Here is a 72,089-nt window from a genome sequence, read left to right on the forward strand (position 1 = left end):
GTCTCACCTTCTCCCTAAACTCAACCTTGCAGTCTTCCTTTTTCAACTTCCACCATTTGATCCTTGGCTCTGCCCTCACTCTCTTCCTCTTCTTGATCTCTAAATGTCCAAAATAATGACAAAAACTAAATTTTATTAAAACTAAGATTTATAACATTCTGAGTTGCCGCAGCCCAGAAATATTTCTGAGTTAAGGAATGTCCTGTAAGACCTCCTAGAGCTGTTCTTTCAGAGGTCCCCCAAGTGGCCCTAGCTGTTTCTGTAGTTCTGAAAACTTATTTAAGTCAGGCTTCTGCAGACCTACCTAAAATTTAAAGCAGCATGCCTACTACCACCATGCTGTTACCAAGACAGGTAAAATCTTTTCTAAAATTACATATAGCCATTCATTTTGTTTCTCCAAACTAAGGCACCTGGAAACAGATAAACTGCAAAGAACTCAAGAACAGACAAAAGTCAGATTTAACTATACTTATTTGCCACTGACATAAGCCTATCTAACACATTTTGACCACAGAATAGCCTCAATTTTTTAAGGTATAGATGTAGCAACCTGCAGGAAATATTCTAGCTTCTAAATCCAGGATCAAGACTCACTACTATAGAATACCCTGATCAGAGCTGCTGAGTAGGTACCTGTATGCACATTTCATCTTAGTTTCTTAGTCTAGTCAAATGTCTATTTTTATGTGTAGTTTAACACAATTGCATTAAGTAAACAAACCAAAAAGTTTTCTGTCATTTAAATATTGTTATTTTACTTGAATACTTTTTCATAAATTTGCAGTTTTAAATATGAAACAGTATAATTGTATCACTAAAGAAATACAATGTTTTTATGGTTCAAGTAATTAAGCACAAGAAGACTCTTGTGGAGACACTGAAGAAGCCACTCCAAGTATTAAGCATAAAATAACTGAGGTTTGTTCGACTCAAAGGACCCAGGGTGTTGAAGCATTAGGCAAATATAATAATGACAAAGACTTTTATTGCTTATCTAATTTCTTTAGTTTGGCTTTAGTATTCCCCTGTTTATGAGGTTTAGCTCTCTTTGGAGTGTGAAGAGAATTATTGCTTGCATTAAAAGGATTTAGACATTCTTGACATTTTGATAATAAAATATATGAACTTATTCTTGATGATAAAATAAATTATTATCTATCATGTAGCCATCGAAAAGATTTTGACATTCTTCTAGACTAGAAGATCGGAAAATCTCAAAGGTGTTATAATGTAATTTTAAGTGCATTGTAATGACGTGGAGAAAAATGTCACAACTGTGCATTTATGAAGAACAAGATATCCTCAAGAAATAAATTTTTTTGTGATAGCGTCACTATTCAAGAACTCTACTAATAAGACTAGTTTATTAGTTGCATTCATGGGTTTCTGTTAAAATGATGAATTCTTTTAGAAACAAGAATTGTAGCTTGTAGATGTATAATTAAAGAGATTTGTTTAAAAAAAGACTAAAATTTCTATAAATGTGGACTCTGTTATATAATATTAATGTAAAGTTACTTTTGCTTTTATTTATAATTAAGGATGATTTGTAGAATTTTCTTTCCAGTCTCATTTTATGCAATTTTATGATAAATAAGAAAATTCCACTTTAACGTGGGCGGCACAGTGGTGCAGTGGTAGCACTGCTGCCTCGCAGTTAGGAGACCCGGGTTCGCTTCCCAGGTCCTCCCTGTGTGGAGTTTGCATGTTCTCCCCGTGTCTGCGTGGGTTTCCTCTGGGCGCTCCGGTTTCCTCCCACATTCCAAAGACATGCAGGTTAGGTGGATTGGCGATTCTAAATTGGCCCTAGTGTGTGTTTGTGTGTGTCCTGCGGTGGGTTGGCACCCTGCCCAGGATTGGTTCCTGCCTTGTGCCCTGTGTTGGCTGGGATTGGCTCCAGCAGACCCCCATGACCCTGTATTCAGATTCAGCGGGTTAGAAAATGGATGGATGGATGGCACTTTAACGTCTTAAGATTTTTTCAAATAAAATGATGGAATTCAAAAGAAGGAAGAGTAATTTTTACAAGTACTATAAAGGATAAAATGCAGTTTAATTATTAACAATTAGAATTAAACTTACATAAACTACTGGAGGCTTAAAAACAATGAATACTGTTAGAAGATTCATTTGTATGCAAGGTCAGCATAGTAGGAAAAATGAGTGTTCAGTGAGGAAATTGTAAATATGAAAGATGTTCTAGCCAAGCTTTCATTATATTGCAAGTTAGTTTTGAATTAAGGTATTTGACAGTCTGTTAAAAATGTGCTTTACCTTCAATCCACTTTTGTCATATATTATATATTTTTTCTTCAATGCATAGATGCTTGAACAACTGACATGTAATTTGCTAATAACTGTATAAGGTTTCAAAACACTACTAGGTTCATCATAATGTCTTTTCTAATTTGGCGTATATGTGGCTACTATTCACTTGATGTGTTGATTCTAGCCAGGCAGTCCTCTGAGGTGAACCATGCACTCACATTTTTCTTGGAGTGGAAATTTGGGGTTGGTCATCAGAGAACAAAGCAGCACAGCAGGGGTAGCACTGGCTGCATGTCATTCATACTACATGCAGATTCAGGGATATAATTTTGGCAGCAGGATAAATGGAGGAACAGTTCTAAGCAGAGGTTAGGACGAGCCAAGGAGTAATTTCAAAAATGATAACTCAAAAGTTTTTTTATCAAAAGCAGGTGTGTTGTCACAAGCCAACAATGCTCTGGTACAAAAGCTGACAGTTATAAATAAAAATGCAGGAGGCTAAAATCTTAAACATGTCAAAATTTAGAAAAAACAAAAAAAAAATAAAATAAATAATTATGAAAAGCCAAAAGTTACTTATGTCAAATCACATGCCCCATTATCATTATTTTTTAAATAATTATTTTTATTATATTGTTTGATATCATTATTATTTTTAAAAGGTTGATGAAAGGGAAAAAGATAATTGGTTTGAAATAAGCAGCACATGAGAGATGGGAAAAACAGGTTTAGCTGTAATTACATATCTGACATAAGTCATATCAAGTCAAGTTGGGGAGCATGCACTGGTACAGTGCACTGCCACATCCACCACATGATGAAACAGCTCGGGATTCCGGTTGGCAACCCCGCAGGCAGTCCCACCCTCCAGAAGTGACCCTGTATTTGCCGCAGCTACGCGGGCGACCCCTTGGCTTGGTCCAACCACTCGGATCCCCAACAATGAGGATCCTACAAGTTGGATCACCCTCGGGGAATCGCGCCACATGGCAACAGTGCCATAACTGACGCTCCCTCACAATGCAGGTAATGTGCCTAATTCGGGACTCCATGAGCAACCGCTCATTTGATACAAAGTCAAACCAATGGTACCCAAGGATTTTCCAAAGAGACACAGTACCAAAGGAGTCCATTCTTTGTCTCAGGTCACTGGACAGCATCCATGTCTCACAACCATAAAGCAAGACAGGAAGCACCAGGACTCTAAAGACTTGGACCTTCATCCATTTGCATAGATATTGGAAGCGCTACACACCCCTTTCCAGCGACTTCATGACTGACCATGCTCTCCCAATCCGTCTACTGACTTCATAGGAAGAGACATGTCACTGCCAAGGTAAGTAAACCCTCTCAACAAGGTCGACACTGTTTCTGCAGACAGACAAACTGTTGATGGCTGTGCCTAAGAGATCATTAAAGGCCTGGATCTTGGTTTTTATCCAGGACACTCGCACACCCAGGCACTCAGACCCCTCACTCATTCTCTTCAAAGCCACGATCAGAGCCTCCATTGACTCCGCAAAGATCACAACATCATCAGGAAAGTCAAGATCAGTGGATCTTTCTTCACCAACAAAAACCCCATCGCCACTGGACCCTACGACCTTGCCCAACACCCACTCCTAACAAGCATTGAACAGAGTAGGAGCAAGAACACACCCCTGATGAACCCCAGAATCAACTGGGAAAAACACAGAGGTTCTGCCTCTACACTCCACTCCAGTTGAGGGGAGGCAAGTTTGCTGGGATCTGTGGTATCCGAGGTGAACTTCTCCAGGCTGGTGGTAAGGCTGTCCTTCTGGCATTGCAAGCAATCTTTGCTTCCATTTGGGAGACTGGCATCATCCCAACTGACTGGAAAATGGGACTTGTCATCCCTATCTGGAAAGGGAAGGGTGATCGCCTGGATTGTGGCAACTACAGGGGGATAACATTGCTCTCAGTGCTAGGTAAGGTCCTTGCTAGAGTCATCCTCAATAGGATCCGTGATCACTTGCTCACCTACCAGCAACAGGAGCAGTCTGGTTTTACGCCTAAAAAGTATACCATAGACCTCATCCTGGCACTGAGGGTTCTCATGGAGCGCAAACAGATATCCTCAGAGTTTCTTTGCAGCCTTTGTTAATTTTCATGAAGTGTTCGGCTCAGTTGATCAAGCTGCCCTGTGGGACATCCTGAGGATCCGCGGGATCCCCTCAAGGTTGCTGGATCTGACATAAGCAGAAGTATATAAAAGGAAACTGAGATGGCCAGAAGGAAGTCACTTGAGAAAGTGACACAGTTATTGTGGGTATAAATGTGAGTTTAGGGAAGAACAAATAATGTGGTTTGTGGCAGATAATGGTGTCATCAGCTCGGTCAATTTACATATCAGGAAAGACTACAGAGGGAGGGTCTTTGGCAATAATGAAGACACAACAAACCATAAAAAATAGATGTCTGTATTTGTTAAAGAGGGTGAAGTGGAAAGGAGTATAATCCAGAAGTAAGAAGTTGGCACCCCAGTTGAGCAACAGTCTTGTTCTGGCATTGTGTATCATATAAAGATTAAAAAGTCATTTGATCAGCAAGATCAGAAACCATATTTACATACTATAATTGTAAAGTTCTAAGAAAATATTTGTTGATACTCTGTCATGATGAATGGCGCAAGAAAGAGGTTTCAAAGGACCAGGACATTATACTCATGTATAAATGGTGCATACGCACAAAAATGTTGCGTAAGCCTGTTTCCATGTTCAAATCGCGATGTATAAAACCTAAACTTGGTGTAAAGCTACACACATTTCCACAGTAGCTCATACCCTGGCGTACACAAGTTCTGCGCTCAGTTTTGCAGACTGATGGCACCCAGCGTCAAAGCAGTGCTGTTGTTCCACTGTGGTTTCCCTTTCTTTTTTAGATCCACATCTCTGATGTGGCTTTATAAATACACTGAAATTAACCGCATATTGTTTATTAGTTTAAGGCATATGATTCTAATTAACCTGTAACAATATAATGGTCCACAGAATGGTCAAACTATTCTAAATAGAATAGCTGCTTTAGCGTTGTTACTCTCACTGCACCTTCTTTTTCTTCTTTCAGCTGCTCCCGTTAGGGGTTGCCACAGCAGATCATCTTTTTCCATATTACTCTCACTGCACCACTCAGAGCAGCTGATCGGAAAGAGAATTATCGGTATACAGCATCAAGCACACGCTGCCTCAGCCGTGCTGTCTATTGAACCACTCTCACACAGCAAACACTTCAAAACCTTTCCTGTACAGACCTCGCAGTTCAGAAACAGTTTCATCCTGAGAACTATAAATGCACTCAATCAGTCCATCAGTGTAAAACAGTGTAAAACTGTTTGTACTTATAAGTAGAATTAACTCACTGTAAACTTGCACTACAGTTATAATATTGCACAACCTGAGCCACTTTATAAAGCACATATTTACATATGATGACGATATTTTTAAGATGAAATGCAGAAAAATGTTTATTATATTATACAGATAAAACTTTAACTTAATTTGAGTAATCTATGTTGTTAATAATTAAATATGTGAGGACACAGTGTCGCTGCGCTAGCAAGGATCTAGTGCTCTGTTCACGGATTGTTCCTGCCTAGCGCTGTATGCTTGCTGGGACTGGCATGACTCTGGAAGGACAGAATAATTAAACATGTACTACGAAGATATTTCAATGTTCCTTAAAAGTTTTGAAGAATCGGCATTCTAAGTTTACAGATGGCTTAACGTCTATTGCAGAGCTGATTGTATGGCAATTGGGTATTTGGAAAAAGAAAAGGAAGGGCAGGAATTGGGGATTAGTACGTTTGAAAGAGACAGTACTGCTGCAATAAATTATTTCATCGAAGGTTGTGCACAATCACTGCACCACCGTGTTCCCATGTTTAATAACATGCTTTAACTCCTATCATCATGAAAATGATATCAAGTATACATCTCAGTATTTTAATTATTCAGAGAGCTGTAATATTACAAATGTAATGGATTCTGTGTCCTGTTGGACAAAGTGAAAGCCCGGAAGCACGTAGTGATTCACACACATAGAGCACACACACAAAACAAAGCACTTAACGTGCTACTTTAGTTACGATGGGATTTGAGAAACTAGTAAATTAAATGATTTTAAGATGAAGTTCATGACGTTCTGCTTTAATGACAAAATAAACTGCATGAATAAAGTGGAAATTTTGTGATTAAAGTTGACATTTCAAGCTTTTTTCCCACTGTGTCCCTATTTTTTTTTCTTTTCTCTGTACCCTAATAAGCTTCTTTTTTATTTTGGACACTGTGCGACTTTGTGAACTTGAGCTTTCAAGTTTCTCTGACACTCTATGTAACTCAATCAACTTCCTTTTGTTGTTTATACCACTGTTTAAACCAGTGGTTCTCAAACTCAGTCCTGGGAACCCCCTGTGGCTGCAGGTTTTTGTTCCAACCAGCTTCTGTTTTTAATTGAACTGCTGGGCTAATTAAGTGAACTGATATTTCCCAGGTTCTGTTTTTAGGGAACAATATAGAAATGAGAAAACTAAGTTTGCTAAAAAAAATATTAAAATGTACCAAGCAGTTATATAGGAATATTGCATTTTTTTTTCTTTTCAACAGTATTTTCATCTTGATTTTCATTCTACTTTTCAAGGTGTTCTAATTGTTTAATTAATCCATTATTTACTAATTAGTGGGTCTGACGCTAAAGTAGTTGCAGCCTTTGATTCTTCAGTGTTGTTCGCCAGTGTGTCTGCTCTGCTCATTTTTCATTGTGATTATTAAGATACAATGAAGGGAGAAAAACTGCACAGAGAAAGGGCAAAATATAATGAAATCAACAAAAGAAAGTTATGCATTTAAACCTATAGTAAAAGCAGAAATATTTATAAATGTCTTATAAATGTTAAAAATCATGCTGCTATGCTTTTCTGAATGTCGAATAAAAGAAAGTGTTATCAGGTGTTGTCATTGATTAGGAATGTGGTTGGAACAAAAACCTGCAGCCACGGGGGGTGGGGGGGGAGTCCCCAGGACCAAGTTTGGGAAACACTGGTTTAAACCAACAAATAGTAAGTTTTTCCTTGCCTCCACTTGATATTCGCTGAACTTCTTCTATTTCCCCCTGTGCTTTTACCATTGCCTTTTCACAGAACACTGAGCTTAAGGGCTATTTATATAATGATTTGCCTGTTCAAAGATGCGTAATTCTGGGAGAAGACTAGGTGGGACAGCAGGCGCGTGCAGGTGCGTTACTTTTCACACTGACCGGGATTTATGTAGCAGAAGAACGTGGAAGTTGCCTTTCGCTCAGATTTATGCATCTGGATTTTTTTGTGCTTAAGCACATTTCTGCTTTTCTGCTTACATCATGTTATAGTGTGAATTCTATGCACAACGTTATGCATGAGGCTCCAGGAGACAAAGTGGTAAAATCATTAACAAAAACAAGCAGATGGCCCCTTGGCCATGCTGGTTGTGGCTGTGATGCATGTAATACAGAGATTAGGTGGCACACTGCATCATCATGCTCCACCCAGGTAAAATGGCAGCACACAGCAGTCACTACCCCAGTGCTGAATCTTATTGAAACAACATGCTTTATGGCAGACTAGTAAGTTACAACAAACCCAAGCCAGTTCTTTCTGGTTAGCACTCTGGTTGTGATATCTATTTGGTTCAACGTTTCTAGTAATAGATCTTCAACATGTCCTGCCTTTGTCTTTTCCATGGCACTTTCCATTTTGTGGTGCTACTGAAAAGTGTACATTTTTCATTCTATGTAAGCCTTAGGCACGTTGGACCCAAAGCATTTCATTACAGAATGACAAATGTGCCTTCCCAAGTTTTTCACCTTCTTGCAACAAATGATGCACAGTAGAAAATAAATGGATGATTGAACAAAAAATAAAAAACGATAAAAAAAAAAACGTGCTTTTCTTTTATGCAAGGGGAATTATGAGTTGGTCCTGAGTGAAACAACTAGCCCAAAGATAATTAGTATTTTTTAATTCTAACATATTTAGCAGAGCATTTTCCTATGGGGCAACTTTTAGATTCCTGTTTGTGTTAGGCAGTACCCATTCAATAAGCTGCAGCTTGGTTCAGCAAAGCTGGTGAATGAGCTTGCTGGCAACTCTTTTTTCCTGTTGGGATTTCTGCCCAACTATTTTACATAATGATCACAATCATACCATGCATTTTTACATTCCTTTTCTCCTTGTCTATGTATCTCAGTCAAGACAGCTTCTGTTACATAAAGTTTGCTTGTGCATTTGCCAGATTCACACCTTTGGTGACTGAATTCCTTTGATCTCTGAACAGCTTATTCTTGTCTGCAGAATTGGGAACCCAACTTATGTGACATGAATCTTATTATTTTTGTTTTTTGCACCAGTTGTATACATTATTATTCTTTTCTTGTTCTTTACTTAAGATCTGCCAGGCACTTTGAAACCTCTTCTCTTTTCCTGATCAAAGCCATTCAAAATAATTTAAAACACAGGTAATTTAAATCTGTTCCTAACACTAGGTGACCACTTAATCACATTCTTCCTTTAGCAATAGTTAGGTTGGTTTACGCTGCTTATATATCTGCTTTTCCTCAAAAGTGGGACACCCTGCTCTGAATTAATGGAACTATTTGATGCATATGATGGCTCCAAGTTTGGGTTCTCTCTTGTTTTAACCAATAATTGTGTGTGAGCATGTAGTAATGATACCTACTTTGCTTATTAACAATAATTCTATGAATAGTGGTTACTTGTCATTATTACTCTACTAGCAAAATACCCACGCTTCGCAGCAGAGAAGTAGTGTGTTAAAGAAGTAAAGAAAAAGAAAAGGAAACATTTTGAAAATAACGTAACATGATTGTCAATGTAATTGTTTTGTCACTGTTATGAGTGTTGCTGTCTTATATATACAGGGTGGGCCATTTATATGGATACACCTTAATAAAATGGGAATGGTTGGTGATATTAACTTCCTGTTTGTGGCACATTAGTATATGTGAGGGGGGAAACTTTTCAAGATGAGTGGTGACCATGGTGGCCATTTGGAAGTCGGCCATTTTGGATCCGACTTTTGTTTTTTCAATAGGAAGAGGGTCATGTGACACATCAAACTTATTTGGAATTTCTCAAGAAAAACAATGGTGTGCTTGGTTTTAATGTAACTTTATTCTTTCATGAGTTATTTACAAGTTTCTCTTTGTTTACAGCCATCGACATGTCGCAGAGGTTAACACGTGAGGAGCGGATAGAAATTGTGTTGATGTCTGGTGAACGCAGTAACTGGGTCATTGCAGCAGATTTGAATGCAAGACACCCTAAGAGACCACCCATCTCCCATGCTACAGTTAGCAAACTGCTTGCTAAGTTTCGTGAAACTGGTTCAGTGTTGGATTTGCCAAAATGTGGACGCATGAAAACTGTCACTAATGAAGAAACATCAGTGGCTGTCCTAGCTTCATTCAGCAAGAGCCCACAGCGTAGCACTCGCCGCATGTCACTGGAGAGTGGCATTAGTCGAACATCCCTTTGGCAGATATTAGCTACTCACAAATGGCACCCTTACAAACTCCAGCTACTGCAGCATCTCAATGAGGATGACCCAGATCGGTGCACTGAATTTGCAGAATGGGCAAAACAAAAATTGGAAAAGGACCCTCAGTTTACGCAGAAGATTTTGTTCAGTGATGAGGCAAACTTTTATGTGAATGGTGAAGTTAACAAACAAAACCACCGCTATTGGTCTGACACTAACCCACATTGGATAGATCCCTCCAAGACTGTTGGAACAAAAAAATTGATGGTATGGTGTGGTATATGGGGTACAAAGATAGTGGGGCCATTCTTCATCATTGGAAACCTCAAGGCCACTGGATATGCGAAATTGCTACATGATGATGTGTTTCCCTCTTTATGCACTGAAGCTGGCACGTTCCCTGAGTTTTTCCAGCAAGATGGTGCACCACCACATTATGGGTGTCAGGTCCGAGCATTCCTAGATGAACAGTTTCCTGGAAAGTGGATTGGTCGTGGGCCAGTTGAATGGCCCCAAGGTCTCCCGATCTGACCCCCTTAGACTTTTATCTTTGGGGTCATCTGAAAACAATTGTCTATGCTGTGAAGATACGAGATGTGCAGCACCTGAAACTACAGATACTGGAAGCCTGTGCTAGCATTTCTCCCTGGTGTTGCTATCAGTGTGTGAAGAGTGGGAGAAGAGGGTTGCATTGACAATCCAACACAATGGGCAGCACATTGAACACATTTTATAAGTGGTCAGAAACTTGTAAATAACTCATGAAAGAATAAAGTTATGTTAAAACCAAGCACACCATTGTTTTTCTTGTGAAATTCCCAATAAGTTTGATGTGTCACATGACCCTCTTCCTATTGAAAAAACAAAAGTTGGATCCAAAATGGCCGACTTCCAAATGGCCACCATGGTCACCACCCATCTTGAAAAGTTTCCCTCACATATACTAATGTGCCACAAACAGGAAGTTAATATCACCAACCATTCCCATTTTATTAAGGTGTATCCATATAAATGGCCCACCCTGTATATATATATAGCAAAATACCAAGCCAGAGCGAGAAGTCGTGTGTTAAAGAAGTTATGAAAAAGAAAAGGAGACATTTTAAAAATAACGTAACATGATTGTCAAAGTAATTGTTTTGTGTATTTGGCGGCAGCGTCACGAAGTTGTTTTCGTCTAGCTGCATCAGAAAATGTACCACAACGTCTGACACGCCTCATTTTTAGTGTTTTCTCACAGCTTGGATTGGTGCGGTCATAATCGGGTTGAGTCTATATATATATATATATATATATATATATATATATATACATATATATATAAACATACATATATACATATATATATACACATACATATCTTCATATATATATACATATATACATATCTATATACATATCTACATATACACATATAAATATATATATATATATATATACATACCTATCTACATTATATATACACACACACAAATTATATATATGTGTGTGTGTGTGTATGTGTATGTATGTATGTGTGTGTATATATAATGTAGATAGGTGTGTGTGTATATGTATATATATATATTTATATATTAATATATATAGTATACATACATACACACAGGTATATATATGTGTGTATATATGTATGTGTCTATATGTGTGTGTATAGCTTTGGTCACTGAGTGCAAGGGAAAAAAATAAAATGTAGTCTATAAGTTATTAAACAGTAAAACATTAACGTTTTAAGAAGTAAAGATATATTGAGCACCACTGGAGGGGTTTCGGGTAAGCTACATTTTAAAGCCGGTTTAACATAACAGGTAAGTAGTACTAACAGCAGCTAAAATGTATATGGATCATCTCTCGGTAGTTGATCCCTTTTGAAAAGCGCTACACGACGGCTGTGGTATAAAAATTTAATTTTCTATGTGAACGTCCAAATTTCTGTCTCTGGTAATGTGCCTTACCGGCATTACCAGCAATTAAAAGAAAATCATTTTTGTGTCCTCTGCAGTGTTAAGAGAGAAAGGCTTTGGTTTGGGATAAAAGGAAAAAAGGTGTAAAGAAAGGAAACTTGCCTTTTTCTTTTATATAGTGTAGAGAGAGATCTTTGCTGACGATATGAGTGTCACGGTGGGTCTCGTGTAGACTGGAGAGATGGCCCTGCCATTAACTGGCCGGGATGGCACTGTCGGTCCTCCACTCCTGTGCGTGTCTTCAAAATCCAACCTGACAACTTCATAATCTTATACATGTAAAAGAAAGTGCGAAGCACCTTAATATTAGTTTGCCGCGGTCTAGAAATGGGATCCCGTGTTTACAGTTGTCTGGGCTATAGCTCATGGGAAGGAGGAAAAAAATTAAAAGTGTTTACTTTCACTTAAGACAGAAGCGCAGTCAGCATCTCAAAGGCTGCCCGACTTTTGTAGTATTTTTGCAGTGCAGGAAACGCCACTTTTTGCAGACACATTCATGTGATCAAAAGTTTCCGTGCTCTTTAGGGGTCTTGCTTTCTCTGCGTACTGCGTTCATAGTCAGTTCACGTGAGCTGCTCGGAGTACATGCATCGAAGCTTCTGAGCTGTGCCTGTGCTATCTCGTGCGATCTCGCGATGTCCACGGCTTTATTTAATTAAGTTTCTCGCTACAGCAATTTTAACTCCGTTACAAAGTGATCCAAAGTCTCGTTTATACCTCGTGTCTTCTCATTAAACTTGTATCTCGCGAATAAAGTATTTGGCGTTTTTCTTCAGCGCTCATTGGGAGTTCTTCCTTCTTTTCTACGGTCACAGTCAGTTCACGTGATTACGTGGGAGGCATGATGATGTCACACGCAGCTCCGCCCTCCACGGTCATCGAGCTAACGTCCATTACAGTATATGGAGAAAAATAGGTTCCAGTTATGACCATTACGCGTAGAATTTCGAAATGAAACCTGCCCAACTTTTGTAAGTAAGCTGTAAGGAATGAGCCTGCCAAATTTCAACCTACATGGGAAGTTGGAGAATTAGTGATGAGTGAGTGAGTGAGTGAGTGAGTGAGTGAGTCAGTGAGGGCTTTGCCTTTTATTAGTATAGATAACTTTTTAGCTGTTTTTTTTCTTCAGGTTGCTGTAGCCATTCCTGACTTTAGTTTTTTGAATTGGGGTTGTTTTAGTATGCTTATATATTAAATTTCATTCTCCTGCAGATAATGTCACTTATTTGTCCAAGTGTACGGGAATCTAACAAAAAGAAAACAACATTTAAGTTTGTTTGTGTCTTTCTAGTTCTCTGATCTCTTTTTTGCTTTGGGCATTTTGACAACAAGTTTCATTGCTTTGTCTTTTCTTTTGGTTACAAGGTTATTCCTCTTTTAATTTTATTGTAGAATCAACTCTCGGCAGTAGCCAGCAGGGTGGCCGTGCAGCACATGTGTATGGGCGTCGTTCTCATTCCCTGCCGCCTTTGCAGTCACTTCCCCTACCTCTTCATATCTTAAATCATTCTTGAGGCAGATTGAAGATTTAAGTACCAGCTTAAGTGAAAAATTCAAGAAAACTTAGTAAGTAATTGCAACACAAACACTGACTTAATCCGTTTTAACAAAAAAAAATGCCGATGAAAGAAGAGAAGAATCGGGCCGGTAGGGTGGAGAAAAGAAGAGCTGCTCAGAAAGCAGCAATCTCATAAACCTCCGAGCAAAGGAATGCTAAACAGAGACAGAGAAAGAGGATGAAAACTAGGAATGCTCATGTGAAGTGCATTCTGCAGTGTGCCGCTACTGGCACTAAATAATACAATATTCAAATAGAAAGCAGAAAGACTAAAACCAACAACATAATCAACAACACAATATAAAAATTATATTTTATCAACAACAAGACTTTTAAATAAAAAGAAAACATACTTGAGCCAGGCATGATGCTTTGGCTGAAACATAACAGATGTAATGGATTAAACATATCTGAACACTGTAACCCAAGAAATGCCACTGTCAGTTGATGACCTACTGATACTAATTTGTATCCATAAGTTTGCAAAGAATTATATTGCCTTAGTAATATTCAGAAACAGATTGTTGTTGCAATACATCTTTCTTAAGTTAGTTAATCCCTGCTTATACACTGTCTCATTCTATTTCTCAATCTGTTTTTCTTCCTACTGCCAGCTGAGTGTTAGCCACAAACTCCCCCCTCACCTCTGCTTGTAATATGGTTTTGATTGTGTGACTTCAAACTCCAACTTGCTTTTGCTTCCAGCAAAACCATAGAATTTTTTGGGGGCTTAGTGTTGCCATACGATAACTGTAGGGATACCAGGATAAAGTCCCAGTTGCAACTATTTAATGCCAGGAGGTATAACAGTCCTTCCATTGCAATTTCCTTTCTAGACAGTGTTATATTTGCCATAAAGCAAACGTTTAATAATGGCGATGACTGGGAGAATAAACATCACTAAATACAAGCAAAAAGATCAAAACCACAAATCCATCCTATTTGGTGAAAACACCTAATCATAAAATCAAGAAGGCATCAAAGTAAGACATAAATTCATAACTTTCTGAAAGCAACATTTTAGAAAGTAAACATTGTCAGAAATAATGGTCTATAAAGATCATAAAAATAGGTCCCGAAAAAAAATATGTAAAAAATGAATAAAGAACACCAATTATAATATAGATAACCAAGATTAGCTGCAAGATGCACAGTAGCCTGCCCTTGAGCCTTGTGGTGGAACAGTGAATGCTTTAACCAAAGCAATGATCATGTTGCTGTCTCTGACTATTGTGCTCTTGCCATTTTCAGGATTACAAATTCACCAAGCTATGATTTTTTTCTCTTAACAGCTGGGGTCACAGTTTATAATTTGAATATTCTAAATTATATTGTATATAATGTCACAGTGCACTATATATATTGTCAAAAATATTTTTCTTTTTTTAAGTAATTTATATTTTGTTTTATCCTACAGTTCAGCATTTTTCCAGTTTTCCAGTTGCTACTTCTCCTGTAGGTGATGTTACAAATCAAATTGAAATCAGAATGTCCATCTGCTATCTCCTCTTTTCAGCCTCATCTGCATTAACTAACCATTTAAATAATCAGACATCAAATTTAGTCATTTTCAGTGACTAAATATTAATCAAAAAACATTTTGGATCTGTTGCAATGGGCTATGAGCTCTGGATGATTCTGTGATGATATGGTCTCAGTACATATATACAGTAACAAGACTAACATTTGGGTTTAGCCGTTGCAGTGTGCCTCATAGCTGCGGATTAGCAGCAGACCAAGATTAAGACTAAGTGCTCTTGTAGTGTGCTCCTTGGAAAGCAAAGTTGTGTATTTACATAGCTACTGAGATACTCCTGGTATCTCGCTGGAAAAAGCAAGACCAATGTCAAATAAATTCTTGGAGAAACTTATTTTATACTTACTTCTTTTAGAACTTTCACAAACTTGTAATTTGGATGTGTAGGACATGCTGCTAGCATTTTTTGCGTTTTTTTTTTAGCCATGTACTAATGGGATGGTTTTGAGGAGGTTGTGCCAATGTGATGGGAACCTTTTTCTCTTTTGGATGTGCTACTTTTCTTATTCTGTTCCCCTTTTCTCTCTTTAAAAATCATTCAAAAAATTTTTTACAAAAAAAAAATTGTGTACTGACTTATACCACTTCATGAGTTGGTTTAATGAACCTAGTACGTTGGGTAATTTTAAAAAATGAATTTTGTATACATCAGACAGATGCATTATGGGCATGAAAAAGAGCAGACATGCCAGCAAAAATACATAAACTATATTTTATATTTATATTTTGACTGAAGTATAGCATGATAATGAATCAAATATATTTAACTTAATGCCACAGAAAAAGCTGATGCATGGTATGATGGACGGCCGGCAGCTCATCCTGGCCGACACATCCAGGCCTCCAGATGGTGTCTTCCCTGCAACATGGAGGTGCTCCGGATTCCCGCAAGGTACAATGGGAGATGGAGTTCAGCTTCACAGCCCTGCTGGGTGCCATGGGTGCCATCGTGGGACGCTACAGGGAGACGCTGTGATTTTTATTTTCCCTGTAGCCCAGAAGTAATCCCAAGTCACAGGGACGGAAGAACAGAAGTACTTCCGGGCTGAAGAAAAAATATGTCTTCATTTGACCCAGAAGTGCTATTGAATCACATGAACAGAAGGACAGGAGCACTTTTGGATGAAGGACTATTTAAAGGACTATGGGAAACCCAACAAGCTGAGCCGGAGTTGGGAGGTAGTGTGACGGAGCTGCTGGGAGTGGAGGATTGATTTATTGTATTGCCATTGATTATTGGATTTATTGTGTATTGTGGTGGTGTTGCTTTTGTTCACTTTATTGAAGAAAATAATTTTAAAAATATTTCTTGGTGCTTTTACCTGGAGTCTTGGGTGTTCTGTCTGTGGGTTTTGAGTAGAGACAGCACCCTAAAGTGTCACAATGGAAATATTTATATTGGGTAATATAAGAAATAGAAATATATGTATGTGCCACTTTTCTTATCTTGTTCTCCGTTTCTCTCTTTAAAAATAATCAAAAAATTGTTTACTAAAAAAAAAAACGTGTATTTACTTAGACCCTTTCAGCAACTGGTTTAATGAACTTAGTACAGTGGGTAATGTTACAAAATGAACTCTATCCACATCAGACAGATGCATTACGGACATGAAAAAGAACAAACATGCCAGAAAAAATATGGAAATTATATTTTATATTTATATTTTGACTGAAGTATAGCATGATAATAAATTAAATATATTTAACTTAATGCCACAGAAAAAAGACAGTTGATTCATGGAAATATTTATATTGATAATGTAAGAAATAGAAATATATGGATCAACATACATTTAACCATTAATCTTCTATAGAAAGAGGCAGAACCAGTATCTCTAGTTAAGAAATTGCTTAGCTGCCTGTTTGAGAAGTGTGCATTGAAACACGCTGCCAGTTTCTTCCATGCTGTATTCCTGTGTAGTGTTGTGAAGGTATCTGTGCAAGTGTTCTCTAGATATGATATGAGATCTTTCATAGTATGTATTATATAAAACTTGTGCTACCGTGAAGTTTGTGCTGTGATGAGACATTCTTTAAGAATACAGTACTGTCCAGCCTCTGATTGGGTATTTTATATGCGTTGCTGACTGTTAATTTAGATATTAGGAAAAGCTGGGCTCATAATGAATGAAAAGTATAATTTCTTAGCATTATTTATGTAATTAGGAAATGACTTATAGCAAGTCCAGATTAAGACCCCCACAGGCCCTAGGATGTTATACACGTATATTTTTCACACTACACAGCAAAATTGCTAGTGTGAAATTAACACTTGTGATAGTAATGAGACTTCAGACATTATAAAGGTTTTGGGCAGCCACCTGTAAATTATTTCCTAGCTGCAAAAGTTGAATATTATTTGTTCACAAGACAGAGTCCAAAACAGAGCTGATTATTTGGAGGTAGGATGGCGGTTTTAAGGGCTGGGAAAGTAAATTATGTCATCTAGTCCGGAGCCGGAAGTGACATCATCAGAGGCGCCAGAACCTGGTGAGACTTCCCAGGAATGGTCTGCAAGAAACTAAAAGAGACAGTCAGCACACTCTGTCACCCCCTGGTTGGGTGTAGTATTACAGTTCCCCAGGCCCTTTAGCTGTCTCCTAAAAGCACATGTGTGACACACTTTAAATGTATATATTGGTCCACAATCTCCATATATACATTTTTAAGGATTATTTTGACACAATAAAATTAAGGTAACACTTGTGATTTTGCTGTGTAAGAACACTAAAAATAAAACAAGCCAGGAGTTAAGCCAACCTCCAAAATTTAAGCCAGCAGTCACACATGCATTAGATAGTACCATACTAGCAGTGGATCAAGATCAGCCTATCTCAGGTACATTGCAACTAACCCCTACAGGCCCAACTGAAAAATAGTAAAATACCTATGAAAAGTCATAATGCCAGGTCACCTTAAATTTGTTTGCACCTCTTCATCAGTGTCTTTGTTTTGCAAATATGTCAATTAGCAAAAGCAGCAAGCAGCCTGCTATCCCATCCCCCACCAACGCAGCTGAAGTTCTCCCAGCTCAAGTCCGTTTATCTGGGTGTGAGGTGTCTGGAATTGCATAGGGTAAGTAATACAGTATATCCTTATCTCATGTGTGTTCCGTGTCTACAACAATCTGGGTAAATGTAGGATGAAAGGAAATGTGAGGCAAGAAATGTTATAGTAATGATGATAAAATGTTGACGTGAAATCTGAAGCCCAAATATCATTCGACACAAAGCCAACATGTTGCCCCATAAGTAAAAGGTTGCTGGTTTGAACCCGGGCTTTCCCCGTTTTTGAGTAGTTAGCTGCTATATAATTATTATAATATAATAAAAACATACATTTGATTTGAGTCTGTAACACCAGGTGTAAATTTTTGCTACCTGTAAAAGATATCGCTGAAGGGATAGATGGCACACAAACGCTGATGAATCATGTCTTCTTGGTATTTTGCTGTCACTTGAATGTTTTTTATTCAGTTTTATTCTTGAATAAAATCACACTTGTTTCATTATACCTTTGCGAAAGTGTTTATTTTATATTCCAGTAACCACTTGAATAACATCAAATCCGTCTCTGTCTCTCTCGCGCATGCACACACACATACATGCATGAAAACATCACTACAGTATTTGAAAACGCTATGTCATTTGAACATGTTTTTTTTTTCAATCTTTCCCATTCTCCGCATTATGATACATGGTACTGAGAATGCAGACAGACTTCTTTTTGGGCACATATGTAGTCAGCATGACACTGCCAGTTCTCAATACTAGCATGGAGAATTGTTAGTGTACTAAAGTGACTTAAGCTGCAGGTGGAAGTTCCCATCCCACTTTATTTATGGTGCCAAACAGAGCTGTGTTGCGATGCAGCTGTCTATTAGCCAGTGAAAGCAACATGAAGAAGTTGTCTGTTGTTACGGTTCTACCTTTGTCCAGAAACGGCTCCATAAGCTTTATGACCTCAGTCTTGGAAAGTCTTTCTCCCGTGGGTCGACTGGAATCTTTTCCTAAATAATAAGTGGCATTGCATATGTGCTTTGTCTCCAAATCTGCCCCAATCCAAAACTTTATGCCAAATTTGTCAGGCTTGGTTGAGATGTATTGCAAGAAAGAACAACAGATCTTGAATGGAAACAGTTGTTCATCAACAGTAAAATTTTGCCCTGGGTTGTAACCCACAACATAGTTCTCAACAAAATGTTGCCAGGTGTCCAAGATTGCAGCAAATCTGTCATTTTCACATGTTCTGCATGGGTGTCTTTGTTGTCAAAGTCCAAACACCACATGGTATTCTGATAGCGGTCACAGGGCATTGTATTGTTGATTGTCGATACAAATAGTTCTGAGCAGGCATCAACCACAGCACCAACTGTGGTCATTGATGCTCTTGTGAAAAGAATGGAGATAAATGGCATCAACTCAGAAATGGATACGCAAGAGAAAAAACGGTAATCCTTTACAAGTAGCAAAAATTCACACTGTGTGTTACAGACTAAATCAAATATATGTTTTATTATGTACAGTACTATTAATAATAAAGGCAGCTCACTACTCAAATGGGGAAGGCCCAGGCTCGAGCCAATAACCTCTTGATTACTAGGTAGCTGTTCTTACCCCTGCACCAGCCAACCAAACATGTCCACTTTATGTCAATTGATATTTGGGCTTGGGTTTTTAACTCATTGAGAGCAACATGTAAATTAAAAGATTTCTTTTCCTTTGGTTATATTCTTGAATAAAGGTGCCCTTGTTTTGTTATACCTTTAGTGAAAGTGTTTATTTCATATTTGGATTTCAGTCTTCACACATTATACACTTCACGTAAAATTTTATCATTATTAAACAATAAAATGAAAAAAGTTTCTGTTTTAGTTATGTGTTCAGCATTTCTTGCATTGCATTTCCTGTCATCCTACATTTACCCAGATTGATGTATACACAGAACACTTCTTCTTTATTCCATAGCTGGCACTTAGGAAGGGGGTCGACCTCTTAGCCAATACGCTGCTGTTGGTGCCGCTGGATTCCGTGCTCTATTCACCACACTCTTCCATTGTAGTCGATCGCTTGCAACGGTTCTTGCTTCGATTGTTGTCAGTTGCTGGTTCTTTAGGTCATTCTCTACGTGTTTCAACCATGTCATCTTTGGTGCTTGTTGTATCCTCCAATCAGGAGGGTGTTTTCTCCATAGGAGTTTGTGCGATAGTCGATTTTCATCCATCCTACAGACGGGGCCGAACCATCTTAATCGACGTTTTTGAATTTCCTCCGCGATCGGTGCCTGTTGATTGCACCTTTCTCTGATTGTCTCATTTCGGAGGCAGTCGCGGAGTGAGACACAGAGAATCTGTCTCAAGCATCACATTTGGAAGGCCTCGAGCTTGTTGAGGTCCGGCTTGAGCAATGTCCATGTTTCCGATCCATAAAGAAGAATTGGAAGGATCAGCGTCCTATATAAGCGTATTTTGCTTTTGATCGTAATATTCGCCCGCTTCCATATGCACCATTTGAGTGAATTGAATGCTGCTGTTGCCTTGCCGATCTGGCTATGAACTTTGGAAGCCGACGCTACTTTCTTCTCCGTGACCAGTGATCCCAAGTACTTGAACTGTGGTACCTGCTCGATTCAAGTTCCATCAAGGTAAACTTTGGCTTCCGATCCGTCTGTTGTAAGTACTTTGGTCTTATCCACGTTGATTCTCAATCCGTATGACTGTGCAATGCGGGAAATGTCATACAAAGTGTCCGTTGCTTCAGTATCCGTGTCGGCGAAAACAGCTCTGTCATCAGCAAACATCAGATCGGTTAAAAAGTTTGTGTCGTTGCATTGAACTCCGTGTCGTCCATCGAATGCTTTTCACATAATCGCGTCGATCACAATATTGAAAAGAAGCAGCGAGGCAACGTCTCCTTGCCGGACTCCAGTTCGAATCGGGAACTCCTCAGACATGTCATTCCAGATATGGACACTGCTCGCTGGTTGAGCCGTCGTATAATGCTTGAAGAAGATGAAGATGAATGATTTTCAGCGGCACATGTTCGATTTTTAGGGCTCTCCACAAGCTGGTCCAATCGATGCAATCGAAAGCAGATTTGAAATCGATGAAGACAATGACAGTTCATTTACCGCATCGAATTCTATCTGATGGAGAGCGAATATCTGGTTGATGCATCCTCAATGTGGTCTAAATCCAGCTTGTTCTTTCTGACTTGTTTGCTCTCGATGTTTCTGTAGCCTCGATTGTATGATTTTCATAAAAACTTTGCTGACGATCGAGAGGAGGCTAATACTGCAATAATTCTTGCATTCCCGACTGTCACCTTTCTTCAAAATAGGCACAACAATCGCTTTCTTCCACGCCGATGGAACACGGTCCGAATGCCATATATGCGTTACGAGAACGTGGAGTTGTTGTAATAAGACGTCTCCTCCGGCTTTGATCATCTCAGCGGTTACTTGATCTCCTCCCGGTGCTTTACCATTTCTCAGAGATGTTATTGCCGTCTTCACCTCGTTGATTGTTGGTTCGGTATCGGGAAACTGATCAATCGGCTGCTCGATAATCGGTGGGTCAGGCACTGGACCTTGTGGCAGATCATGGTTGTACAACTGGTGAAAGAATTCTCTCCACTGCTGCAGGCGCTCATGAAGAGAGTTCACAAAAGTTCCAACCGACTTTTTAATATTGTCCTTCGTTGATGTAGTTTTTCCGCCTGTCGGATTGTCTGGTACAGCGTCCGGTACTCGTGTCTTGACGCTGCTTCTTCCATGTCGGCCGCAATGTTATTCCAGTGCACTTCCCGTTCTGATTTCATTTTCTGTCGAACTTCTTTGTTTAATCATCGGTACTGCTCGAAATCGACGTGTTTCATTCGTTTTCGCTGGTTGATGAGTTCGAGACAATTGTCTGAAATCCATTGCTGCATCCATCAACGGATGGGTGGGCACGGCTCCATTGCACACCCTACAATGGACTCCGATAGTTGTTTTTCTTCTGCCTCGATATTGCCCTGTATTGTGAGTGCTGATAATTTGTTGGATAACACGATTTGGAATTCTGTTGGTTCTGGGACTCGTAGACAGGCCCAGTTCCTCCTAGTTGGTGGTGACGCCTTTTTCTTCACTCTTTGTAATTTCATTCGCAATTTCGCTTGGATAAGATAATGGTCTAATCCACAGTCAGGTCCACGCATCACACGTATGTCTTTGAGCGTTGATCTGAATCTAGTATTGACCAAAACGTATTCCAACATCGCCGCATCATTGCCAGATGGATTTCGCCACGTGAGTTGATGTTTGAGGGGGTGACGAAAGATGCTGTTGCCGACAGTCAAGTTGTTTGATGCTGCAAAAGATAAAAGACGTACTTCGTTGTCGTTGATTTCCCCATATCCAAATTTGCCCATTGTTTCTTCCCATCCGGTTCGATCTGTACCCGTAGGTGCATTAAAGTCGCCCGCGAGTATAATTAATTCGGTTTGGGGTATTGTATCCAGTGTGTGTTGCAGCTGATCGTAGAATTCGTCCTTTTTCGTGTCCGGGCTGGTCTCAGTTGGGGAGTAGACGGATACGATATGGGTCTTGATCATTCCATCGATAGTGATAACCACCAGGTGCTCAGATATCAGTTGTAATGCGATAACACTAGCAACAGTCCATCGATCGACCATAAAGCCAACACTGGCCTCTCGTTTGTCACCACCAGAATATAATAGCGTCATCGTGTCATCGATTGTTGGCAGATCGACCTTCATTGTCCCGGATTCCATGAGCCGCAGTTCTGATAGCGCACAGATCGATATTTTGCATTTGGATAATTCCTTGCCAATCATTTCTTTTTGACCTACGTGGTATTCCATTCGCACATTCCACGCGGCGATTCATATTTCCGATTTTGGTGTAATTAATTTGGGTCTTTGGCCAGTAGCACACTTCTCACCAGCATCCCTGGTCCCCAAAACTGGCGCATCGGCTTCCCCGGATTTATTTGTAAGTGATTAAGTTGTATATCCATGCAGTTTCTTGCCTATTTTCTTCGGTTTCTCGATTCTGGTTGGCCTGGGCTTGGGACCAGGCGTCGGCGGACTTACACAGAACACACATGAAATGAATGTATTCCATATAAGGATATATTATTTACCCTATACAATTCCAGACACCTCACACCCAGATAAAGAGATGTGAGCTGGGAGAATGCCAATTGCATTGGTAGGGGATGGGATAGCAGGCTGCTTGCTGCTTGTGCTGATTGACACATTTGCAAAACAAAGATGCTGTTGAAGAGGTGCAAATGAATTTAAGGTGGCCCGGGATTACAATTTTTTTCCTAAAATTCATGGATTCTAGTGTTAAGCCAGCAGTCACACATACATTAGATAGGCTGATCTTGATCCACTGCTAGTACGGTACTATTACATGTACATTGCGACTAACTCCTACAAGCCCAACTTTAAAATAGTAAAAACATAAAACAAACTACATTAAACTTTCCTCACTTATTATTTGACCAATTCTTAAATTTTCAATTATATTTATACATTTACCCACATTAGGTGTATGTTATTTAAGACCTACACTATGTGTTGAATGATAATGTAGTACATAGAAAACAAAAACACATTGAAATGAGCTCAATATACGTACATACTGTATGTGCTTACAATAATTTGTAAAAGTAGCTTTTTAAAAAGTCTTTAGAAATATCTGTTGTAATACTGACACATTATATGGTAATTACTCTGGTATACTGTGCCACGAAAATGAAGTTAAAATGAAATTGGAAGGGCCAGCATAGTCATGAAGTATGCAGAACTAAGGATTCTGGATTCAATTCCTTAAAATATCTGCCTAGATTTTGTACAAATATTCCCGCTTTAATGTGATTTTTGTTTACTTTAGCCATTTCATGACTTTGGTATGGTAAAGGAAAATATTAATCATAATGTTACAATATTAAAAATCAAATTTCAGAATTTAAAAGTAACCCTCTGCTATGGTGCTTTCTTTTAAACTACAGAATATTTAAACAATCATTTAATTTTTTTAGTTTTATCTCACTTTGCCAATTTGTTTTCTGTATTTTTTTCCCCTTTTTTTGGTCACTTTAGTTCTTTACATCTAGAAAGGCTACCATCTGTTAATGAAACATATTTCTATTTTAGTATTTCTTTGTAATGACTTCTGGACCAAACTGGGTGAGTTTAACATTTGGTATCATTATAAACACCTCTTTCTAAAGACACTTCTCAAAGAGCGTTTGTCTTTGAACTCTGGCAGAACATGTCCCCTGAGAAGGCAGTGCAGCTGTTGTGAGATCATTCTTTTACATCTTGGGTCACTCTGTTATTTTCACAGAATCTGGAGTTAAAGAAAGAAGTGTTAATGTCAAATATTTTATAAAGCACAAAGTACAATTTTTAAAATTGGAATAGATCTTTTCCTGAGTAGTAGGCTAATTTGAAAAAAACTATTATTTTAATCCTCCCACGATAGGCAAACTGAGGACATCATTTTAGAAAAACTTTTGACCTACTAATGTTATACGTCTATCTGACCCTAACTAATTTCTCAGGCATTATGTTTCATAATAAAAAAAGAACAAAGACATTTTTTATTATGGAGATCAATGAAACTTTGAAATATTACTGTATTTCTTAAATTAGATAATTCTAGCATCCATGTGGTGCCTTTTCTATTTTACTCTTAACACTAGAATTACCAGAGTCTACGAAAAAAACTTCGTCCCACCTTAAAACGCTTCACACCTCTCCGTCAGCGTCTTTTGTCTTCTAAATGTGTGGATAAGCAACAAACAGCAAGCAGCCTACTATCACATCCCCCCACCCTACACAGTTTTCTCAGCTCAAGTCTGTTTGCCTGTGTGTCAGTTGCTAAGAGCTGTATAGAGTGAGAAGTGAAGCCAAATGACACATTTTATAAATTCTGTATCGTTATTTGTAACACTTGCATTTCATGTGTGTTCTGTGTCTACAATGATCTATGCAAACACGTCATTAAAACAGAAACGTTTTTCATGTTTTGGTAATAATTGACAAAATGTAGACATGAAGTGTATAATGTGTGAAGCCTGGATTCCAAATATCAAAGAAACACTTTCACAAAAGGTACAAATATAACAGAACAAATAAGTTTTTACTCAAAAATATAACTGCAGAAAAACAACCCGCATTAGGGTGCGATATTGACATGCATTTGCTATGAGCACTTTGGTGGCGCAACGGTATCAGCTTTTGACTGGTAATCTAAACTTCATGAGTTTGATCCCGGATGAGTCCGTTTTACATTTAGAGGACAAAAGATGCAGACGGAGAGGTGTGAAGGGTTTTAAGGTGGGACGGATCTACAAGTTTTTTCGTAGGCTCTGGTAATTCTAGTGTTAATGGCTTCAAAAGTTTCTTTGTTCTCATGTGATGCTCAGGTTGGGAGGCAGCTAAAGGGCTTGAGTGACGGCAGTTCTGAGGCATGCCAGGAGCTCGCTGAGTGCACTGACTCTTTTTCTCTCTTTCCTGTAGACCATTCCTGGGAGATTCCATCTGGCTCTCTTGACATCACTTCCGTGACCGAGCCAATGGAAGGAGACCTTACCGGCCCCGGCCCCTGTGATGTCACGGCCGGGCTTGAACCAATGGCTAAAGAAGATGGGCCTGATCGTTATGACCTCACTTCCTGTCTTCCCCTTTAAAAGCCTTTCCATCTTCCCTAAATCCTCAGTCTTGTTTTGGACTCGTTTGTATGCACTTCAGTGCTGTTTATTTTCATAAAAAATGACTTTGCAGCCAGGATACCAGATTATACGGGCGGCTGCCCCAAACCTTAATCTGAGTATGTCTCACTGGACATTGATAGCCAATAACCAAGATGAACTAAGGTGAACAATGACACATGACATCTAGGGGTAGGTACAAAAGTGCTTTGTACTTTTTTTTTCAATTGTGCTCAACAATTAATAATGTATAATGTATTTTTTTTAATACATAAATACATAAGTCATATAACAATGCTTTTTGGAGATTAAAATCATAATAAATGAGCATTTCCTAAACTGGGTAAAAATTAAGGTTTAAAATTCACTGTCAAGATTTGTCCCTTTAAAAACTTCATGAGCCTCTTTGCCTCTTCCATGGCCTGCTCAGCAAAAGGTAGATGCCCTCCAACAAGTGTTTTGAACCTTACTCTGGCTTGTGTACCAATCGCCAACCATCAGTGTTTGAGGGGGTCTCATGAGCCCTACTTGTTTCTCTAACCACTGTCACTTGGCATCCACAAAATCACACTGAGCGGTTGCTTACCCTGCAGCATTCAGGATCAACCCTTCCCCAGAATATTACTACTTCTTCACATCCCTGACCGCAATCTTGAATGACTTCTTTCTGTTCTTTTTTTCAATTTAACACCCTGTCTTTCTTGTCTTGTTCCTCCCTTCTACTCAGGCTCCTTAATACTATAGTGGATGGAGGTGCCCTAATTACAATCCTCTGAGTTCTAATGAGAAATCCATATGAAGTGATAAAATCTGCACATGAATGGATGATCAGCCAATTTCCCCATTAACACCCCAAAGTCACTTGCCTACACAAACCTGTGTATCTACAACCTCTCAACCTAAGTACAATGTTTATACCTACACTGCAACAGACCTCTAACATGCCACATCCTATAAGATCATACATTCTCCTACTCCAACTAGGGTACATTTACAGTTTCCTGGATTTCATTTCACTTAATATTGTGGTGCACTATTTTTTTCCAGTGAAAATATTCATGCTATCATCTGAAGAATTATTTTTAAAAAGTAATGATTTTTATTTTATTTTACTTATTTATTTACTTGGCTCTGATATATCTGAAGAAAATGTTCTTGGTATGTACTGTAGTTATGCTGCACATTCAAGTTTCTTTTAACTGGAAACTTCCTGAAAGCTCTTAAATCACTAAGAATCACTTTCTAATTTCACTATTTGATGGAAACCAGGAGAGCAGAACCTTTTATATTTCAGAATTTTTACATTTTAAGAAAGAGAGTGGCTGTTCATGTATCCTGGATATATCTGTAGTATTGTAAGGACTCAGTATTGTGATACATTATTTGAAATGTGTTGCACAAACACTTCACAAATAGCTGAAGACAGTTTGTCATAATACTGGAGGTTACACAGAACTGAATATAAATAGTAATGCAATAAGGAAATTTGCACTTGTAAAAGTAATATTTATTATTTTTCTGGATAAAGCAGACCAGAACATTAAAAGTTTAACTTTGGCTTTGAGAATTATGAACTATTCATTTTCAGTAATTATCACTATATCATTTCAGTATAGGATTTAAGTATTTTTTTTAATCATTAGATTTAAATTCTGATTTTTTTTTTGCATATTTACTTAAACTGCAATTATTTAAACAGTCTGTTGCATCAAAAGAAAATAACTTTTGTTCACATCATACAATAAACAATTAAAGGTATTAATCTAATACATTCGAAATAACATAAACTTTCATGCAAGCGTGTTTTTGATCAAGGTTAAAAGTATATAAGCATTTGTTAATTTGCCCCAAGTTAAGATCATTTCTTTTGCCAGCTATTGTGCATTTGGATGTAGAATTCCCAGAATGGTTATTGGTTGTTGAAGACTAGTTCCCCCCCAACTCTGTCTAATATACATGTATATACATGTGTTACTTTAAATTTTATAAATAAAAGAAAACAAATATTTCTGTCAAATAACTGCTTCTGTCAACAACATAAAGATAAAAACAAGCTAAAGTCAGAAAATGTATGCATGATGTAACTTTCAGGTTATACCCTCTTTAGCATTAAAACAGTTTTTGTATTTTAAAATTTATTCTGTTTTTGTTTTTGTCTGGCATTCACTAAAACAATGAATGGAGCAATTAATTGTGTTTGTAAGATTTCTAAAAAAAGGGAATTAAAAATTCTTTCATCACCTTCCAAATCAAATGCACTTTCCAAGTACAACACAACTGACTTGAACATGCCAGTGACTGCTTCATTGAATCTTACCGGGTCCTCCCTTGGCATATGAGGCAGTCTGGCAAAATGGGCAGAACTTTCCTAATGCCAAAAATGGGATGTAGTGTGCACATCAGCATCTCCTTAAAGCTAGTTCTCGGTTATACATTTTACAACTGTCATAGTCCAGTCACGTTTAGGTGTGATTTTCTATGAAAAAGAAATGAGTGGAAAATAAAAGATAATTTAATATTCACAGAAAGCTTTGTTTATATGCCAGCTCAGGAAGGGCTGCAGTAATTCCTTCAAATGTCAGGGCGGCCTAGGAAACAGACAACCAGATGTGATATTTTCATGCCCTGTAGCAAAGATACACCCTTCAAGCCGTAACTTTAACCAAGATTGATCTGTTTCTCTTTATCCTTTTCTTTTCTTCTCAGTACATGCAGTTGACCTATATAACGCCTTTTATTAATCAAGATTAGCACATAAATCATTTCATAATGTATTATGCATTTTAAGAGGAATATCTAAATTGCTCTCTTAAGCTTATCAGAAGTGTATAAAAGTCCAAAATATATAAAATAGAACAACTGATAAAAAATACCAATAATGTTCAGAAATAAACAACGTTAAATGCTCTAAAAAGCCTGTACTATACATGCAATATATATGTGATTATTAAAGCTTTACCGTAAAAATGAGATTTAATGTTGAATTCAGTACTATAATAAATGGAACATGATAGCTGTTTTATTATGAAAGGCCCACTAGCTTGTAAATGAAGTCTGTAATCATTTCTACATCGTGGCATGGTAAACTGTTGCCCAATTGATAGCAAAATCCCAGGCAGGAGCACCAACAGGATTGTTCGTGGCAGTTCTAAGTCTCACATGAGATGTCTAAAAGTTAGAGACTGAACCAACTGACAACAGGATAGGTCCTGCACATATGAGTGTGACCGCACAGATAGAAGGTAGATTCATAGTAAGGTAGTAAATAGTTTAAGTGACTAAAATGAGCTGGAAGGGCAATAGGCAGAAGCACCAGTACAAACAGTAAAAAGATTTGGAGAAAGCAGATTTGGAGAAAATATGCCATTTCCCTATTAAACTAAGGGCCAAGTAATCCAGTAGTTGACAGGGATAACTGACACTACATCAGAAGAGAAAATCTCCTGGCCAATAGGGTGCAGACAATCACAAGAGGAAATTTAATAGCACAGGCACCATGGTAACCTCCTAAGAATCCCAGCCCTTTAAAAAAGACTGAACGTTTAGGTACCTAAGGACACCAGGACCTGCTAGAAGAAGCCAGAAAAAGTTCTAGCTGTATGAATCAGTAATGTAAAGTTCATTATAATCTGCATAAAAAGGTTCAGGTCCTTCTTTTACAATTTTCTAAAACTGGTTGCCAAAATACAGCAAGTGGAGGAAGGCTTGACAACAATGGAAAATAAAATTGATGAGAAAGGATTGCCCTGTCTGGTCACACATTCTAAAACTAAGATATTGTACATTAAAAAGACATCCATAATTTGATGATGATATTGCCTTTAACAAATTCATTTTGATCTTGCAAAATTATAAAAGGAAGCACATTCTGCATTTAATTGGGACATATTTTTCTAGAATTTTAATATTATTGTTTTTATTATAAAATTGATTTATAGGGCACACATTCTAAAATGGTATTAGTTTTCTTGGAATAAATAGCAATTGATACTAAAGTCTTATAATCCAACTTGAAGGTTTTATTCGGTGATAGACTGACATCCCTTCCAAGTCTGTTTTTGGCCTTACACCCAATGTTGCAGCGATCTGGCATTGACAGCACCGGACTCCACAGTTTGCATATAGAAATGTACTCACAATAGTAGGGTAATAGAATGAGATAAATTCAAGACCAAGACCATAAAATGTATTATTATCATATACATATGTAAGATGAGTGAATCTGTTCAAGGCATCTCCTTTACCATGATATCTTCTAATGGCTTCTTGGCAACACCAGTTATGCAAAAAGCAGTAGGAATAAAATAGGACCACTGACTTCTTTCTTTGTTTCTGATATTATTCTTCTTTAATCTCTCTGTGATCCCTTTTCCTTTGTTGCTTTATGAAGATTAGAATTTAGCATTTACTGTATGCATTTAGTGCTTTTGAAGTCTTGCCATTTTTTGGATTTTATCTTATGCTTGGTATTTTGGAAAATTTTGCTTTCTTGTATTTTAGTTGATAAGCTTCTGTCATTTTTGTGCATTTGCATTTAAATTCCTACTTTAGCTTGCACTGTCATCTGAGTACTGTGGGGCATTTTTCCAATTTCATATTCATGGTTTAGTACTCATCCCAAAGAACTCAAGCTGAACAAGCAACCAACCACCTTCGAAGTATGTGCCTGGCAGTTTAAAAAAAAAGAAAAATTGGGTGGGAGTTGAATTCTGTTTTGTTAGTTTTTGTCTGTTTTTCATCCTGCTTTTTTTAAGTTTATGAATTTCTTTTTTGCTACTTTGACCATGAAGTAGGGATGCTCTGATCAGGTTTTTAAGGCTGATAATGATCAGCGGTTTCATGTTATATGACTGTCCGGTTCTGATAACAATTCTGATTTTTATCCTTTATCCCTTTATAAAAAGGTTTATACTAATCTCCTGCATAGGCAGACACATTGTAGCCTTATGTCCTATATTAAAGTGTATTTTTATAATTAAACTATAGGCCACAGGTGTTAACTGTTTATGTTTTATTAACAAAATGAAATCATGTAGGCTTATTGTTCATTGACCATAAAAATAATAAAATAAATTTCCTTAAAATACATACTTTAACTAATAAAATGTGCACAAATATATGCATCCATAAAACATATGGCATAAAAGAAAATATTGTTTATTTTTTTCTGTAACATACCTATCTGAAATGAGGTTTAATTAAAAAAAGTCATTTTCACAATTTCTTTAACAGCAAAAAAAAAATGATATATATTTCTCAAACAATCAATTGATATTGGCAATTAAACACTGCTTAAAGACAAATATACATGCACCTATAATTTTTAATCATTTTAAATTATTAATTGCACTACAGCTTTTTTGCTTTTATAATATACATTTACTATACTTATACAGATGTGTTTTTTAGTGTCTCAGCTAGACATTCGTGAGTCTCAAGGTGTTATTAGAAATATGGATTACAATTTTAATTATGTAGCACTTGTTTATGACCAAAACTTCTGTTGTATGACACACAGCAACCAATAATAAACACAATGTCCATAAGCTGTTTATCAAGAAGACACAAGACTAATGTTAAGCTAACAAGCCTATTGTTTACTAAGCAGCAATTTCAACTTCTTCTTTACCTTTACTTTTAAAAACGTAAGCTGCTGCACTCATATTTAAACCTGATGTCCGTTTTAATTTAAAGGACAAAATAAAAAGGTTTAAATTCATTAAAGTAGCTTTTCTTGTCGAGAATGCTGAGAATAATTCCTCTGATTCCTTTTTCTCAGTTTATTACTCCACTTTATATAACACTAGCAAAATAACAACAACAACAACATTTATTTATACTGTATAGCACATTTTCATACAAAAAGCAGCTCAAAGTGCTTTACATAATGAAGAATAGAAAAATAAAAGAAAGTAAGAAAATAATATAAGTCAACATTAATTAACATAGAATAAGAGTAAGGCCAGGGTGGACAGAAAAAACCAAAAAAAAAAAATCCACACGGCTGGTGAAAAAATAAAATCTGTAGGGATTCCAGACCATTAGACTGCCCAGTCCCCGCTTTACAGCAGTGAAGTACTGCCTTAAAATTTTTATTAAGAAGAAAATTAAACCTTTTTAAACTGAGGGAAAATACACCAATAATAATTTTTTAAGGATCTCTTTGTATACCACATTGTCAGTTCGGCCCTCAAGTTGTAATATGACCAAGCTGTGTGCTGAGCTTAATCTTGAGCATGCAACGTACAGTTGGCCATGTGAAAAGTAATCTTGTCTCAAATCTCACAGCTTGGATTGCTGCTGTCATAATCGGTTTGAGTTTCATGGTTTGTTTCAATTACGACAGTATTTGCAGGACTTGTGTTGAAGTGACATTTGGCATCTGTCAAGAGTTGTAAGCATACAACCGGTTTCATCGATAACTTCACATTCAACTTTTGAGAGTTTAAACATTCATAAACATCAAAGTGTCCACTACTGAAATCTTCACCTGTGAATCTAAGATGTTTAAGAGGCATTGGCGGTTGTCGAAAGGTGTAAAATATTTGGCCATTTCGGTACACTTGAAAACGACAACCAAACAATTCAGTGGCAGCCATCAACTCACATGCAGAGCTATAGGTGAAGGGCTTAAGCATTTCACTCTTATAGTGCTCCTGTGTAAAATAATTATCTCCTGTACCGTCATCAGTCCACACCTTGAACCCGGCCGGGACGCCCAGGAGGACGAGAGGAGGGCTTGTGCCTCCTCCAGACCCCAATGCCGGTATATCCCGTGTGGTCCCCGGCCGGGGCTGGAGCCCAGCCAGGACGCCCAGGAGGACCAGAGGAGGGCTTGTGCCTCCTCCAGACCGAGAGGGGGCGTCCGTCCTGGTTATGCTGGAGGCCTCGGGTAGAGGGCTTGGAAGCCCAGCCCTGTAGGGGCCCGTGGCCACCGCCAGGCGGCGCCCCAGTGCCTTATTATCCCGGGAGCCTGGCACTTCCGCCACACCATGAAGTGCCGGGGGGAAGACGACAGGGGACACCCAGACAGCTTCCGGGTGCGCAGCCGGCACTTCTGCCACACGGGGTGTGTCCGTGGGAGATTGCCGGGAAGCAGCCGGAGCCCATCTGGGTTCCTATAAAAGGGGCCGCCTCCCTCCAGTCATCAATGGAAGTCAGGTGGAAGAGGATGGAGCTGGAGTGAGGACTGGAGGCGGCCAGGAGGAAAAGAGGCACAGGACTGTGTGGCCTGGACATTGGGGGAATCGGTGCAAGAGGCACTGGGGTTTGTGCACGTGACTTTTTTGTAAATATTTATTGTAAATAAACAGTTTGTGGTGGAGCCAACGATGTCCGTCTGTCTGTCTCCGGGTCAAAGTTCACAATATCTACATATATATATATATATATATATATATATATATATATATATATATACATATCCACATATATATACATATCTACATATATATATAAATATACATACATACATATATATCTACATATATATATATATATACACTGTATATAGCAAAATCCCTGCGCTTCGCAGCGACGAAGAACTGCTTTTAAATTTTTATTAAGAAGAAAAGAAAACCTTTTTAAACTGAGGGAAAATATACCAATAACTATCTGTTAAGGATCTCTTTGTATACCACGTTGTCAGTTCAGCAGTCCGGTTGTAATATGACCAAGCTGTGCACTGAGATTACTTTTGAGAATGCAACATATAGTTTTGTCCAGGATGAAAGCAATATTGCCTCAAATCAATGGCAACCTTTTGTAGGATGTGTCCCTGAGACTTATTAATTGTCATCTCGAAGCAGAGCCTTACTGGAAATTTGAGGTATTTCAATTGAAATGGGAGATCAGAGGGTATAACGGTGATGCCAGGAATACATTCAGAGTGTGGCGCTCTGCTGTTTTTTTGTGTAGCTGCCTTCACACAGCTTCTCCGCTGCTTTATAAACGAACGCCATATAAGGCCATTGTTTCTCCTTGCTTCGCGGTTCTGTACTGTTTTATTGTTCGTTTATTACGATTCTTATAGTTATTGTGTAGCTATTCAAGACTTACTTTACTATTCTGGTACCCATTTCCTTTATTTAATCCGCAGCTTGTACGTTATTTTTTGTTCGTTTATTACGATTATAGATATTTATTGATTCCCTTCTTTAGCTGACTGCCTGCTCACAATAAGACGTTCTGCTGGTTTTTTGTGAAACAGCCTTTACACAGCTTCTCCGCTGTTTTATAAACGAACAACATATAAAGCCATCACCTTGTCAATTGTGTAATGCGTTTTTTGAACAGGTTTGATGCATGGAAGTGATCACTCGTACTGCGTTCAGTCAGTTCATGTGAGCTGCTCTCTTGTGTGATGTTGCGATGTCCACAGCTTTATTTAATGTTAGCTAAGACCCGGCACTTAAAAGTTTCTCGCTACAGCAATTTTAACTCCGTTACAAAGTGATCCAAAGTCTCATTTATACCTCGTGTCTTCTCATTAAACTTGTATCTTGCGAATAAAGTATTCGGCATTTTTCTTCAGCGCTCTTTGGGAGCTCTTCCATCTTTTCTACGTACTGCAGTAACAGTCAGTTCACGTGATTACGTGGGAGGCGTGATGATGTCACACGCAGCTCCGCCCCCCCACGGCCATCGAACCAACGTCCATTACAGTATATGGAGAAAAATAGGTTCCAGTTATGACCATTACGTGTAGAATTTCGAAATGAAACCTGCCCAACTTTTGTAAGTAAGGTGTAAGGAATGAGCCTGCCAAATTTCAGCCTTCTACCTACACGGGAAGTTGGAGAATTAGTGATGAGTGAGTGAGTGAGCCAGTGAGTGCTTTGCCTTTTATTAGTATAGATAAAGACTAATATTCAAATTGCCTCTCACTTTCTGCTATACAGAAGATGCTGTACTGCTAAAACAAGCATTGCCTTGCTGCTCTTCGTTTACACTTGTAGTTTGCTGCAAAAAGAAAAAAAAAAAAAAGATGGCTCAACTACGGCAATACAGGAGTTGAAATGAGTCATTTTTAGTGAAGATTGGTCAATTTAAATCAGCAGCTGATTGATCAGAGCATCCAAATCTATTAAGTAATTTGTTGTATAAGTTCGACTTGGTTGTATGTAATATTATTTTGTTCAAATAAAATTTTAAAAAATAATAAAACGAAAAAATGTACATCTTACTTTGGCATTTTTTCTTTGCAAGAACAGTTTAGAGTATTAACATTTCCATAATAAATATTTAATTTCCATCCGTAATTATTCTATGTGCAAACGTTTAGGTGCTTATTCAAAGTTAAAGAATTCTGTATAAAGGAGGGGAGGCAAGGTTCAAAACATTAATGATCAGAGACAGGGAAAGTTGCTGTTTGGGTAGAATAAACTTGAAGTCCCTAATGATTACTTGGTTAAAATGTGAAACTATTCCTAACTGATTTTAGGAGTGATTTCTGCAATGGAGTCATTCCTTTATTACAAAGATAGTTTGGTTTTATCTTACATGTTGTTCATCTATAAATAAGGCTGCTACCATGACGCCTCACACCGCACCAATTTCATGCAAAGTGAAGCAAATAAACACAAAACAATATGGCAAAATACTGTCATTATTTCTTACATTCTGTCAATCACATACAGCACTTTAAATACTGGTATATGCTGCATACTGCAAAACTTGAATGTAAAGAATAATGAAAAAATGGAAATATTAGTGTAAAAAACTAATAGTCTATTTATATGAGTAGCATGGAGCAGTTATAATAGGTAGCACTGACATATTATATATAAATACTCTATACTGAAGACAGCAATATTATATTTACTTAGATGGATATTGTGGCTGTTAGACACACCACATGTCCTGTACATGAGAAATACAAATAACCTCACATGACATTCTCTAACCCATTTAATTCAATTCATTGTCACATTGGAAATATACAAAACCAAAAATATTAAATCCAAGACTTGCCTTAAATGCATAGGACTGTTGAAAAAAATGCTATATGAGAGGGGTCCAGTCAGTTTTAACTACTTTCGGTATAGTGGGTGGACCATTTTATTTTGTCCTTTAAATTAAAATGGACACAATTTCATTTTGGACAGCGAGCTTCAGTGCAAGTGCAGCAGCTTCCATTTTTAATTGGAATAAGAAAAGGTAAAGAAGAATAAATTGCTGCTTAGTAAACAATAGGCTTGTTAGCTTAACAGCAAAATGTATCTTTTATTTATAAACCTGCTAAGGAAGTTAGTCTTGTGTTTTCTTGATAAACAACTTATGAACATTTGATACATTTGCAGCTTTTGTAAAAATTTGTACTGTGTTTATTATTTGTTGTGTCACTGCCGATTGCTACAATTCAACAGCACAACTTTTTGTTTTCTTTATTCATGCCAGCTGAATCCTGATGTTAAGATAGAAAACATTTGCAATAAATGGTAGAGAGTCATCATCCCACAATAGAAAAGAGTTTCCAAGCAAGGGGAATGCTCCTTAAACTCATCAGATTAAGTTGTTTTTTTTTGCTGATCAAATGTTAGGTAAGTAGTCACATGTCATAGGCCCAAACCTGTTACAATATAAAGCATATTTTATGTCATTTTATGTTTTTTTTTTTTTTAAGAAATGTACATAGTAATATATACTTCTGAAAGTTGTTTAAAACAGTATTTGAAACAATAATAAACTCATCTGCTTAAAAATAAATTTTATAGTGATGTAAACTCTGTTACAGTGACACATTCTTTAGTCTTTCCAAGAACACAAGTACATAATAAGTATAAATCAAATATTCAATACATGATTTATTCCTGGGTGGTAGTGGCATGGGGGAATCCAACCATCTGTGTAAGTAGCTATTTAAAATGCTAGAATACATTCCAGTCTTGTTTCCGTTAATTGTTTAATTGGCAAGTGAATGTTTACTGCTAATCTGAACCATTTGTCTGCTTAAAAAATGCCAGATTGTAGAATTTTAATGCCTAAAGAGTCTGATTGCATTAATGTTATGACAACATAAGGAAAAATGGCAGACCATAGCTTTGACAGAAATAAAAAGGTATTTTCAAAAGAAAATTAAAAGTAACCTTGATTTTGCCTGAATTTCAACTGAAAATAATACAAACCTCAAATATTTAAGTGAATACAAAGTATGTGTATTTATACATTTGCTAAAATATTTACTCAGAGTAAATTGATATATTCAATCACATGTTAATTTTAAAAAATGGATGCCTTCCTCTTTGATGAGGAAGAAATATGGGCAAAGAACAACATGTTAAAACTAGACTTTATTAGATTAACATTAGGGAAGCATCAGAACAGAAAGATGAGTAATAGATCAGGTTCAACTATAAGTGAGAGGTGACTATCTGACTTACATACTGTATTTATGTTTTTGTTTTTAAATTACTATCACTTAAATAAGCTTACTGTACTTTGAAATAAGAAAATATGTGGTCCAAAAGATCTTTCAAGTAATTTACTATACAGAAGTGTACTGACAGTTATAGTCAGCAAACCAGCAAATGAGCCTCCACACTGTACTTGTACACCTTGTAGTTTAAGTGGTATTTTTTGAACTGACATTTAACTTCTTCAGAAAAAAAAAAAAAAACTGCAACATTTTATCTGTTTTTGGCAGAGCACCCATTTTGTATTTCAGTCGCATTATAGACAAACACATTAGTCTTAAGATCTAAACTTGTTCACTTGTTAAGGCACTTGATGCTGCCTCACAAAAGTGTACTTTTCTCTCAGCACTCAACCATTTTCCCTTTCTATACGTAAACTGCACTCTGTCTTGGCTACTTAATGCTTCCCAGAGTTACACTGCCCCTTACTCAGGGTTATTCATCTTGGCAGCCTTGCTTAGACCAGACAGACTGCCATCAAAACCCTCCAACTCACTATGAGACTGATAGGGCTTTTGCATTCTCTGGGAAAGTTGCTACAACCTCCACTCTCCTCACCTTAAACACTGGTGGTACGGACTTCATATGGGTTAGGCAAAGTTTTGTTAGGGATTGTTTAGACGTTCTATACTCAAAATGTAGCAGAAAGAGAGACAACTAGGTTTGCGGGCAGATCTGCTAATACATCTACCCTAATACCTCAAACACATAGCAGACAATTCCTCCTGGGTTATTTGCAACTCAGGAGTACTGTAATGACCATTTCCAGCTACAGCTGTATCCTACTTAAGGTCACTGATGTGGCATACAATACTGTAGCAGTGAGTGTCATTCTGCCATTTATGCTTAATGCTTGTATGTCTAAAGTGCTCTAAGGCAAAGGTGTGCATCCAGAGAAGACACTTCCAGACATACTCTGGTCCATAAGGTCAATCTCATTAAGAAATGGAAGTGCTATAAAAGTCCCTGACACAATTGGTTGGATCTTCTGCCAAAAACTTTTAAAACTGAATTGCATCCAAGTAGATTCCTATAAGGCTGCTCTGTATGACAACAAAGCAAATTGAAGGTAATCTTTCCTGCCCTACTCTTGTTTTCAGAATACAGTGGCCTCTGTTAGGCTATGCCTTTGCGTTTGTCTTGCCCTGCTCATTGAGGTTATGGGATATTTTTGTGTTTTTTGTTTATTTTGTGACACTAGTCATACGCGGTTTTCCAGCCGCGTTAGTGTACGGTCGCATTTCATTGATCAACATTAGATCAGCAATGGAAAATTTCTCTCAGCATTACAACTATACCTTTTTTTCTCCGCCGTTTGTGAATGCTACGTTTTTCATCGGCTTTTCCTCTCTGTTGGTTAACGGCACCCGAGTCAACCTGAGGTCCCGTCGAAGGAAACGTCGAAAAAGGGCAGGTGTGCATGCGAGGTTTCGGCGTCTATGGCACTGTGTTTCTGATGTGGATCATCCATCTTTATCTAAGGATTATCTGAGAAGGCCGACGTGCTTGAGACCTGTACTGCCGGGATTACTTGACGTGTTGTTTCTCGCTCCCCGTCCGAGACGCCGAGATCGCCGAGGGAGTAATCCCGGATTTCTCTGTGCTATCCCTCGTATTCCAGAAAATGCTAATTTGACGGCCGCTGTTTCTATGACTCTACCAGCTAAGGTAGCACTGATTAATGCACGCCCTATCGACTTTTTTTTTACTAGTAATAAATTGGATTTCATGTTCCTGACAGAGACTTGGCAGCGTGATTCTGATTTTACTAATCTGAAAGACTTGTGTCCCGAGGACTGCTCTTTCATTAGCACACTGCGGCACACCGGCCGTGGAGGTGGGATCGCCATGGTTTTTAAGAAGTTATTTTTATGTTATTCTGTTCCTACCATTTCATATAAGACTTTTGAACTTCAGATTGTTAAAGTTGGGCGTGAAACCCCAATATATTGTATTTTAATTTATTTTCCACCTGGTGCGATTAGTCCTTTTCTTACTGATTTTCAAGATTTTGTATCCACCATTATTAAAATGGATAGAATAATAATGCTTGGGGACTTTAACATCCATGTGGATGATATTTTATGTAGTATGGCTTCTGAATTTCTGTGTATCACCTACTCTTTTAATTTTGTTCTACATGTTGTTAACCCTACTCATAGTGGGGGACATACATTGGATTTGTTTTTTTCTTATGGCGCTAGCTTGGATGATGTTATAATTTGTAATGTAACCTTTAGTGATCATAAGTGTGTTTTGTTTGACTTGTCTTCAAATTTAGAGCTGTCACCCTGTGTTAACTCTAGGCGTACTCGTTTTATTAATGAGTCAGTGATCAATCAGTTTATTGATTTATTTGTGGCATCTGATGCCGGCAGTAATATTGATAATGTTGAGTTAGCAGTTCAATGTTTTAATGACCATTGTACTGATATTTTGAATAAGATTGCTCCTCTTAAGATCAGGCAGCGTTCTGTTACCCACTCAGTTCCTTGGATGAATTTGTAATCTTAGACGTTCCTGCCCAAAAGCAGAGCGCCTATGGAAGTCTAATAATCTGGAAGTTCATCATTCATACTTAAAGGATTTACTTGCTTCTTTTAATTCTTTGGTTAGGGATGCTAGAACAGCTTATTTTTCTAATCTTATTCAGACTCACAAGCGTAATCACAAAGTGCTCTTTGATACTTTTCACAATATTATTTCTCCATCTCAATCTGTTACTCAGGTTTTTTCTGATAGTGACTGTAATAATTTTCTTAGATTTTTTATTGGCAACGTTAATGTTGTTCGGGCTAGTATTGTTCCAGCTGTCTTACCTAATGCTCTCATTCACTCATGTTCTGAGTCTTTTTTGTTCTCAGAAGTTTCTCTTTCAGATCTTTCTGACTTGCTCAGGAAGATGAAATCATCATCATGTCCTACTGACCTGTTGCCAACATCATTAATGTTAAAATGTTTGAGTTTTATAGGTCCGTGCCTTTTGAATATCATAAACTGCTCCTTGAGATCTGGTGTGGTTATCGTATTTTAAGCATTCTGTAATTCAACCGTTGTTGAAAAAATCTAATTCTGATACCTCTATTTTGAGTAATTACAGGTCAATTTCAAAACTGCTTTTTATTGCCAAAGTTTTGGAAAAGGTGGTTGAACAGTAACTTTGTGCCTTCTTAGAAAAGCAGGGGTTCTTTGATTCTTTTCAATCTGGTTTTCGGAGGCGACATTCTACAGAAACAGCACTTCTAAAGGTTTTTAATTGCTGCTGATGCAGGCAGGTGCTCTGTGCTTGTACTGTTAGATCTTACTGCAGCTTTTGATACGGTGGACCATCGGATCTTAATTAATAGATTAGAGCTGTTAGGTGCCTCTGGCTCTGCTTTGGACTGGTTCTCCTCTTATTTGTCAGATAGGAGTTTCTCAGTCGGTGTAGCTGGCTTTTCATCTGACTGCTCCTTTGACATGTGGAGTGCCACAGGGATCGGTTCTTGGACCTGTACTCTTCTCTTTTTATATTCTTCCCCTATCACAGATTCTTAACTCTTTCAAGGACATCTCGTATCATCTATATGCAGATGATATACAGCTTTATTTTTCATTTAAGCCTAACCAAATTAATACTTTGGTCACTTTAGTTGATTGTCTGTCTCAGGTTAACGACTGGCTCCGTAGTAATTACCTGCAGTTGAATTCAGGAAAAACTGAGGTACTAATTGTTGCTCTTCCTTTTCTTCATTCTGAGATCAGTTTAAAATTATCTTCTGTTTCTCCTGTTATTAAGTCGAGTCTACGTAACCTTGGGGTTATTTTAGACCAGTCCCTGACACTTGATGAATATGTAAAGTTAGTCAGCCGTTCATGTTTCTTTCATTTAAGAAATCTTTCAAAAATAAGAAATGTTTCAAAATCAGAATTGGAGATGCTTGTTCATTCTGTTATTTCCTCACGGCTTGATTACTGTAATGCTCTCTTTACAGGTTTGAGCAAGTCCTCTCTCTCACGCCTTCAGTTAGTTCAAAATGCAGCTGCCAGGTTCCTAACTCGTGCTAGCCAGAGTGATCATATCACTGCCATTCTGTACACACTGCACTGGCTACCAGTGTTTTATAGAATTAATTTTAAAGTTTTGGTACTTACTTTCAGAGCTTTGCATGGACAAGGTCCTGAGTACCTAACCAGTCTGCTCCAACGCCATACAGCTTGCCAGACTCTAAGATCTGGGCAACAGGGTCTTCTCGTTGTCCCACGCGCTCGGTTAAAAACCCGTGGGGATCATGCCTTTCAGTCTGTGGCACCAAGACTATTGAATTGCCTGCCTTATGGTCCGTGTGGCATCAAGTCTGTTGATTCTTTTAAAAAAACAACTAAAAACATTTCTTTTTAAGCAAGCTTTTAATCAGTGCTGAATAGTTCCAGTTTGTTTATTTATTGTTTTTATTGGTTTTGTTTATGTTTTTGTTTCAACTGTTTGTATTTGTTCTGTATTTGCTGTTCAGCGCTCTGTGACCTTTTGTCTGTGAAGGGCGCTATATAAATAAACTACAGTACTACTACTACTACTACTTAGTTGTGAGTGTGAGAATAAAATGCATTACATCTTCACATATTTATTTAGTTGACATTTTTAACCGAAGTGAGTTACATTCTAACAAAATCCTGCAGAAAATACTAATGGCAACCACAATATGATTTGATTTACAGTCAAACTTTGATAAGCTGTGCCTTCATGATGTAACTGCTCATTTCTCATATTGTCTTTTACAAACATACTAATTACTAAATAATCATTTTTTGTATATCACCTCTCACCGATCGTATCATCTAGTGCAGTGCACTTGCAAGCTAATGGGTCTCTACCTAGCAAATCTTGCTTTTATTATAAAACTGAGAATTGAGCTTTCTGTTCATTTTTTAGCATATATTTCCTGGCTTATGTAGACGTATAAATGTCCTCTGTTCAAGAACTTATCCTACTATTACAGGCCTCACTTGTCTGAGAGGGAGGTATAGCCCCTAGCTATAATGTACTTGCACCTGGGACTACTGTCTAACGCCACACAGGCATGACTATTACCACACTCTTCTTCTCCTAAATTTGCTTGGCATTCCCTCTTTATTCTCTAAACTCCATACAGCAAGACAGAGCAACAAAGCAAGCAAGGGAGCAGGTTAAAACTTTTTATTCATTCATCATAGATTTAACTGATCCATCTTTAAGTGACCGCCACTGCTGTCAGTGGTAATGGGGACACCAGTCACAACATGTTCACAAGGTAAAGGTATCCACTAGTTCAAGCACCTAACTTTTACGCATATATACCCCAGGTATGGAAAGTCCAGAAAATGACTGCTTGACCATGTTTAGTGCTTCACCCTTTGTTCATTTTCCTTAAACATTAAAAAGAAAATAACCATCTCAAAAGAAATGCATCAAAAGAAAAAAAAAATCCCTTGCATTCATTTTCTCTTTTGTGTGGTTTAGACAAGCTCTTAACGCAGAGATAAAGAAAAATAAAAACTAAAACCTCTCAGTCTTTTAATTCTTATCATGAACTTATTGTCTATAATACTTTTAGCACTTTAACATATGTACTATATTATTGATGCAAAAATGTTTAAATTCTCATTCTCTGACCTTAAAATTATCACAATATCAATCCTGGAAAATGTGGTAATGACTTTGCATAAGCCTTTAAAAACAGTTATTGCACCTAATATTAATATTTTCACCATTCTTCCATCTTTGCTATGACTAATGGTTGTTGTTTGATGTGTTGTTAGATACTGTCAGTGCTGTGCTGGATCCTTCCATGGCTGGGGAATTTGTAATGTAAGGACAGTATGGAAGAAGGTATAACCCAGCCGGGATGGAATCAAATCAATATTCCAAACAAAGGGATAGATTAGAGGATAATATGGGAGTCTTAGTCCTGAAGAACAATCCTGTAGGGGTCCTTGGATGCCGTCAGGGGTGCTGCAGGAAGTGGGACTCCCTGTTTCAGGAGGTTTCCATGTGGTAATGTGCCTGCTAAGCATTACAAGTTTAAACAACAGTTGACTTTTGAGGAATAAAAGTTAAAGCACTTACTTGTTTAAATAGTAGAAGTACAGGGTGCGCTTTCACAGTCAATTTTTTTCATTGCAGGTTTACGCAACAGGACGCTGGCGATTGGTCGAGCACGACTCCAGGTTAGGCCTGCTGAAGGATGCATGCATACCCCGTCATCAGGCCGAGCGTTTCTTTTTAGCCACCTGCCTTTAGCAAAGGAATAGCTGTGAAGCATTTAGTTAAGTTTGTACATGCCTTAGTGTCAGAAGGGGATCCCCAAGAAAACTAACTTAATTTTATAGAATGTAACTGGCTCATCTGACAGGAGAGTGTTGGTCTACGCACAAGCTCACACGCAGGAGAGGCTAGTAGAAAATTGTGAAGTGAATAGGGCTATTTTTACGAGTGGGGATCCCAAAGGAAGTCCTCACTGACCAAGGAACCCCGTTTACTTCGGACACGTTCAAGGAGGTTGTTAGGTTACTCCACATTAAGCATCTCAAAACATCCGTCTATCATCCGCAAATGGACGGACTGGTTCAACGCTTTAATCAGACCTTAAAACAGATGCTTTGCAAGGTAGTCAATAAGGATGGGAGAAACTGGGATCAGTTGCTCCCCCTCGTGCTTTTTGCCTACTGGGAGGTATCCCAAGCCTCCACCGAGTTCTCCCCCTTTGAATTACTATATGGGCGACAGCCCCAGGGTGTTTTGGATATTCTGAAAGAAGGCTGGGAGGCGGAGGCTATATCCAGCTCCAACATCTTAGAGTATATCGCGCAGTTACGCGATCGATTGGCTAAGATTCGCCCCATTCTAAATTTCTTTAGCGGAGTCTGCAAAACAAAAGACAGCATTCAGCACCCCAGGCGGGCACTGGCAGTACAAAGTCCTCCCATTTGGACTGCAAGGGGTGCCAGCGACCTTCCTGTGTCTGGTAGACAAAGTGCTAAAGCCCCACAGAACCTATTATGCCGCCTACCTGGATGACGTAGTCATTTTTTCTGGCACCTGGGATGAGCACGTACTGCAGGTCTATGCGGTTTTGTCGGCGCTAGTGCATGGCGAGCTTTGCATTAACCTGAAGAAGTGTTTTTTTGGGTTAACTGAAGCCAAGTATTTAGGCTACCTGGTGGGTGAGGGAACCGTTAGACCTCAGTGCTCCAAAGTTGAAGCCATACTAAACTGGCCCCGTCTGATAACCATGTGGCAGGTACAGGCTTTCCTTGGATTAGCGAGTTACTACCACTGGTTTGTTCCTGACTTTTCAAAGATAGCTGCGCCCTTGACAGATTTAACAAAGAAAAGGGTCCCTCTCAATGTGGTATGGAACGAAAAAACAGAACTAGCATTTTATGACTTAAAAAACGCCCTGACTTCAGCACCTGTATTGAAAACTCCTGATTTTTCTCATCCTTTTATTCTCCAGACCAATGCTTTGGACACAGGTCTAGATGCCATGCTGAGTCAAAGTATCAATGGTGCTGAACACCCCGTAATGTACCTGAGTCAGAAACTGCTAGACCGGGGGACGAGTTATGCTGCGGTTGAATGGGAAGCACTGGCGATTAAATGGGCAGTGAACCAGCTGCGATACTATCTATTAGGTTGTCAATTTACCTTGGTCACCAATCATGCCGCCCTGCAGTGGATGTCCATGTATAAGGAATCGAATCCCCGAGCCACCAGAGGCCTCATGTATGAACGGTGCGTACGTACAGAAATGTTGCGTAATAACTTTTCCACGCTGAAATCGCGATGTATAAAACCTACACTTGACGTAAAGCCACTCAATTTTCCACGGTACCTCATACCTTGTTGTACGCAAGTTCTCTGCTCAGTTTTGCAGACTGGCGGAGCCCAGCGTCAAAGCAGCGCTACTGTTCCTGTGTGGTTACTCTTTATTTTCCTGATGCAGCTTTATAATTACACTGAAACTAACCTTATATTTTTTATGAGTGTAGTGCATCTGCTTGTAATTAACTTGTAACAATATAATGTTCCAGGGAATAGCAATAGTATTCCAAATACCATAACTGCTTTAGCGTTGTTACTCTCACTGCACCTTCTTCTTCTTTTTCTTCTTTCAGCTGCTCCCTTTAAGGGTTGCCACAGCAGATCATCTTTTTCCATATTACTCTCACTGCACCACTCAGAGTATTTATATCACTGTACGTGAGTGGGGAATCACAGCAGCAGCTGATCGGAAAGAAAATTATCGGTATACAGCATCAAGCACACACTGCCTCAGCCACGGCAAAACGTTTCAAAGCCTTTCCTGTACGGACCTCGCGGTTCAGAAACAGTTTCATTCCAAGAACTGTAAACGCACTCAATCAATTGCTCCTTGTAGAACTGTTTGTACTTATAAGTACAATTACCCCACTGTAAACTTGCACTACAGTTATAATATTACACAACCTGTGCTATTTTATAAAGCACGTATTTACATATGATGACATTATCATTTGTAAGATGAAATGCAGCAAAATATGTTGATTATATTATACAGATAAAACTTTAACTTCATTTAAATATTCTGTATTGTTAATAATTAAACATGTGAGGACACGGTGCCGCAGCGCTTGCATGTTCATGTATTGTTCCTGCCTCGCGCTGTATATTTGCTGAGACTGGCATGACACTGGAACGATAGATGGATAGAATAATTAAACACGTACTATGAAGATATTTCAGTGTTCCTTAAAAGTTTTGAAGAATTGTCGTCGTATGTTTACAGATGGCTTAACGTCTATTACAGAGCTGATTGTGTGGCGATTGGGTATTTGGGGAAAGAAAAGTAAGGACAAGAATTGAAGGTTAGTACGTTTGAAAGAGACAGTACTGCTACAATAAATTATTTCATCGAAGGTCGCGCATGGCGCAGCAGCATCTTGTATGAGACATGAACAATCACTGTGCCATCGTGTTCTTAATAACATGCTTTCATTCTAATCATCATGAAAATGATAACACATATACATCTCAGTATTTTAATTATTCAGAGAGCTGTAATATCATGAATGTAATGGATTCTGTGTCCTTTTGGAGAAAGAGAAGGAGAAAGAATGGAAGCACGTAGTGATTCACACACATACAGCACATTGAAGATCAAATACAAAACAAAGCATTTAACATGCTACTTTAGTTATGATGGGATTTGAGAAACTAGTAAATTAAATGATTTTAAGATGAAGTTTATGATGTTCTACTTTAATGACAAAATAAACTATGTGATTAAAGTGGATATTTCGAGATTGAACTTAACATTTCGTGCTTTTTTCCTACTCTGTGCCTTTTTTTCTCACTGTACCCTAATAAGCTTCCATATGACACTCAGACGGTGAGCTACGTCTCACCTTTTCACGGCGACTTTGATATGTGACAGCTTCTTTTTTATGTCGGGCACTGTGCGACTTTGTGAACTTGAGCTTGTTTCTCCAACACGCTATGTCACTCGATTAACTTCCTCTTGTTGATTATACCACTGTATAAACCAAAAATTAGTACATTTTTCTTTGCCTCCACTTGATATTCACCTAAATTCTTGTATTTTCCCTCTTGCCTTTGCCATTGCCTTTTCACAGAATGCTGAGCTTAAAGTCTATTTATATTGATTTGCATATTCAAAGAGGCGTAATTCTGGGAGGAGACAGGGCGGGACAGAAGGCGTGTGCACGTGCATTAGTTTTCAAGCTGATTGGGATTTATGGAGCGGAAGAATGTGGAAATTGGAGTACGCACAGATTCCTGCATCTGGAATTTTCTGTGTGTAAACACATTTCGGCTTTTGTGCTTATGTCATGTTATAGTGCGAATTCTACGCACGGCATTATACATGAGGCCCCAGGTGGTTTTTGGATCTGCAGCCATATCGGTTCACAGCCGTTTACCACAGGGGTTCCCTCCAAGGTAATGCAATTCACTTTCTCGGATTTTTTACCTCTCGGTTCAGGTCACCCAACCCAGTGGGTCTGGGCTAAGGGGGGGGGGTCGTATCACACACGAGCAAGTAGGGAGCAGCTGAACAGCTCAACAGAGCGTGATACCTCGCAGGGAATAGGTTTGGAACAGAGTGCTAACTCCTTTCTCTTTTGTTTAGGAGGAAAACTGAAGAACAAACAAGTTAATAAGAAGTCACACACTCGAGTTCCCTTCTGTGTCTACAAGCGCACTGTCATCAAAGTCTGATGACATCACTTCCGGTTCCATGCTCCTACATCACCCAGACGTCCCTTGGATTTTTCCCATCAACCTTTGTACTTCCTGTCCGTCCATTATATAAATCTGCCTGTTATACCAACTTGTCATCCTGGCTGTATTCTTTATGTATACGAAAGTCTTGATAACACGGGCAGACCTCACAATATACGGGGCTGGAAAAAACCCAAACCTTTGTAAAAGTGTTGTCTCGTCCTTTCTATCTTTCACAGTAGATATCTCCTAGTTGTAGTATAATTTTTGGTGGAGATATTTTTATAGATTTTGGGTTTGTGGTGCACTTTGGTTTTCCTGTATATACACTGCTTTTTTTTCTCCTTGATATTTTTGTGGATTCAGAGGACTGTGTTTTGTGTAGCTTCTTCCTGAGCACATTTTTATTTAGGGAGACTACAATTTTGTGTATATATATTTTTGTCTTTATTTTTCATTTTTATGACTGACAGCTTTACTGTAAATATAATTCCCTGATTTTGATTGGAATGTTATTTTTGTCTTTTTGTTCACCTGCAAATTAAACCCACTTTTGTTTTGGAAATACCACCTTTTTGTGTCCATGTCTCCATGTCTGACTTCTGTCAAGTTTGATCCCAGTCTGTCCCGAACTACAAGATGCCCACTGTGTAGTCTGTTGCCAACCTTGCCACTACATGGGGTGTCACATTACATTTGACCCAGGAATGCTGCTGATGGGCTATACTCCAGTATCGGAAGTACTCCTGGGTCTGGCAAGCTGTCCAGCCTCCTCCAGTGAGCCAGAGTCGGAAGGCAGATGGCACAGTTGACGTTGAGGAGGGAAAAGAGGATTGTGTATTGAAAGGCTTTGGATTGATCTGTATACAAGGTATTTAGTGAAAATAAACACTTGAACCTGAGACTTGATGACAATAGCTGGAGTTGTGAATGTAGTGGGGTGGTTCTGTCTGACAGAATACACTCTGCTTTCTGCAGTACTTCTTATTAAACAGGTATATGAGATTCGACTGTTAAAACCTTATTTTACTGTTCTATATTACAATTTGATGTAGTCTGTTTTTATATATTTTTAGTTTTATTGATTTATTTCAGAACAGGCATCTAAGTGAAAGTGAAAACTAAAAACACTAAAGGGCAAGTGCTGTCATCATTGTCATGTGATTCCTCTCTCCTTTTACCAACACGAAAAAGTTCTACTACACACACATACAACTATATACATTCTAAAGGGCAGCAACAAATAAAATTTATGAACTGAATATTAACACTTCTAACTTCACATGCAAGACCACATGAATAAGTTTTCCCTCAGATTCATGCCTTTTTACAACAGCCAAAAACTGGAGTTTCAATTTTTTCCTCATTTATACTTTAAGAAAATCTTCCAATCTGTAATGCTAGTAACACAATCAATTGGGGTTAAAAGCTTCAGGATAATCTGGTGCTATGTAAAATGTATTGCTATGTTACTTATAGTTACTTTATAATCAGAAATAATCTAACTTAATGGGAACCTATAAATGATGAACAATAAAGGGCATAGAAATGTGAAGCATACACCATAGAACAAAAATGCTATAGAATTATTATTCACATTTTTTTTTACAAAGACACTAATCTCTGCTTACTTACAAAACCTATACTGTACAAAACCCTTTCAGGTTCAGTCTCAAAACCCCGTTCTTTGATACAAAGGATATTTTAACAAATGTGACCTTGTTTTTTAGTGTTTTTCATTTTTTGTAAATTTCTTTCTGATCCCAGGGCTGTTCCCTGGTCACTTTCCACATCTCTTTGCAATTGAGACCTTCATGTGTAGCCCAAATGCTGTGGTGTGGATAGGAGGAGAAATGGAGTGAATGGAGTGGGGTTATTCTGAAGGAACAGTATGTCAAGAGTGTTTTGGAGGTGAAAAGAGTGTTAGACAAAGTAATGATTATGAAGCTGGAAATTGGAGGTGTGATGATGAATGTTGTTAGTGCATATGCCCCGCAAGTAGATTTTTGGAGTGTGTTGGATGAAGTGATGAACAGTGTACCCAAGGGACAGAAAGTGGTGATTGGAGTGGATTTCAATGGACATGTTTGTGAAGGGAACAGAGGCGATGAGGAGGTGATGGGTAGGTATGGTGTCAAGGAGAGGAATGAAAGAGGTCAGATGATAGTAAATTTTGCCAAAACGAAGGACATGGCTGTGGTGAATACATATTTTAAGTAGAGGGAGGAACATAGAGTGACATAGAAGAGTGGACGATGATGCGCAAAGGTAGATTACATCCTATGCAGAACAGTCAATCTGATGGAAAGTGGTGGCAGGGGAAAGTGTAGTTAAGCAGCATAGGATGGTGGTCTGTAGGATGATGTTGGAGATCAAGAAGAGGAAGAGAGTGAGGGCAGAGCCAAAGATGAAATGGTGGAAGTTGAAAAAGGAAGACTGCAAGGTTGAGTTTAGGGAGCAGGTGAGACAGGCACTGGGTGGTAGAGAAAAATTACAATACAGTTGGGAAACTACAGCAGATGTAGTGAGGGTGACAGCAAGAAGGGTGCTTGGCATGACATCTGGACAGAGGAAGGAGGAAAAGGAAACCTGGTGGTGGAATGAGGAAGCACAGGTGAGTATACAGAGGAAGAGGATGGCAAAGAAGAAATGGGATAGTCAGAGAGATGCAGAAAGTAGACAAGAGTACACAGAGATAAGGTGCAAGGTGAAGAGAGAGGTGGTGAAGGCTAAAGAAAAGGCGTATGATGAGTTGTACGAGAGGTTGGACACTAAAGAGGGAGGAAAGGACCAGTACCGATTGGCTAGACAGAGGGACCAAGCTGGGAAAGATGTGCAGCAGGTTAGAGTAATACAGGATAAAGATGGAAACGTGCTCACAAGCGAGGAGTGTGTGTTGAGCAGATGGAAAGAGTACTTTGAGAGGCTGATGAATGAAGAGAATGAGAGAGAGAAGAGGTTGGATGAAGTGTAGTTAGTGAATTAGGAAATGCAATGGATTAGCAAGGAGAAATAAGGTCAGCTATAAAGAGGATAAAGAATGGAAAATCTGTTGGTCCAGATGATATACCTGTGGAAGCATGGAGGGGTTTAGGAGAGATGGCAGTGGAGTTTTTAACCAGATTGTTTAATGGAGTCTTGGAAAGTGAGAGGATGTTTGAGCAGTGGAGAAGAAGTGTACTGGTGCTGATATTTAAGAATAAGAAGAATGTGCAGGACTGTAGTAACTACAGCGGGATAAAACTGATGAGCCACTGCATGAAGTTATGAGAAAGAGTAGTGGAAGCTAGGTTAAGAAGTGAAGTGATGATTAGTGAGCAGCAGTATGGTTTCATGCCAAGAAAAAGCAGCACAGATGCGATGCGTGCTCTGAGGGTGTTGATTGAGAAGTATAGAGAAGGCCAGAAAGAGTTGCATTGCATCTTTTGGGACCTGGAGAAAGCATATGACAGGGTGCCTCAAGAGGAGTTAAATGTTGTTATTGTTAAATGTTGTTGTTGTTGTATTGTATGAGGAAGTTGGGAGTGGCAGAGAAGTATGTAAGAGTTGTACAGGATATCTACGAGGGAAGTATGACCATGGTGAGGTCTGCGGTAGGACTGATGAATGCATTCAAGGTGGAGGTTTGATTATATCAGGGATCGGCTCCGAGCCCTTTCTTATTTGTAATGGTGATAGACAGGTTGATAGATGAGATTAGACAGGAGTCCCTGTGGACTATGATGTTTGCTGATGACATTGTGATTTGTAGCAATAGTAGGGAGCAGGTTGAGGAGACCCTGGAGAGGTGGAAATATGCTCTAAAGAGAAGAGGAATGAAGGTCAGTAGGAACAAGACAGAATACAGAGTTGGCAAAGGTGGATGAGTTTACATACTTGGGATCAACAGTACAGAGTAATAGGGATTGTGGAAGAGAAGTGAAAAAGAGAGTGCAGGCAGGGTGGAATGGGTGGAGAAGAGTGTCAGGAGAGATTTGTGACAGATGGATATCAGCAAGAGTGAAAGATTGCATTGGTTTGGACTTGTGCAGAGGAGAGATGCTGAGTATATTGGGAAAAAGATGCTAAGGATAGAGCTTCCAGGCAAGAGAAAAAGAAGAATGGCTAAGAGAAGGTTTATGGATGTGGTGAGGGAGGTCATGCAGGTGATGGGTGTAACAGAACAAGATACAGAGGACAGAAAGATGTGGAAGAAGATGATCTGCTGTGGCAACACCTAACGGGAGCAGCCAAAAGAAGAAGAAGAAGAAGAATATCTGTAGCCCAAATGCTCTGTATGTCTCTGCTGTTTATTTCAGTTCTGTGCTGAGGTATTAGTATTCACAGTTGCGTTTCACTCCCCTCCTTGGATTTTGGGTATTGACTTTGGATGTGGATTTTGTAATTCTTGGTTTTGATTTACTGGTTTTTGGATTCTCTGCGTGTGAATATTTTTTTGCTGTTTGGTTTCTGTCTTTGAATTTGACTCCTTATTGAGTTGTTTCTTTGAGGCAACTATTTATACTTTGCCATTTCCATGTTTTTTTTTTATTATTTTCATGTATATCCTTTTGAGCAAACTTTATCATTTTTAAAAAATATACTACTTTAAAGAATATAGGCTTGGCTGTCTTTTTTGAGGGTGCTTGCCTTAAGCCAATTTTTGAGTTTTAGAATCATGCCTACATTTTAGTTTGAAACTTTTTTTGGGTTTCATAAGCCCAGCACTCATAACTTTAAACATATAGTAAAATAGGTTGTGGTAAATTAACATTTGTCCCATGTAAAGACAATGAAAATTAATGTTAGCCGGAGTACACACAAATATAGACCACATAGGCCACAACAGAAAGCAAAATAAAGTCACTCAGCTGAGGGTTCCACTACTGAATGACTTACAACAACAACAACAACATTTATTTATATAGCACATTTTCATACAAACAGTAGCTCAAAGTGCTTTACATAATAAAGAATAGAAAAATAAAAGACACAATAAGAAAACAAAATAAGTCAACATTAATTAACATAGAATAAGAGTAAGGTCCAATGGCCAGGGGGGACAGAAAAAACAAAAAAAACTCCAGACGGCTGGAGAAAAAAATAAAATCTGTAGGGATTCCAGACCATTAGACTGCCCAGTCCCCTCTGGGCATTCTACCTAACATAAATGAAACAGGCCTCTTTGGATTTAGGGTTTTCACGGAAGGACTTGATGATGATGGTCACGTAGACTTCTGTCTTTTAATCCATCCATCATTGTTGGAGCATCATGAAGCTTTGAGTAGGTGGAGGTGGCACAGGCCACCACCACAAAGAAACCGGAAAAAGAAACAGAAGAGAGAGTAGGGGTCAGTACGGATTTTAGAGCCACCATGAATAGTTATTATGAAGAATTGAACATACAGAGTATCAGGATTAAGTTAAATTAAGTTAAATTGAAGTTATAAAAAGGCCATGTTAAAGTAATATGTTTTCAGCAGTGTTTTGAAGTGCTCTACTGTACTAGCCTGGCGAATTCCTATTGGCAGGCTATTCCAGATTTTAGGTGCATAGCAGCAGAAGGCCGCCTCACCACTTCTTTTAAGCTTTGTTCTTGGAATTCTAAGGAGACACTCATTTGAGGATCTAAGGTTACGATTTGGAATATAAGGTATCAGACATTCCGATATATAAAATGGGGTGAGATTATTTAAGGCTTTATAAACCATAAGCAGAATTTTAAAGTCAATCCTGAATGACACAGGTAACCAGTGTAGTGACATTAAAACTGGAGAAATGTGCTCGGATTTTCTTTTCCTAGTTAGGATTCTAGCAGCTGCATTCTGCACTAGTTGCAAACGATTTATGTCTTTTTTGGGTAGTCCTGAGAGGAGTGCGTTACAGTAATCTAGTCGACTGGACAAGAGGTGGTACATCTGAATTTGTTATGGGAGGGAGTGATCTTAACATTCTTGAGAGTGATCATTCTGGAGTTTCTGGAGGTAAAAGAGGAAAAGATGTTAATAACTGCACCTTTCTTGGTCGGAGATGGCATTGCCCATTTCATAGCCCTGCGGTTGCCTTCAGATCACTAATGTGATGATCCATCTGGGGTCAGGACCAAGGCCCTAATGGATAAGAAAAGAGACAGATAAAAGAACAGCTACTTTAAAAATGATATACAGTAGATTGGTTTAATGAATACTGTAGCTGTATTTAATTACAAAGCAAAACTATATTAACAAAATTTAGTATTAACAAAATTAATCAATTCATATAGTATTGTAATAACCAATGTAATAAGCAAATACAACTCAGAGGTTTTGGAGATAGTGCATTGTCTTATACAGGGCACACCTCCAAAACAATAAAGAAAGCTTTCCCTACCAGTTTATCTCCTACCCCTCATGTTCTGCCTTTCTGTAGACCACAAACACTCCTGTTTATTGTCTCCTGACTCCCTACTCAAAACTTCCTTCCGCCACACCTTCCTTTTTCTCCTAACTTCTTCTGTCATTCATCTCCTAAGAAGTATATTAGACCCTTATAGAACGGAAGCTCTTCACACAGTCCCATCAATTACAGCATTCATTCCAGCCGTGGTGGTGGGGAAGAACACTATGTGCTAGCACAAGGGAGAGTTGTTCCAATGTGCACTGGTATGCACAATTTTTTTTTTGCCTTGATGGTTGACAGAGACAAACGGATGATCAAGGTTTTACCATTTGTGTGTGTGTATATATACAGTTGTGCTTGAAAGTTTGTGAACCCTTTAGAATTTTCTATATTTCTGCATAAATATGACCTAAAACATCATCAGATTTTCACTCAAGTCCTAAAAGTAGATAAAGAGAAACCAGTTAAACAAATGTGACAAAAATATTATACTTGGTCATTTATTTATTGAGGAAAATGACCGAATATTACATATTTGTGAGTGACAAAAGTATGTGAACCTCTAGGATTAGCAGTTAGTTTGAAGATGAAATTAGAGTCAGGTGTTTTCAATCAATGGGATGACAATCAGGTGTGAGTAGGCACACTATGTTATTTAAAGAACAGGGATCTATCAAAGTCTGCTCTTCACAACACATGTTTGTGGAAGTGTATCATGCCACGAACAAATGAGATTTCTGAGGACCTCAGAAAAAGAGTTGTTGATGCTCATCAGACTGGAAAAGGTTACAAAATCATCTGTAAAGAGTTTGGACTCCACCAATCCACAGTCAGACAGATTGTGTACAAATGGAGGAAATTCAAGACCATAGTTACCCTCCCCAGGAGTGGTCGACCAACAAAGATCACTCCAAGATCAAGGCGTTTAATGGTCGGCGAGGTCACAAAGGACTCCAGGGTAACTTCTAAGCAACTGAAGGCCTCTTTCACATTGGCTAATGTTAATGTTCATGAGTCCATAATCAGGAGAACACTGTACAACAATGGTGTGCATGGCAGGGTTGCAAGGAGATAGCCACTGCTCTCCAAGAAAAACATTGCTGCTCGTCTGCGGTTTGCTAAAGATCATGTTGACAAACCAGAAGGCTTTTGGAAGAATGTTTTGTGGATGGATGAGACCAAAATAGAACATTTTGGTTTAAATGAAAAGCGTTATGTTTGGAGAAAGGAAAACGCTGCATTCCAGCATAAGAACCTTATCCCATCTGTGAAACATGGTGGTGGTAGTATCATGGTTAGGGCCTGTTTTGCTGCATCTGGGCCAGGATGGCTTGATTTCATTGATGGAACATTGAATATTGAATTATATCAGAGAATTCTAAAGGGAATTGTCAGGACATCTGTCCATGAACTGAATCTCAAGAGAAGGTGGGTCATGCAGCAAGACAACGACCCTAAGCACACAAGTCGTTCTACCAAAAAATAGTTAAAGAAGAATAAAGTTAATGTTCTGGAATGGCCAAGTCAAAGTCTGACCTTAATCCAATTGAAATATTGTGGAAGGACCTGAAGCGAGCAGTTAATGTGAGGAAACCCACCAACATCCCAGAGTTAAAGCAGTTTTGTATAGAGGAATGGGCTAAAATTCCTCCAAGCCGGAGTGCAGGGATGATTAAAAGTTACAGGAAACATTTAGTTGCAGTTATTGCTGCAAAGGGGGGGTCACACCAGAAACTGAAAGCAAAGGTTCACATATTTTTGCCACTCACAAATATGTAATATTCTATCATTTTCCTTAATAAATACATGACCAAGGATAGTATTTTTGTCTCATTTGTTTAACTGGTTTCTCTTTATCTACTTTTAGGACTTGAAGGAAAATCTGATGATGTTTTAGGTCATATTTATGCAGAAATATAGAAAATTCTAAAGGGTTCACAAACTTTCAAGCACAGCTGTATATATATATATATATATATATATTTCTGTATTTATTATTTGTTTTTATATTTATCTGTCACTGGTCATCACTAAGTAGCATTTTAAAAATATTGGAATATAAAGATAAAAAAACCTGAGAGGTTCTACAGTTAAATAAATGTTTGTTAACTGTGTATGTACTGAAAAATCCATCTGCTACTCATTTACTATTATATATAACAAGACCTTAACAAACACTTCTTTGAGTCTTCATTACACTTACAAAGCATCAGTAAAGTGTTTATTCATCTCAGCAATGTGACATACTTACAACACTCCCCTTTGGAGTGGTCTAAGGAGGCTTAACTAAGACACATCTCTCTTGTTATTACATACTGTATTTAGTCTAAGACCTTTGAATCCTTCATACCGTGTTTCCCCAAAATTAAGACAGGGACTTATTAGATGCACTAGGGCTTATTTTCAGGGGATGTCTTATATTTATTCATATATAACAATATACATTTATTCAAATACTGTACAGTCATGTCATCTTCTTCTGGAATATCATCATAATTCTACACATTCAATCCCTGAATTTCAGCCTGAATTTCTTGCTACGCTTTTAGGATCCTCCAGGATCGAGGTGCGCAATTCGATGTTTGATTTTTTTTTCGATGTTGTGAAGCAAAATGCCTACATACAAATGCATTTGTGGTGCTTTGATATTCAAGCATCACATATTCCCCAAAGTAATGACATGGTATATTTTGAAAGTCTCACATACCATCTCCTATGCCATCTATTTTTTGTTTTTTTTTCACCTTTACAATACCATCAGAATGTACAGCGGCGTATTTAAGCAACAGAGGAAAAGAAAATGAGGACATAATGAAAATATTTATTTTGTGATTAAAGTGGAAATTTCAGCTTTAAACTCGGAATGTCCACTTTAACCTTGTAGTTTACTTTATTATTAAAGTAGACCGCCGTAAACGTTATCTTAAAACCAACCCAGTTGTTAAATCTCTACGCGCTTCTGGGGCTTCATCCTGACCTGACAGCAAAGGCAAGCAGCATCGCCACACAGAACACATTAAATTTATAATATTCCAGCTCTCTGCACATTAAGAATTCTTAGATTTATTATTGATATCACTTTCATGATGAATACATCAAAATATATATGTTACATTTTACAGATAAATCGTTATCTCTGTTTAAATAATGAATACTGCTAATAGTTACACATATGGGGCGGCACGGTGGCAGAGCGGTAGTGCTGCTGTCTCACAGGGAGTCACGTCCCTTGTGATCCCTATCTGGAGTCTGCATGTTTTCCTGGTGGGTTTCCACAGTGTGCTCAGTTTCCCATCCAAAGACACGAAGGTTTGGGGATTTGGTGAAGCTACAATGACGGCAGTGTATGCGTGTGCTTGTGTTCACCTTGCAATGAGCTGATGCCCCATCCAGAGGTTTTGTTTCTGTCTTGTGCCGATGCTGCTGGAATGGGCGCATCCCCAAATCGATGGATGTAATCATTAAACATCCTTTACAGATATATTGTGGCAAGGTGTCCTTGGAAGGTCATTATGAATATACAATCACACTCCATGGATTTGTGAAGATATTTGAAGTATTTTTCAGAAATATTTTTATTATCTATTAGGACTTTACATGGTGGTCTACATTAACTTTACCTTTGTTTTCTTAACAAATAAAAACAATCATATAAATTATTAAAATAATCAAATAAATAACAGCTAATCCATGTCAAAGCATGTCACAATCATAATATTTTTGCTAATACCAAAGTGTGAGTTTTACATGAAATGTAAAATTTTCTTGGATCTTTTTTGCATTAACACTAGAATCCCTGAAGCCTACGAAAAAACTCATAATCCCGGCCCACCTTAAACCCCTTTGCACCTATCCATCAGTGGCTTTTGTTTTGTAGATGCGTCGATCAGCACAAGCAGCCTGTTGCCCCATCCCCAGCCTTGACAGAGCTCGGGCAAAAAAGCTATCTCAGTTCAAGCCAAGACTCCTTTTCTGTGTGTAAGGTTCCTGGAGTTGTATAGGGTAAATAATACAGTATATCGGTATTTGGAATACATTAATTTCATGTGTGTTCCATGTCTACAAAGACTTGGGTAAGTGTAGGATGAAAGGAAATGCAAGAAATGCAAGAAATGCTGAACACATACCTAAAGCAGAAATTTTCCCATGTTATACTAATAATGATGTGAAGTGTATAATGTGTAAAGACTTTAGTCCAAATATCAAATAAACACGTACACTTTTATTCAAGAATGTAACCAAGGAAAAAAAAAATATATTTACATGTTGCTGTCAATGAGTTAAAAACCCAAGCTCAAATACACCATTTTAAAACATTTTAAGTACTCTGTTAAAACATAAGCAGTATTAAAAAGTTACTTCACTTGATGAACAAAGTAATACACCTGTGCATCCTGCATCTTAGATTCCATAATCCTCTGCACCTCTTGCTCATGTTCACCATCAACAATAACAGGTCTCTATATTCCTGGCAGTAGATTCAAAAGAAAACATCGAAATGAGGTTCTCTTTACTACATCTGAAAAGTGATTAACAAAGTGATCATTCCATGAAACCAAGATCTTGGTTTTCCAGTCAATTCTAGGATTATGTTTGAATAACCATGGAAACCCCAGAATGATTTGTGGCATTGAACCACCGTTCTGATGAGTGATACATACATACTGATATCACCAACATCATAGGTGGCTAATTCATTCTGCAATTCCTTGAAGAGACCATTAATAAATAATGACATCAGAGCTGACATATCCCAAATTTACATCAAAAGCAAGAGCTTGAAAGGTAAATGTGTAATCTGCAATAGTTTTACACCCTTGATGGCAACTTATTAAATGGTGTTTAACAACTCCTGTATGTTCAAGCTGATCAAATGTGATATTAACTTGTTTCAGAAATGCTTCTAAGTTGAAGTAACAGGGATGGTTTGATGCATGAACGTCTGACACCCATTCTAATAGTAAAGATATAAAGGATATCTCTGCCCTGTATGTCGTATATCAATAGTTGTTGGTGGTTAAATATAAGGCGGGACTGATTGTGCCCTCAAAGAATCATTCAGGTGGTTGTATGCGTTACTATTTGATAAACCTATTAGCATGGGCTATTTGTGCTTTTAAATTCTGTGATCTTTGTTGAATAGAGTTTCTTTCAAAAAATTCTTACAACATAGAGGCAACCATGTCATTTATTTGTTCATGCAAGGATTTTTGGCCTTGTAATTATTTTGTCATTAAATGCATCCTTTATATATCAGGGTTGTTTATTTTTTCAGTGGTTTAAGATAGAAAATTCACATCCCAAGGGATTTATCAGTTGGAAATCAAGGCACCAAAGGGCAGAATAAAAGGAAAGTCAAAACCAGAAATTCATAAAGCTTGATTATCAAAACACAAAACATTAACTAAAATCCATAGTCAATATGATTTGAAAGCCAAAATCCTGTCTGTGTTAAAGTAATTTCCTTTACTGGAGAGGTGATGCTCACAAAGTTTGTTTTCTAAATCCAAAAACTTGTACACCAATGATACCATGTCATAACAACAAAACAAATGTTGAATAATTGTTCATAGACCTGCAGATCTCAGCTTCAATTAGATCACATTTCAACTCATTTTTGTACACACCACTTATCAAACTACAGGACTTAAAATAGGTAAGAAATAATTTCTTAAAATATTGCACAGTATATCAATTCCTTTCATTATTGAACATATCTAAACATTACAGTAGTCCACAACAAGCCTTTTCTTCCTTCATCCATTCTTGACAGCATGGTTCTATATAATGTACACAATTCTGATTTAATAAAAATGTGTTTAACTTATATGTTTTCTTTTAAAATTGTGGTCATATACTCCTGTTAGAAACTCAGCATGGACCCATGGCAATTCAGTTACTTTTTTCTGGGTCTTGCCCTGTTCTTCCCCATGTGTTGTTAGCTGTTAGCTGTTATTTGTTGAACTGTGCTCCCCCTACATCTTGTCATTTACTAACGCACCACTCAGTCACGTCCCATACTCATAGTGGTGCTATAAAAGTCTATGAAACTCAGATAGGTCCCATAGTAAATATCTGAATACAATACACCACACGTGTCTCATGTAGGCACCCGTTTATCTCTTATTTCGGTCATGTCCAAAACGTATCTTTAGTGTATATACAGTAAACCCCTGAGTCCAGTTAGTTGTGGTACGCAGCAATCTGAACCCCTGTCTATGCGCTTCTCTTTGTCTTGATCCAACCATGGAAATCACTTGCCTTGTAAGTGTCTTTTAAAGCTTCATTGTTTAATGTATACTCTCTGCTTTGTATTGCTTTGTAAATCATTCTTTATTGTCTTTGGTTGTACACCTGTAAATACCTGTATGTTTCTTTTGTATATACTCAGTTTACAATGAGGTATGCTCAGTAAAAGCCTTCAAGAAAGCTCACCCCTTGTCGTTTTTATGTGGATGTGCCGAGATGTTTAAGCTCTCTGCAGCCACATTGCACGGATAGCGCGGAGTGAGGCAAAAAGTGCCCAGTATGGAGGAATATTTTGGACAAAAATGAATGATTAAATAAATATGCAAGTAAATAAAAGTAATGTGAGATGTGACAATAAACAAAGAAAGAGAGCATGCAATTTAATACAAATGTCAAGGAAAATGTCTTTTTTTGTCGTTTATTTCCGGACTTTTCTCTCTATGAATGTGGCTTAAATTTAAAAGTGCCACTTTTACTTATCTAAGCTGAGAGGGAGTGCTATACAAAGTTCTGCTTTTTGATTAGCAACTCATCCACAAAATGGAGAGACATGCTTTGCCTGAATTTGGAATTCATGTCTTATGTGCAAGTTGCTCAGAATTACTGTGTGAAGTGGCTACTTTAATTCTGCAAGCTCCAAATTCATCACGAGAGGACTGCATCTTAAGTGTATGCCATAAATGAGGCATTTGATTGCCAAAGGTTTAGGTCAGATGTACCGATGATTCGCCAATTAAAACACAGCACTTGATAGAGCCTGCTAACCCAGCTTTATAAAATTGGCAGTTTGAAATTTAAGCCGTATCTCATGTTGTGTCTGGAAGAATATTACAGACAAAATTAAATAAGTCAATAAGCAACACAAAGCATATTCCGTGACAATTATTTTTATTCATGCTCACTTTTCATGCTCGTTTTCTTTATGTATTATCACATTTCACAGTACTTTATTTATTTACTTATTTTTCATAGAGTCTTCATAGAGTCTTTCATGTCACTGTCACTGTCATATTTTTCGAAAAGTTCATTTTAACTTTCATTGTAGTTCCAATAACAATTGCCAGACAGAAAATTGATTCCTATGTAAATACAGGACAATCATTTTCAATGGCTTATTGGGAGGAGTCTTACCATTATTCCTTCTAAGAGGTTGATTTTTTTCCCTTCATTCCTTGAGAAGCTTATTTCTACCACTCAAATAATTCTTTAAATGCACGATTGTATTGCTTTATTTTCCAACAACATTATTTCCTTACAGCTGATTTTTTGTAGGAAAAAAGCAAAATGAGGTTTATAACATTGTTACTAATACAGAAACAAAAATCTATATAAAAAGTATCCATTTAATATTATAGATAGTGTTTTGATGCATGACAGACTTAACTTCTTTCTTGGTCAGGCCTTTGTGTTTTCGTGGGTTGATTGCTGTGAGTGATGATGTATGACAGTACCTAGTGATATACTGGCACACTTTCCGGCCCTGAGCCCAATATTGCAGTTAAGGGCACTGCATATTTCTGGTGGCACCATACATATGCACACATTTGTAATTTTGATACAAGAGACTACAGTATATACAGGTATAGTTTGAGTGTGCATGAAGCAGCAAGACAATTTTCATGGCCTTGCTTTCAGGCACAGAGGTTGCATTTAAAAATATCAGGAATGATAGTTTTGACATATTTATAAGTTTTAATAAAATTACAACATGGTATGCCAAAATATACTTAGGAGTCATTGGAACAAAATTGTATACACATTAATCGTGTGCATGTATAATGGTTAATCCCATCATTTTAGGTATCTCCTTCGTCCAATTCAGAAGCAAGAGTTTATTCAACTGAAAAGAAACAAATCAGAGGACTATGAAATAATGGGCTCTGATTTTCATGAGGTTCTGCATTTTTAAACACACTGACAGTATCAGGCACAAAACAAGAAACTACTGTGGATGTGTTGCCGGCCCAACACAGAAGTGAAGGACAAATACGTTTATACTCATTTACGCTGACCCAATTTAGACTTGATAATTCAAAATAACCTGCTGATTAATGGGTTTATGTTTTGCCCAGGTTTATCAGAGAAATAATTCAGCTAAGGTGCAACTCCACACAAGAATATTCCATCCATTTCTAATATTCTTAAGAGTGTAGATTTCAAACATCGTCACGTCAAAAAGTGGTGCTGCTTCTCTGGCACCCAAATAAGAATGAAGTACTCGGTTGTACTCTGTACTTTTTCAAATTTATGAAGTATAAACATTTCCTTTTTCCACTTTGTGATAAACTTGGGAGAAGATGGTGCTTGGTCCTAGGTCAGTTGCCTCTGTGTAAACTTAAAGTGTTAGAGTTGAATTTGGCTGTGCTAAGACTGGAGCAGTCTTATCACATATGCATACCTTTCCAAGGGGAACACCTTTTCAGCAGGTGGAACAAATCTGTTATGGTATCTGCAACCCAGAAGTGCTCTGGACAATCTGGGCATGTCTCCTGAAGCAGTTTACATGTCAGTTTTAAAAGAAAGCCAGCCATCACAAGTCATTCAAGTCAGAGTTGGGAAGCAATGGCAAACATTTAGCTGGAGGCAGAAGGAAAGTGTTTGTATTTGTGTATTATGGCTGGTGCTCTTTTTAAAAAAAATGTTGATGGTGAATTTTGTTTGGGCATCATGGTGTCTGTGGTTTGGGGCTCAGTGGCGCCCTTTTGTGATTATAGCATATGGCTGATGACATGTTAATCTAATATAAATAGGTTCATATATAGGACATCGAATTACCCTAGGGTGTTGGAGTCCAGAAACACAGCCCTGTTGGAGTCTTTGGATACCACCAGAAGGCACTGCCTGGGGAGGACTTCCCTGGTTTCTGCACAACTTCCCTCTTGGGATAGCAAACAAAGCAGAATTTGAGGATGATGATGGGGTTATGATGGGGAATGTAAGGGGACAGCCATTCCAACATATATGGCAGTGCAAGATTATTCAAAGCTTTATAAACAATTAGCAGTATTTTAAAATGTATTTTTTTTATTTTTTCTGCTGACACAGTGACACATTTGAGATCAAGAAAGTCACATTTCTTTTTGTTTTTCCAATTGGAACACAAGCAGATAAAGAAACTTGCTTATTATCACCCAGTGTCAGTAGCAGGATTTGAAGTCCAAAGCCTAAAATGCTACACTACACTACCTGGTGAAAAATATTACTAATGAAAATTTTTTTGCCTTAAAAACACAGAAGTATTTTTAGAATTTTTCAGGTGTAACTTCAACTGTAAACCAGTACCCCTCAATCTAGGACACCGGATGGGATGGAGCTACTGTAGATGTAGGTGGGATTGATATACTGTATAAGGAAGGTATGAAGTTAGATGTGTAGGTGTTTATTGAATTCACCATAAAATAATGTTTATTTATTCAATTCTCTAGTAAAGATATTTGTATTTATTGATCAACATGCAGCAGAACAGAATGCAGGGGGGTAGGTTTCGTTACATGCAAACAGTCTGGCATGGTAGCAGTAGGACATCCAACACATCTACATCTAACCCCACCTCTTCATGTGACTAACAGGGAAAACCCCCTCACTATAACACCTTGTCACTCAGTCTTGCACAGTGGGGTCCTCTCCTCTCTCTCTCTCTCTCTGTCTCTCTCTTTCTCTCCTGCCCCCCGTCTCTCTGCCTTTGCTCACAATTGCCACACCTAAGTTCATTTTTATTTAGCATCCCCTTACCTAGCACCCTGTACCACAGGTTGAGAACCACTGGTCTAGAATATCTAGACTATAATTTCCAGTTTTTACAAAGAATGTTTGTATTTTACTGTTAGATACTCTGCTTCTCACTAGTGAAGAAGAACAATATGGCCCATTATAATAATAATAATAATAATAATAATAATAATAATAGGGTTGTATGCAAATAATTATTGAGATGTGCAATGAAATATATATTTAATATATATTTTTATTATTAGGCCGTATGATTCAAATTTGTTATGGCATATATATTAAAAATTACCAAATTAAAAGGGTCTGTTTTTAGGAGTTTTTTCAAATGTTCCATGGTCTTAGCCTGACATATGTCTATCGGTAAAGTACTCCAGATTTTTTGGTGCATTACATCAAAAGGCAGCCACACAATTTCTTTTATGATTAGCAAACTAGTATTTGATTAAATAAGATAATGACTTGGAATATAAGGCACTCCAAAATGTAAGATGGAGCAAGATTATTTAGAGCCTATACCACTTGTATTTTGGTGTTCATTTATTTTAGTAATGGTACATGGCATAGTGTAAATCCCTGATATTTTAAATATACAATGTAAAGTCGGCTGTCATGAGTGTTTGCAGATTCTGACCTTGTCATCTCTAAAGGTTACTTTTGGGGACTGGTATAAGTGTTCAATAAACATTTTAATAACCAGTTTTACAAATGTGCCAAACATAAGTGGTGCTGTTGATCACACACAGTCAGGCATGAGCTTACATTGATTAAACTGAAGGAGACAGAGTGTGCTGTAATGCATCTGTTTGTTTACTCCACAGACCAGAAGTTGTCACCCTGAATGAAGAACAGTGATCACAGCCAGACTCTACTCACTTGCCTTCCTGCTGTCAGCCACGTTATAAGGTCCCTTGAAGCACTAATTCACTGTCTCTGAACAGATGGCAACAGCTCTCTGTAAACCTTTGTGCAGTAGTCTTCATTGGCAGTGTGCCAACACACTGAACACCTCAACAGAGTTTGAAAATAAACACAACTCTCCCCAAACCTTCACACATTTCTTTAGTTTTGTTTTACAGCACATGTTGACATTTAAGTCCCTTCTTATAGTGCATTCAGATCTATTAACTTAAAAACTGGTAAGTGAAAAGCTTAATTATGATGCCAGCCATCAGCGATACAGTTACACATTCCTATTATAATAACAAATTATTATTCTAAATCGTGTACTGGAAAAAAATGATTCAATAATAAATGGGTTTATTTGGAAGATTAGGTGGCTTAACTAAATAAAGACACATGTAACATGTTTTGATGTAATTTTCTGCGGTTATGTTGAATACTTTTTAGCCATGTTATATTTGTAATAATTTTATAATGTGCTGAGCTGTTAAGTATAATTGTACTTAATAAGTATTTATTGAAAGCAGCAGTCTGACATATAGTTAAAGACAGACAAAAAGGTTAGAATACTAGGGGAAGAAAAAAAATGGCAAACACAAAAATCAAAAGCAAGAATCTAATCTGTTGTGAGTATAATTTAGTTATAATTTTTTCACTCCTTTCTTATGAATATTTCTTAAGGTGATTCCTTAGTTATGATGGTTTGTTGGGATCATGAATCATTCCTGACATTAGCTTTTTGTTTTGTCTTCATTTTGATACAGTTGATCATTTTTTACATCTTATCCAAGACACCATTTACTTTGCTCACCTCCATTTTGTGGCAGTGTTATCTTGATGTTGCTATGGAAATGACCCAGAAGTATGCACACATGACATGACAACTGGTTCAATGGTATAAAGATCAGTCTAGGCATTTTCTCATTAATCTTGTTTGGCGGATTGTCCCTGTAATATTTCTGTTTGCTTAAGTTAGTGTTTTCCTAGAAGGAGAACTTTTCATCATGTTTCTTTGACTACAAACTAAGATTTTGTTTTGAATTTACAAAAGACAATCTGATTTTGTGGTTTTGATCTTAGCTTATTTTGTGGCTTACATTTGATTTCCTGGTCCTCATTTCAAATTTTTTACTCTATTATTAAACAAAACAATAATAAAAATTGAGCAAAGGAAAGCATGATATTTAGTGATAAAGTAATAATTCATAATAGAAAGAATTTTGAAACGGCAACACTTAGGGCTGCACAGGCTTTAGTATACAAAATTGTTGACCTTGGCAACACAAAGCAGGAGGTTGGTTAAGCGTGTGGTTGAGTATAAAACATGACAGTTCGATAATGATCAAAGCCAGAAATAAACACAACACCTAAAAATTATTTACTATTGCAAATTAAAACATATAAAAACATTCAATAGTCCTTTTGGTTGAAAATATTTTGGAAATGTGATTAAGCCCTTCTCAGAATTTAATTATCTGCATTTGAAATTTGCAGAAAACTAAAAACTCTACAATAATAACATTGCTTTTCTTATATGAAATCCAAAATAAAACAAAATAACTTCTTAGCTTGCTGCTGTGCGGATCTCTTAGCACAAAGAGTAGCACAGGACAGAAAACAGAAACTTGATATCAGGAAACTCACACAATAAACACCAGAGTATACATCTCTACAGCCAGTATGTGAAGCCAGAAAATTAAAGATGTTCTCCCTAAAGCCATGGAACTAGACTCTCAATTAAGGAATGTCACAAGTTTATAGTAGAACATGCTGATTGTTTTGGGCTGTCATCTGTTCCACAACAGTTCCACAGACAACCAATAATAAAAAGCTGCTGCTGCTACTATAGGTGAAAGCTTACAAGAATCAGCTGTAGATTGCCCCACTGTGTAGATGGCTGACCAGAGGCAAATTTCACACAGTAATGAGATGGGTAGCTGTACACACAAGGCAGGGACTAGATAGCTACTACTTAGACCGATAGTTGGCAACTCTACAGAAAAAAGGGGCCAGCTGACTTGAGAGACAAAGAACAGTTACCATGTCACTTGATGAGTGATGGAAAAGAAGCAAATAACATCCAACAATTATTTTTTCACTTCATGAACGAATATCCATGGTTCAGAAGACATGTACATCTTTATAGGGTCTAGAGAGCCTCAACCTAACAAATACAAGGACAGCATCAAAGATTCAAGCAAAACAGGCTAACACTCATGACATATGGCTTGAATAAACATTTTACTAAAATGCCTAATCAACCCTTTCTCATCCCTTCTGCTGACAAACAAATCCAAAACAAAAAAAACTTTTTACTTGGTCTTAATTTTCATAATATCCATGTTTCTTGTAAACAAAGTAAAACTCCTCTTAACACATAACTCCACAAATGCCAAAACAGTAAAAAAAAAAGAAGTAAATGAACAGTCAGAAGCCATAAAAGGTTAATAAAAGTAAAAATAAGTATAACAGGGCACACATTTGAGCAAATCTCTGATGATCACATAATAACAGTAATTAATTCCAGTTAAAAGAGCAGAATGGAAAGTATATCCTTTGCGTAAAGCTTAGCACAACCACTTCAGGTAAGGGTAGGAATTATTTCATAGGCCATGGGAAGCAACTGTAGCTTGGGAAGGTATTTGTTGGGAGATTCTGATACACCAACATTGCTGCAGGGCTTCCTTCTATAGGAGACTGCACCGGAAACAGTTTTTTAGTAATATAATAAACATAATTAAAAATCATTGAAACATTATCTAAACTTGCTATGAACAACAACACTCTTTTTTTCTTCAAAGCCTAAAAGCAGAAATTATCTTTATTATAATTATGGACTTGAATAAACATAGGAAACATTACAAGCTATCGATTAGTTATTCTTTCTCAAAAACATTGCCTGCAAACCATTTGTTTCTCTCTAGCATGCTCTCACCAAGAGTGGCTCAGCATGCACTATAAAATAAAAAACAAATTGGTAATTGGTTTGTAGACCTTCATTATGTTTTCCTGCATTTCAGCTATATCACATATTGTTTTTTTTATTTCCTCAGAATATTTGTTATTATGTTTGCACAAGCCCGAAAAAAGTTATCCTGACCGTTGATTGTTTTTACGAACTAAATAACCAAATGTTTTAGTGGTCAATAGCATTTACTCTATTCAAAAATACTAAGGTTTAGATTTGACAATAAATGAAAGGCAGTGTATTCTGTACAATTTAAATATATTGTGTCATGTACGAGTACAATTAAATTCTTATTTGGATGTTTGACCCACATACAGCACATACCACTTTCGAACACTTAGAAGCTCTGTGAAATCTATCAACAAACATTAAAATGGGTCAGAATACTGTAACCCCCAACCAAATCCTATGACCCACTGCACTTCCTTGCTAATCTGACATTCACAACTTTGTTTAAGATTGTTGTGGTGTTTGTCACATATTCCTAAAGGTAACCGTATTTTCCACCTTCTATTCTTGATTGTGTAACATGCCTCTGATGCCATACACTTACTACTCTGAGGTTAGCTACAGTACTTCAGTTCAGCACTTCCTCCTCCCTTCCCTTCTTTATTTACAAACTCAAGCAATTAAACATAATGAAAAAAACAGGCAAGAGAAAGAGCTACACTTTTAACTATGTATTATAGGTAATATATTTTACTATAACTAGTGCTATACAAGCCAAGAGAATTTGCCTTTGTAAAACAAGACCATAAAACCTGATAGAATGCTAGAAGTGTAATTTCATATACCAGCATTTCTTATACTTGCATCTGATTCTTCCTGGTCAGCTTTTTATCTGCACAGACCAAGGCAGCCTGCTTTCTTCAGGTCACCCCCTGGTCTGCTTTTTTCAGGCTGCAACATGGCACAGACAGCAGGCCTTTGCAAGACTCTCTATTTATAGTTCCTGTGTCAGAGGCAACCTTAGGGGTGTGCAGGGCCTAGGGCTGACCAACCCCACACGGGGCCGGTTACGTCAAACGCTGTTAAAAGTATGTGTGGACTGTATAGACTTGCACACAAATTTAATAAAAATAATGTTATCGTACACTGGATTTTCTCATTACAGTATTCAGCTAAATTTTTACAAGATAACACCCGGATCAAAATATAACTTCTCAGACCTCAAAAGCAGGGTCCCCTTAGGAGTGGGGCCTGGGGCGGTCGCCCCACTTGCCACCCCCAAACGTTGCTCTTGCTCCATGTAGTTCCTGACAAGCACACCTTGCTGAGCCATTTACCAGGGGACTAGCTCAGACACAACACCCCCCAAAAAAATTTTATTTATCATCATCCTTCGAACAAACATACAACCAAGAAAGTCATTCAGCAATAAAACTAGCCCTCTCTGCCACAGGTGGCCAGCAATTCAGTCATAAAAACAGAATTCCTAAAGTTTAAAAATGATAACAAGTAAAATGCTAAATGGTAATTCTACAAATAAAGACATAGAAAATATTTATCAGCTTATATGGAACATATTACTTCACCACACATGGACATTGGTGACTACATTTAGAATACATATTCAGCAGTGTGTTAGTATTTTAGCATTTTTGCACTTCTCTATATTGGATTACACAGAGCTGTAAATAATATGCAATGCCATAAAAATGTTTTTCAGCTTTGCTGTTTAGTTACCATTTGTTTGCTTTCTTTTAAAAGTTTGGACCTTATGGAAAGTGTGAGATATTTAGTCTCAAAAATAAATTACAAAACAGAATGAGTCAAATTATCAAACTGTGAGACTTGTTAATGTAATATATTATATTTTTTCATAAAGAATAATTACTTGCTTGTACAAAAGAGATGAGTTTCTTTTAATAAAATGATTTTAATTATTGAAGGTTTTAATGTTTATTTGACATTGCATTTAAAGGTTTTTAGGTAATTTTCAAGAATTCTATTTCAAGTTTAAAGTATGAGACAAATAAAAATCGGAAAATTTTATTTTTGGCTGAAAACTTTGTATGGCAGTGTATGTCACTTAATCATCAGTAGTGCACTGTATACATTTTTGGCTGTTGCCTGAAGTTTTAAACTTAACTAACTAATACTAATTAACATAAGTTTATAAAATATATTGACAAAATGTGAATGTCAGTGGTTACATAAACAGACAAAAAGGTAAACATCTGTCTTAGTTTTAAAAGTTTTTGCATAGTAACATATGACTTGGAAATATCTTTCATCTTTGATATATTACCATATTATTTAAGAATATCAGTATTAGATTGAATGTACATGTTTTTCTCTGTGCATACTGCATTGTCTGCTTTAGCACAATGCTTTTTTTGTTTTATTATATGGTGTTTTTTAATGAATGTTATCTTGTATTTAATTTGTACTTGTAAGTATATTTGTAAATGTGTACTGTGCTCTATGCTATAAATGAAAAACGTCCTATGTAAAAATAAAACTGAATTGATTATAACTCATATAAAACACAGCAATTTACATAATCCCATTTTGGAAGAAAAGTGAGAGTTTCTCAGCTTCCAAGCCACAGTGGTTGCTTGCCAATGCTGCTTCCAATGACGCCCACCCTGAAGATGTTGTAATGTACTTGAAGATAGTTAGGAAAGCAGAGTAAGTTAAGCTGTATCCAAAATCTTCTAAATACATGTAATCACATCCAAGCGGAATAGCAAATTTCATATGTCATAAGAAAATAATATATTTCATTTGTTAAAACTATTTGGCTATGATTGGATGGAGTGATATACTGGCAGCACTGGGTGCAAGGCAGGAAATGACCCAGGGTAGGGCACCATTTCATCATTCTACTCACTCTCACAAACTCATACTCACACTCAATAGGGTCAATCTGAGATCTCCGGTTAACATAACATTTACTTTTTTTAACGGAGTATTCAGAGGGTGAAAGGAGTAGACGTAGACATGGACAGAATATGCAAGCACTACACAGACAGTGAATGAGTACAGGATTTGTACCCAAGATGCTGGATTGATGAGGCAACAGTGCTAACCACTTATCCACTGTGCTGCCCAAGTCCATTTATATCACATCAGATTATAAAAATAACAATTAAAAACACCATCTAAGCTTGTGAATCAGAAAGAATCAGAAATCCGCCATTTCACTGTCTGGAAGAACATCTATAATTGGAGAAGATTTTAAATAACTGCCAATTGTCCAGGCCAGCCCGCACCATCAAGTCCAGCTCAAGTGCAGAATGCAAGATATTGTAAAAGTTCTCTAAGAAACCCAGAATATCATCGCATGACCTACAGGAAGCTCTTGCCACTGCCAATGTCAAAGTGCATGAGTCTACAAAGAGGCTGCAAAAATTATATCTACATTGGATGAGTGCCAGGAGGAAATATGTTCTATGCATCAAGAATATCAGGGTAAGAGTAAAATTTGACAATGAACATGAAGGCAGAGACCAGGACTTTTGAAGAGATGAGTAAAAGATAAGAGTTATTTGTACCAGAAGACATGTTTGGCAAAATACAAAGACAGGATTTGACCAAATATGATGCAGCTATAAAGCATGGTGGTGGAAATATTATAGTTTGGGGCTCCCTTGCTACATCAGGGCCTGGGGACTCACCATCATATAATCCACTATCCATCCATCCATTTTCTAACCCGCTGAATCCGAATACAGGGTCACGGGGGCCTGCTGGAGCCAATCCCAGCCAACACAGGGCATAAGGCAGGAACCAATCCTAGGCAGGGTGCCAACCCACCACAGGAAACACACAAACACACCCACACACCAAGCACACACTAGGGCCAATTTAGAATCGCCAATCCACCTAACCTGCATGTCTTTGGACTGTGGGAGGAAACCGGAGCGCCCAGAGGAAACCCACGCAGACACGGGAGAACATGCAAACTCCACACAGGGAGGACCCAGGAAGCGAACCCGGGTCTCCTAACTGCGAGGCAGCAGCGCTACCACTGCGCCACCGTGCCGCCCATATAATCCACTATGATTTTTCATTGTACCAGATGGTGCTTAAAGGGTAATATGACACCATCTTTCAGAATATTAAAGCCCAACTGAAAGTTAAACCCTAACTCTTGCAACATTACAATAACCCTAAAAATACCAGTACTTCAGTCACAGATTGGCTAAAAAGAGAAAATGGTGGTTTCTGGAATGGCAGTCAGAACCTGGATAAGAATCGCATCCAGATGCCGGGAGAGGATTTAAAATGGGCTGTGCACACAAGACACCCCTCAAACATCACATAGCTAAAAGAAATATGTAATGCTAACTTGTAGGTTCTCTGAATTAGACTTGGTGAACTCTCTGGCTCCTATTTTTTTGGTGCATCTCATGCTATAAGTCTGGAAATTCTACTGGCTAGCTACTTCATTACCATTACCTTGTGTTTCCAGCAGAGGCATGCTGAGATAAAGCCAGTGATTATAAGTTTATCCATTAGCTATACAGTGAATCCTGATGGGCTATCCTAATTCTTTTTCTGAATATATTATATTATCATCAAAAATATTTTTCTGGATCATAACTCCAACAGAGTCGGTGCCTTGTCTTTTTGTCAGGCTTACAAGGTCTATCATTGTTTAAGTACTCTATCCTTGCTACT

Source organism: Polypterus senegalus, chromosome 5 (assembly GCF_016835505.1).
Source record: "Polypterus senegalus isolate Bchr_013 chromosome 5, ASM1683550v1, whole genome shotgun sequence".
NCBI lineage: Eukaryota > Metazoa > Chordata > Cladistia > Polypteriformes > Polypteridae > Polypterus > Polypterus senegalus.